The sequence below is a fragment of the Cherax quadricarinatus genome, unplaced genomic scaffold (assembly GCF_038502225.1).
Source record: "Cherax quadricarinatus isolate ZL_2023a unplaced genomic scaffold, ASM3850222v1 Contig950, whole genome shotgun sequence".
In the NCBI taxonomy this organism is placed as follows: domain Eukaryota; kingdom Metazoa; phylum Arthropoda; class Malacostraca; order Decapoda; family Parastacidae; genus Cherax; species Cherax quadricarinatus.
The window spans coordinates 28,988-95,000 of record NW_027195976.1 but is presented as its reverse complement, the minus strand read 5'-3'; the positions used below and the strand labels follow the sequence as shown (position 1 = coordinate 95,000).

The 66,013-nt window shown below is 40.0% G+C and overlaps 2 protein-coding genes across 4 annotated transcripts; both read right to left on the bottom strand.

The window, feature by feature from the left end:
• Window positions 1-5,341: 5,341 nt before the first annotated feature.
• On the bottom strand, window positions 5,342-31,597 carry LOC128697505 (uncharacterized). 3 transcript variants are annotated; one of them, XM_070080783.1, is made up of 4 exons: window positions 31,485-31,597; window positions 15,649-15,823; window positions 12,160-12,247; window positions 5,342-7,159 (listed from the first exon to the last, which is right to left on the bottom strand). In XM_070080783.1, the coding sequence occupies exons 2-4, from the start codon at window positions 15,813-15,815 to the stop codon at window positions 5,954-5,956; spliced, it is 1,461 nt and encodes a 486-aa protein (XP_069936884.1). In that variant the 5' UTR covers window positions 15,816-15,823; window positions 31,485-31,597; the 3' UTR covers window positions 5,342-5,953. The 3 variants fall into 3 exon arrangements, with proteins under 3 accessions (XP_069936884.1, XP_053645218.2, XP_069936885.1); XM_053789243.2 differs by lacking the exon at window positions 31,485-31,597 and adding an exon at window positions 30,530-31,101; XM_070080784.1 differs by lacking the exons at window positions 12,160-12,247; window positions 15,649-15,823; window positions 31,485-31,597 and adding an exon at window positions 7,713-7,853.
• A 2,687-nt stretch (window positions 31,598-34,284) lies between these two features.
• LOC128697343 (uncharacterized) lies at window positions 34,285-49,321 on the bottom strand. The gene is made up of 4 exons (XM_070080782.1): window positions 49,243-49,321; window positions 45,007-45,193; window positions 42,063-42,150; window positions 34,285-37,146 (listed from the first exon to the last, which is right to left on the bottom strand). The coding sequence occupies exons 2-4, from the start codon at window positions 45,171-45,173 to the stop codon at window positions 35,956-35,958; spliced, it is 1,446 nt and encodes a 481-aa protein (XP_069936883.1). The 5' UTR covers window positions 45,174-45,193; window positions 49,243-49,321; the 3' UTR covers window positions 34,285-35,955.
• Window positions 49,322-66,013: the final 16,692 nt, after the last annotated feature.

Here is a 66,013-nt window from a genome sequence, read left to right as displayed (position 1 = left end):
GACATTCCCCTTAGCTCTGGAACTAACCTTGTCGCAAACCTTTGTACTTTCTCTAGTTTCTTGACGTGCTTTATCAAGTGCGGGTTCCAAACAGGTGCTGCATACTCCAGTATGGGCCTGACATACACGGTGTACAGTGTCTTGAATGATTCCTTACTAAGGTATCGGAATGCTGTTCTCAGGTTTGCCAGGCGCCCATATGCTGCAGCAGTTATCTGATTGATGTGTGCTTCCGGAGACATGCTCGGTGTTATACTCACCCCAAGATCTTTCTCCTTGAGTGAGGTTTGCAGTCTTTGGCCACCTAGCCTATACTCTGTCTGTGGTCTTCTGTGCCCCTCCCCCATCTTCATGACTTTGCATTTGGCAGGATTAAATTCGAGAAGCCATTTGCTGGACCAGGTGTCCAGTCTGTCCAGGTCTCTTTGAAGTCCTGCCTGGTCCTCATCAGATTTAATTCTCCTCATTAACTTCACATCATCTGCAAACAGGGACACTTCTGAGTCTAACCCTTCCGTCATGTCGTTCACATATACCAAAAATAGCACTGGTCCTAGGACCGACCCCTGTGGGACCCCGCTCGTCACAGGTGCCCACTGTGATACATCATTACGTACCATAACTCGTTGTTGCCTCCCTGTCAGGTATTCTCTGATCCATTGCAGTGCCCTTCCTGTTATATGCGCCTGATGCTCTAGCTTCTGCACTAATCTCTTGTGAGGAACTGTGTCAAAGGCCTTCTTGCAGTCCAAGAAGATGCAATCAACCCACCCCTCTCTCTCTTGTCTTACTTCTGTTATTTTATCATAAAACTCCAGAAGGTTTGTGACACAGGATTTGCCTTCCGTGAATCCGTGCTGGTTGGCATTTATACTCCTGTTCCGTTCCAGGTGCTCCACCACTCTCCTCCTGATAATCTTCTCCATAATTTTGCATACTATACACGTCAATGACACAGGTCTATAGTTTAGTGCCTCTTTTCTGTCTCCTTTTTTAAAAATGGGAACTACATTTGCCGTCTTCCATACCTCAGGTAGTTGCCCAGTTTCCAGGGATGTGTTGAAGATTGTGGTAAGTGGCACGCACAACATATCTGCTCCCTCTCTAAGGACCCAGGGGAGATGTTGTCTGGTCCCATTGCCTTTGAGGTATCGATGTCCCTTAGCAGTTTCTTCACCTCCTCCTCATCTGTATGTATGTCGTCCAACACTTGTTGGTGTATTTCTTGCTGGTGTCCCCATCTGGTCTGTCCCCCCCAGAGTCCTTCCTGTCTCTACTGTAAATACTTCCTTAAATCTCGTGTTGAGCTCCTCACATACCTCTTGATCGTTTCTTGTGAGTTCTCCACCTTCTTTCCTCAGCCTTATCACCTGGTCCTTGACTGTTGTCTTCCTCCTAATGTGGCTATACAGCAGTTTCGGGTCAGATTTGACTTTCGATGCTATGTCGTTTTCATACTGTCGCTGGGCCTCCCTCCTTATCTGTGCATACTCGTTTCTGGCTCTTCTACTAATCTCCTTGTTTTCCTGGGTCCTATGCCTCCTGTACCTTTTCCATTCTCTGTTGCACTTAGTTTTTGCCTCCCTACACCTTCGGGTAAACCAAGGACTCGTTTTGGTCTTCCTATTATTTCCGTTTCCCTTGGGAACAAAACTTTCCTCTGCCTCCTTGCACTTTGTTGCCACATATTCCATCATCTCGTTTACTGATTTTCCTACCATTTCTCTGTCCCACTGAACCTCCTGCAGGAAGTTTCTCATACCTGTGTAGTCCCCCCTTTTATAGTTTGGCCTGTCCCCTTCAGTTCCTGTTACCTTCTCCACTTGTAACTCTACTATATAGTCAAAACTCAGAACCACATGATCGCTAGCTCCAAGGGGCCTCTCATAAGTGATGTCCTCAATGTCTGAACTGCTCAGGGTAAACACAAGATCCAGTCTTGCTGGCTCATCCTCCCCTCTCTCTCTGGTTGTGTCCCTGACATGTTGATGCATGAGGTTTTCAAGTACCACATCCATCATCTTGGCTCTCCATGTTTCGGGACCCCCATGTGGCTCCAGGTTTTCCCAGTCGATCTCCCTGTGGTTGAAATCGCCCATTACCAGTAACTTTGCTCTGCTCGAGTGAGCTCTTCTTGCCACCTCAGCCAGTGTGTCCACCATCACCCTGTTGTTTTCTTCGTACTCCTCTCTTGGCCTCCTGCAGTTCTGTGGTGGGTAATACATCACTCCAATGACTACTTTATGTGTGTGTGTGTGTGTGTGTGTGTGTGTGTGTGTGTGTGTGTGTGTGTGTGTGTGTGTGTGTGTGTGTGTGTGTGTGTGTGTGTGTGTGGTGTGTGTGACTCCATCAATATTTGCACCAATAACTCATTACAGTTGTGACCGGGTGTGGAAGTGTGAATTGCCCATTACTCTATAATTTGTTCATGATTGCAGCCATGTATAAACGTAAGTAACCATTCTACAGAATTCATTACCTTTGTAACTTGTGAGCTCATTACCTTTGTACCTAGTTCAGCTATCAGAACTTTGGGGGCCCAGTCCCTGGACCCATTACGTACCTCTAGAAGCATGAGCAACAGGAAATGTAAGGTAGGATGAAATCCTTCCTTGTCACTGTTAAAAATGTAAAAACAATTGTAGTTAAGTGTATGAGAGGCGTCAGCAGTACAATGTCTGACCACGATAACCAAGAGTAAAAGAAAGTATTGTTATTGTAAATTTTACCCCCAAGGGAGGTTCCTTGATGCTGGTGAGGGGCTCTTGATCTAGGGAATTGGCTCTGTGCTTCAGTTCTCTGAATTAAGCCTGAATGCCTTCCACATCCCTCCCCCCCACAGGCGCTGTATAATCCTACGGGTTTAGCGCTTCCCCTTGATTATAATAATTTGTAAATTTTAAACCGATGTCTGCTGCCCCTGTACACCTAGCAGTAAGTAGGTAACTGGGTGTTAGTTGACTGGTGTGGGTCGCATCCTGGGGGACAAGATTAAAGGACTCCAATGGAAATAAAACATAGTCCTCGATGACGCACTGACTTCTTTGAGCTATCCTAATCAACCAGGCTGTTACTGCTGGCCGTATGCAAACTGACATACAAACCACAGCTCGGCTGGTCAGGCACTGACTTTATGTGGCTGCTCAGCACCTTCTTGAAGACAGCTAGGGGTCTATTGGAACTAGGTACCAGGGGAAAGGAGAACAACTTTGTAGTACCTACAGTCAGTGATCAGGCTTCAAACACATTTTATTGTACAGCAGTAAAGGAGTGGAGCAGACTACCTGCATATGTCACAGCCTATCATAGCATTAGGTACCAAGAGGTACCTAATGAATGTAGCTACAGAAAGACAAAAGTGATTTCTTGTTTATCGAACATATATGTACTGTAAACTGATCCTGTCTTCAATATTAATGTACATAACTGAATTTACTTTATCCCTAGTATATCTACTTTTATTGCAACTACTTTTCACTTAGTTAAAATTACTTACCTATGTGGTCTTAGGTAGGGAACTCTGTTGCTAAGTGAGGAGAGGCAGTACGTATATACATGTATTATATTTATAATAGTCTCTTGTGGTGTATTAGTCTTTTCTGTTTTCTCTGAAAGTAACGCTGTGCCCATTTTTCTACAGTGAACAGAGGCATCTGTACAGTTTAAGGCATCCTGGCCTGCTTGGCTTCAAGATGAAGCTTTGTAGTTTAACTTGAGTTTTCGAGCAAAAAAATTAAAGGATGGTTGTTTCAAATGAGGTAATTTTCCATGGAGCAGGAAAGTGTTGTTATCTTTACATGTATCTGATTCATTTTCAGGAAACTTCTGGGTTTTATGATCCATTTGAAGGATCTTCTATTGAGTATTAGTGTTGTTTGCCACTATGTCAAGTTCGAACCTTTAGTTCTTCGTATATTCTAACATTAACATTGCAATAGCCAAGGAGTCGAACATATGCTGCTTTGGCATGCCTCATGGTGAGCAAAAATGCATGACACCTTAAACCACTAGACCACACAATCCTTAACAATGGCACATCCAGCCAAGCTAGATGTTGTACCCACCATCGAAGGACACACAATCCTCATTTCGTGGGTACAATAATATAATATACTGCTTGTTGAGCTAGTACACAAACAGGGAGTAGTGGACCCTCAACTAAAGGCTGCATCGGCTAACGTCAAAATCAGCTAACGGCTCTCTTTGGCATCAAAAATATTGGCTCGGCCAATGCCAAAAAACTCGGCTAAGGGCTTTCGTCCTGAACATGTCCACGCAGCCTGAGCGGGCCCGGCCACTCCAAGACTCTGTGTATAGCCAGTGTTTCATTGTTTACAAGCCATTGCAGTCGATTCCACGCTTACATGCGATATATTTTGTATTATTCCATTGTTTTAGTGCTCATAACTGCTAAATAAGCCACCATGGGCCCCAAAAAAGCTTTTAGTGCCAATCCTTTGGTAAAGAATGTGAGAAACATGATAGAATTCAAGAAAAAGTTTGTAGAAAAATACGAAAGTGGTGGTGGTAGAGGGTGGTAGTGGATGTGATGGTGGTAGTGATGGTGGTAGTGGTTGTGATGGGGGAAGAGGGTGGTTGTGATGGTTGTAGTGATGGCTGTAGTGATGGTTGTAGTGATGGTTGTAGTGATGGTGGTAGTGATGGTGGTAGAGGGTGGTAGTGGATGTGATGGTGGTAGAGGGTGGTAGTGGTTGTGATGGTGGTAGAGGGTGGTCCAGTGACTCTCAAGCTGGTTATAGTGGCATTACAAAACAAAGAAGGGAGGTAACCCCAGAAAAGGACTCGGTACCTGAAGTATTTATGGAAGGGGATTCCCCTTCCAAACATTAGTACACCTCCATCAAATCCCCTCCTCCTGTCTCATCACTCATCAACAAGTCCACAATAAAGGTAAGTGTCATTTCAGTATTGTTTATTGTGCATGTATCATTATTTTCTGTGTAGGAAAATGTATATATCATGTAAAAAAAATTATTTTGTTTAATACTTTTGGGTTTCTGGAACGGATTAATTGGATTTCCATTTTTTCTTATGGGGAAAATTAATTCGGCTAAAGGCTAGCTCTCTGGAACGTATTAAAGGCATTAGCCGAGGGTCCACTGTATGTCCTTCGATGGCAGGTACAACATCTAGCTTCACTGGATGCGCCATTGTTAAGGATTGTGTGGTTTAGTGGTCTAAGGCATCATGCGTTTTCACTCACCGTGAGGCGGGTCAAAGCAGCATGGGTTCGACTCCTTGGCTAGTGCACTGCTGTTATTGATCAATATCACTCGTTTCATGGGTACAATAATATATTCTAACATGTATATAACAGAACTTTTTGATAATAAACTTTATTTTTTGCTTACACTCTTATTAATTTTTAATAGATTATATACTCAAAAAAATTATCTTTTTATTCTAACCAAGCAGTGCATCATGATGTGTTTGTTTAAATCATAAAACTACCCAATGTACAATGTATTTAAAATATATAAAGTTATTGTTAAACAGTGTTATTTCCAACCTGCAATACTGTTGCAAAAATCTATAATAACATAGCCATCCTTAGCGTTTACAATTTAAAAATACTGTATATTGTTATAAAGTTTTATAATTCTACATCAATGGAAGGTTTACCTTGATGATTAATACACATGTAACAGTGCCTCTGTATTTGACTAAAGAAGCCTACTGTCTAGGTGAAAGGTTTCAAAAATAAAGATACCCAACTGTTGTACATGTGTCTTAATCATCACCTTGTCAGCATTTTATACCATTTTCAACATATTTACTTTCATGGCAACGATGGACTTTCAATTCCAGGAATCAGAGCAACTCTCTCCTCTGTGAGATAAAATCGAATTACCTCCCATTTCCCAGGAGTTGAGTAATCCCCCCAACGTTTCCCTAGTACATAATTTGTATCTCCCCATACTCAAGGTATCATTCAAATACAATCCTGAATAACGTTCAACAAATTATCAAAAATTTTATTGCAGAAACTTTCTGCTATTTCTGTACTAAGATGTCTGGTGCTGTAATCCAGAAGATATAAGAAGCGGCCTCGGAAGGTGTGAAAAACATGAGTGCAGGCAAGCACAGTGTTTGATATGGATCTTATAACACGGGTCACCCTAATGTGGTCTGTTCCTTCAGTGACGAGGGCGGTCACATCACCCATGTTGGTAGTATTGTAATCAGGTAGAACAAGTCCTGAAGGGGAATCTGCAATAGCTTCGAAAGTATCCATTGAGTCTGACTTTAACAAATCAAATGCTTCCTCTTCCAGTGCAGAGCCAGATTTTAACTTGCTCTGAAGCTCCTGGTGAACTGAGCGAGCAAAATCCCAAAATATTTCATTTATATTTCTAGGAGTGTGTGTGTTCATGAATATAACTGATACATGACATCCAAGAGACTTGGAAACATCACCCTTCCAGTAGCGTCGCATATTGATGGAATGATAATTATAAATGTTGTAAGTGTCCTGGACAACACCTTTCTCAGCCAAGAGTTCAACTAGAGCTGCATCAGCAAGAGCAGTGAAGGCAGAGTGAATTGTAACTTTCTCAGCACGACATTTATTTAAAAATTTCCTGGTAGTGGTTGTATCTAATTGTCGCTCTAAGATGAGAGATTTCACCTCTATTCCTTCTGGTATTTGATATATTCTGCTAAAGAATAATTCCTTGTCTTTCCTTAAGTTAGCTTCATCAGTCAATTTCTTCATTAATAATGGGTCAGCTTCAATAAGAGCTTTTTTGGCCAGCACCAGCTCCATGGTTTCCTCACGTGATACAAACTCCCCAAGCTGATCATCATTAATGGGCTTTCCAGTAATAACATCATTCAGCAGTGTAACAGTAAAGCCACAGATCTTCATGGCTGAAAAACCATCAACAATACTATGATGAAACCCCAGGAACAGATGATAGGAATGTGGGAAGGATACCAAGTTGTCATCAGGTATGTGTGGGGAGGCCTGGCCTGAATGACCACTGCTTATATTATCCACCATTGAAGTGGTCTGCTCACACTGACCGCTGCTTGTATCAGCCACCAGCCTTGTACACCAAAGAGGACCAGTATCTGAATTGTATTGATATGATTTAAGGCAGGCCATTACTTCATTCACCTCTGTCTCGGGAAGCACCTGTGAGAAATATAAATTAAGATTATAACATTTAATTTGTGTCCTATGTATGCTAAATAAATTAAAAAAACAGTGCAGGCAGGTCAGCACTTAAAAGGTTTATCAGATTGAGTAATTTCTTTGGTTCACAGGAACTGGTACTACAGCAGGTCCTTGAATAATGTCATCTTGTTATAACGCTGATGAGAAAAAAATCGAATGAATACAATAGATACAACTTATTGTAATATAGAAATTCGTAACGTATATGATAATCACATAAATGTAGTACAATAAACGATGCGGTATGAAAGCGCTCAGTGAGCCTGCCCTATTTGTTATTGATTTTATAATAATCTTTATTTCTACAAGTACAAGTACATGTACAAGGTATACAGATGTAGCTGCCAATAATGACATACTACTACAGGTCCCCATCCCTTCATCCAAAACCCTTGGGGGCAGCAGTGTTTCGAATTTCAGAATTTTTCGAATTTCTGAATGAAGGTGGGGTTTAGAGCAGCACCCCATTATCAAACATTAACACTGCAGCAAAAAATGTATGAATACTCACATTAGGTGGGATAAAAAAAAAGTCACTGAGAGGTCACATCCCTCTCAGATCCAACATTTCTCACTGGAAACAGTTGTCCAAGCTGTTTTCTGTACCAAGATGCCATTGTGTTGCAGTGTCTGACAGAGATTTTTAGATTTTGCCACCGAAGTGGCTAGTTTATTGTGCACCCCATATCCATCCTGTGGATGGTAGTGCGAGAGCATATGAATACACAAAAGGCCTAGGAACTAGGCCCCAAAGGGTTAACAGGAATACATATGGATTTATATCTACATATCTATAGTTCACTTATCTGTTACAAGCAAATTTAGGAAATTTGCTTAGTATATCTGGTATCTTATTTTCATTAATAAGATATCTTGACATGTCACATAGGTTATTATACTGTCTGTCTCTGTATTCCTCAATGAGTGGACAATTAAGCACATAGTGTTCAAGAGAGTGACCAAATGCCTGATCACATAATTTACATTTAGTTTGATCATCATCTGTGTGTCTCCCAAACTGCCAGAAGTACTTGTAATCAAGCCTAAGCCTGGCCACTACAACATCAGTCAGTCTGTTCACATTGCAAGTTGCTCCATAAACATACTTATCTACGTTCATGTTATCATAGTGGGTTATAGATCTACTCAGGCTTCTAACTGCATTCCTATAACAATCATTTTCATTATTTACTTCTCTCCTAATATTATTCCTAATGCTAGACACAGTTATACCAAAGTTATATTCTACATTCTCCTTCTGGGTACTCTTCTTGGCTAACATATCAACTTTATCATGAAGGAGTAATCCAATGTGTGATGGGATCCATAGCAATTGTACATTAATTCCTTTGTCCCTAATTTTTGAGTATCTATACCTGGCTTCTCCAATGAGGATGTTGTTGGAGTCATTATATGAGTCAAGAGCCTTCAATGATGACATAGAATCAGTAATGATGACAGAGTCAAGCTCAGTGTCATAGGTTAGCTTTAGCGCCATTAGGATTGCAAACAATTCAGTTTGCAGTGTAGACGTCCAGTTGTTAATTCTTATGCCTAACTCAACAAATTTATTATCGTTCTTAACTAGGGAGGTGGCAACAAGAGCAGATGCAGCCCTGCCAGAAGACTCCTGTTTAGATCCATCAGTGTATATAACTTGTGATAACTTATTACTACCAGCTAGGTGAGAAATTTCTTCTTGAGCAGTTGCTCTAACAAGAGATTTAAGGAAGGGATTACTAGCAATGAGCTTCTTGGGAGGGACTTGTAGGTATGTGATATTAAATGAACACATCTTCCATGGAGGGGTGAAATGCTCTTGTTGCCTACAGTGATACAGTTCATGCAGGTTATAAAACTTAATGCAATTGCACGTTTTCACACTCCATTTAGATCTGTGTGTATTTACCTCTAGACACTTGGTAAGATTCACTGTGACAGTGTCTGGTTCGTTTCTCAACATTCTAATACCGAGTACAGTGTTAATTTCAACAATCCTATCACTGATACTAGAAATACCAAGCTCCTTCCTCATGTTAAGAACTTTTGTAGATCTGGGACAGCCAAGAATAATCCTGAGAGCTTCATTTTGCATTAACTCCAATGGTCGGAGAGAACTTTCTCTAGCTAATATCAACATGGGAGCAGCATAATCAATTAAGGACCTAACATAGGCTATGTACATCATTCTCACGATTCTCACATTAGCACCATAGTTGGGATTGTAGCCAGCAACAGCTTTGAGAGCATTTAGCCTAGCTTTACATTTCTTGTTTAGTTGTGGTATAGTGGATTTGTTAAAGGGTACATCTACACCAAGATATCTGTAAGTTTTAACGTAGCTAATGATTTCACCCTGCAAATAGATGGGTGGGGGATGTCGTTTGCTTGTTAATATCTTTGTTTTAGAGGAAGATATTATGAGGCCTAGTCGATTACAAATTGCTTGAACTTCATTAAGAATGATATTTATCTTCTTATGCCCTGTTGTATGGATCATGATATCATCAGCATAGCTTATAGCTATATGTTTAGGTGAGGCAGGTAGAGCATTTAGGAGAGCATTAATCAGAATATTAAATAGCATGGGACTAAGAACTCCTCCCTGCGGTATACCTAAAGACATTTCTTTAGAATCACTTCTGAAGCCTTGGTAAAGGACAGAGGATACTCTATTTGACAGGTATCCTATTATCCAGCAGAGTAAGCTACCACCAATATTCATTTTGGCTAGTTCATGTAGTATAACGGTTCTGTTCGCAATATCAAATGCAGATTTTAGATCAAGAAAAGTGGTAAAACTAGTAGAGGTGTGTGCAGTGAGAAAGGTGGAAATACAGTTCTGCACACTTTTACCTTTCATGAACCCATAGAGGTAGGGGGAAAGTTGATGTCTGATTCTGTAGTACAGTCTGTTAAGCATCATTCTTTCAAAAGTTTTACAAAGACAACTAGTTAAGGAGATCGGCCTAAATGCACAGTCTGACAGAGTAAATATCAAAATGGTATACAATACCGTCATTTTGATAGGTAAGACACATAGGCAACAGTTAGGCAACTTTATTCCGAAACGTTTTGCCTACTGTGTAGGCGAAACGTTTCGGAATAATGTTGGATAACTGCTGCCTATGTGTCTTACCTACCAAACTGTCAGTATTGTATACCTACCAACCACAGGCAGGATAAATGATTCAAACGTAGATGTCACGGAACTTCAGGAGGATTTAGACAAACTCAATTCCTGGTCGGAAAAGCTTAATGCTTGGGCAGCATTGAAAATTGGGTTGGGCAAATATTCTGTTAGTGGGATGGATTGTGAAGGACCTGCCTAGTATGGGCCAACAGGCCTGCTGCAGTGTTCCTCCTTTCTTTATAAATTCCCATTTTCCATTTATACACCTCCATGAAAAACTTCGGTTTTCGGAACTTTTCGAATTTCAGAATTTCGGATTAAGGGATATGGACCTGTATATAGAAAGCCCTTGTTATGCAGAGCATTTTGGGCAAATAAGGTCAGTTTTGTCCTCCGGATGCAACCCACACCAGTCAACTAAGCCACAGGTACCTATTTTACAGACAGATGAACAGGAACAGCAGGTGCCTTATGGAAACGCATCCTAATGTTTCCACCTGTACTGGGAACCAACCCGAGGACCTCAGTGTATGAGCTGAGTGTGCTAGCATCAAGCTATGGGACACCTCTAGGGAGGTTCACTGATGCAGGTGAGGGGCTCTTGATCTATGAAATTGGATCTGTGCTCCAGTTCCCTGAAATGAGCCTGAATGTCTTCCATTCCTTCCCCACAAGTGTTGTATAATCCCAGTGGGTTTAGCGCTCCCCCATAATAATTTTGAACTGCGTGGTGGTAGGAGGTGCTCCTTACAATTTTCACTTTGCAAACATTTATTCGCTGATTTTACCCTGTTGAAATGAGTGCTAAAGGTGCAATCTGCACCCCTGATGTTTGTGGTCACAAACAGAAATTGAAAAAGCTGCACCCTGATGTCTGTGGTCACAAACAGAAACTGAAAAAGTGTGAAATTAGACACAAAACTAAAAGTTCTGAAGAGGTTTGAGGATGGGCAATGAGGTGTGGATATTGGAAGAGCTCTTGGTTCCGTTACACGTCATTTCACTTTACAGTCACATTTCCAAGAACTTATCAATGACATTAAGCAAAGACTTAATGTACTTACCTCTTTGATGAATCCCAGTAACCTCCCATTCTTCAGACACTGTTAAAACTCATACGTATTTAGGGCTTCCCCAACATTTCCCCATGAATATACAGTATTTCGCGGCTTATAAGACTTGTTCTAGTTTCAGTTGTTTGGCATCGGACGTAACTGGGAGAGCTACAATCCACCCCACACCCCAAACTTATAGCTCCCTTCACTGACCTTCAGTTTATGGGACACAGGGTGGTTTTTGGAGACATTTTATGGAAAAAAACATGTGTCTAATAAGCCGCAAAATACTCTAAATGTTATATACGATATAGAAAGTAGACTCATAATGACACATGCTAGTTCTTGAAAACTGGTGCCCCCGTGCCCAGGTGGCCTGATGGCTAAAGCTCTCACTTCACAAACGGAGGGCCCGGGTTCGATTCCCGGCTGGGTAGTAATATGTCGACATGTTTCCTTACACCTGTTGTCATGTTCATCTAGCAGCAAATAGGTACCTGGGTGTTAGTGGACTGGTGTGGGTCACATCCTGGGGGACAAGATTGAGGCGCACAATGGAAATAAGTTAGACAGTCCTCGATGACTCACTGACTTTCTTGGGTTATCCTGGGTAGCTAACCCTCTGGGGTTAAAAATCCGAAGAAAATCTTATCTTACATGTACAACAGTTTTATGAATTGAAGAGCACAGGGAAAAATAGGGTTATGTTCCTGTTACCTCTTAAGTTTTATTGGTTGCTTCAAGGAACCACAGTGCTCCTTCACACTTACCTTAAAGTCAACATTATTATTGGTTGCTTCACGGAACCATAAAGTTCCTTCACGCTCGCCAAAACACACACGCAGGCATGGAACTTTCCTGTAACAATATGTAATATTGTAATACTGAATCAATAATACATACTTTACAATACAGTGTTACATAGTCATGTCAATACATGCTACCATAGATATAAAATAAATTCTTGATTGCTATACAGATTTAGAAGTGTTAAAGGTGTAGGGGTCATGGTGCCTGGGGGAATACCGGGAATATACCTGTAGAGAATTTCAGGGGACAGCACCCCCGTGACCCAGTTTGAGACCAGGCCTCACAGTGGATTAGGGCCTGATCAACCAGGCTGTTACTGCTGGCAGCACGTAAACTGACATACGAACCACAGTCCGGCTGGTCAACTTTAGATGCCTGTTCAGTGTCTTCTTGAAGATAGCCAGGAGTCTATTGGTAATCCCCCCTATGTATGTTGGGAGGCAGTTGTACAGTCTAGGGCCGATGATACTTATTGTGTTGTCTCTTAGCGTACTCGTGGCACCCCTTCTTTTCATTGTTGCAGCAACTGCCAAGTCTTTTGCTTTCATAGGGGTGATTTTCATGTGCAAATTTTGTACTAATCCCTCTAGGATTTCAAGGTGTATATTATCATGTATCTCACCTGTGTTCCAGAGAGTACAAGTCAAGGAATTTTAACCTTTCCCAGTAATTTGGGTGTTTTATCGTATTTCTGTATGCCATGAAGGTTCTCTGGTGGCCTGGTGGCTAAAGCTCTCGCTTCACACTGCGAGGGTCTGAGTTTGATTCCCAGCCAGGGTAGAAGCATTGGGCGTGTTTCTTTATGCCTTTTGTCTATGTTCATCAGTAAAATGGGTACCTGGGTGTTAGTCGACTGGTGTGGGTTGTATCCTGGGAAACTGACCTAATTTACTCGAAATGCTCAGCATAACAAGTGGCTTTCTGTATTGTATGTCACTGATGTCAGCTAGGCCTGTATACCATATACATGTACTTGTAGTAAATACAGATATTATATTATTATTGTATTCTCCAGGTAGCAGTTTCACCTGCCTTGAAAAGTGTTGTTAGTGTACAGCAATATTCCAGCCTAAACAAAACAAGCGATTTGAAAAGAATCATCATGGGCTTGGCATCCCTGGTTGTGAAGGTTCTCATTATCTATCCTATAACATTTCTAGCAGATGTAATAGATACATTATTGTGGTCTTTGAAAGCGACATCCTTTGACATTATCACTCCCAGGTCCTTCACATTAGATTTTTACTCTATTGTGTGGTTGGAATTTGTTTTAGACTCCAATAAAGTTTTAATTTCCTCAAATTTTCCATATCAGAGTAATTGAAATTTCTCTTCATTGAATTAAATGTTTTCTGTGGCCCATTTAAAGATTTGGTTGATGTCCGCCTGGAGATTTGCAGTGTCTTCGATGGATGACATTGTAATGCAAATTCGGGTGTCATCCGCAAAAGGAAGACATGGTGCTGTGGCTTACACTTTGTCAGATATGAGGATGAGGAAGAGGATGGGAGGAAGGAACAGGGTGGGGCCTTGTGGAACAGCTTTTCATTGTGGCTGCCTCAGACTTTACTCTGTTTACTATTACTCTTTGTGTTCTGTTTGTTAGGAAGTTATAGCTCCATCTACCAACTTTCTCCGTTATTCCTCTTTCATGCATTTTATGCTCTATTACACCATGGTCACGCTTGTTAAAGGCTTTCACAAAGTCTCTGTATAGTACATCTGCATTTTGTTTGTCCTCTAAAACATCCAAGACCTCATGATGATCCAGTAGTTGGGACAGGCAGGAGCGACCTGCTCTAAACCCGTGTTGCACTGGGTTGTGTAACTGATTGGTATCTAGATGGGTGGCGATCTTGCTTCTTAGAAGCCTGTCAGAGATATTTATATGGAACGTTAGCGCTCTTGGTCTGTAATTGTTTGCTATTGCTTTACTGCCACGTTTGTGGAGTGGGGCTATGTCTGTTGTTTTAAGTTGATGTGGGATGACCACTGTGTCCATACTCCCCTCTTCATAGAATGCTAAAGGCACGTGACAGGGGATTCTTGCATTTCTTGATGAACACAGAGTTCCACGAGTCTGGACCTGGGGCAGAGTGCATGGACTTTGTGTAATAACTGGGACTGTGAACATTGTGTAATAACTGTGATCATAAACATTGTTTAGTGATGAACGTGTGGTGGCGGTGACCCCAAAAAGAAGTAAACTCAATAACCATGATTCATTTAGTCGCTGTTTTACCACAAGTGTTGACATCACAATTCAGGTGACTCTTCTGACTGCAGCATCTTCACCCCTCCTTTCAGAGTGCCAGGACTCGGGTCTGGCCAATTGGTTTTTCCATGAATTCCTTTATAAGTGTTACCTTGCCCACACTAAGAGCAAGTCAGTCCATGAAAAATACTTCACTCACATAATCACACAAGCCTTCTGGATGCTCCCTCCTCCTCCCCCCAAACTTTACTGGGAACACCCCTACGTCTCTTTAGGTTAGGTTAGGTAAGGTTCGTCAGGAAACAGGACAAGTGTTTCCTGACGCGGGTCTTAGTCAGGTGATGACCCGCCTTCGGAGCTTTGGTCATCTGACCGAGGCCTTCCGCTGGCTTACCGGTCCACCTCTTGAAAAGTAATATAATTATATATATATAATTCGTACCTACTTCTCTTTCCTTGCACCCCAGTTTTAAATACCCTCTTAGTCATCCCCAGTTCTGTTCCATCATCTATAAATACTTAAATTACCTCAATAACCCTCCCCTTAGCCTTCTGAATTATGACTCTGATAACACACGTTATCATCTAATCTCCACACCACAGTATCTTCCTCACTAATTGGTTTTTAAAAAATCCCACCTTCGTTACAATAATAATAATAATAAAATCCTTGTATCAAGGTTACAATGTTATCCTGGGTCATGGGTACACACCTAGAATATATCTCCCAGTAAATACGCTTAAAGGTTTGCTTAAATCCTTATATTAGAGTCAAATATGGTCGCTTAGTGGAGTGCAGCAGCTTGCATACTTGACCCTGAGGTAATCAATAGACTGTTGAGTAATATATGTAGATACCGTTATTATTATACACATATCTGATGTGTTTAACGAAATAAGTAACAGAGTTATGTGATGCTATTCTCACTGGACATAACAATAACATGATCAGTATTTAGTCTCTAAAGTGGTAAACACTCGATGCATTTTGAACAATAACACACATTGGTCAGATAATATCTCACTAACTCAGATTTTTTTTTTTTAATATTTGTTACACAATTTTGACCCCACATAGCAAACAAGTACTTTGTTAAGTAAGCTTTTATTCAGGTACACACAAATACAGTTACATAAATTATCATACAACAGCATATGTATAGATTACCCAAGATAACCCAAAAAAGGTCAGACAAAGTGACTTATTTCAATGCAAATTATCGATTAAACTTACCGGTAGAGGTGTTTAAGAGCCAGTCTAACCTGGTCCTCCTGGAGAGGTACTCTTGTACTGAGGCTGACGTGGTAAGCGATTAATAAGATCCCTCTCTTATGACATTCCTCGAATATCTTCTCCACCTTCGACGCCTCCCTCAGCCATTTACCATCAAAGTCTGACATCTTCTGACCTACCAACGTACAGGAAATTAGGTTGGAATATAATCCTAATTTTTAAAGGGGCGGACCGATGAGCCAGTGAAAGGCCTCGGTCAGATTGAGCAAAGCTCCAGCGGAGGGTCATCATATAACTAAGACCAGCGTCAAGACACACTTTTCCTGTTTTCTGACAAACCTTACCAAACCTAAATTAGGTTGGCATTCAACAGGTTATATGATCAAATATATTTTTCTTGGCCATGGATGCGCATGTCTGTACTCACTGTATTTAAATTATGAAATTAAGGGCCGCCTTGTGGGTTTAGTGCTTAGTTTTGATTATAATAATATACAGGCAGGGAGGAAATAAAGAGAATAAGGATTATCAATGCATGATGAAAGCGCTGCTTGACTTGTGGGTTTAGCGCTTTATTTGATAACACATAATTAATCAATGTGCAACTGAACGATGACACAAGAAGGAGCTGTCAGACACTACATAGTTTAACATCTTCATTATGCACCCCATACCCATGTTATGGGCGGTCACTGTACATGCTGTCTTTGATGACTGTCGGTTCTAGCAGAGAACTACATTATAAACTACTAGCTAAGAGAAACTACTGCATTATAAACCACTAGCCAGGAGAAACTACTACATTATAAACTACTAGCTAAGAGAAACTACTGCATTATAAACCACTAGCCAGGAGAAACTACTACATTATAAACTACTAGCTAAGAGAAACTACTGCATTATAAACCACTAGCCAGGAGAAACTACATTATAAATCACTAGCCATGAGAAACATTATAAACCACTAGCCAGGAGAAACTACTGCATTATAAACTACTAGCTAAGAGAAACTACTGCATTATAAACCACTAGCTAGGAGAAACTACTGCATTATAAACCACTAGCCAGGAGAAACTACTGCATTATAAACCACTAGCCAGGAGAAACTACTGCATTATAAACTACTAGCTAGGAGAAACTACTGCATTATAAACCACTAGCCAGGAGAAACTACTGCATTATAAACCACTAGCTAGGAGAAACTACTGCATTATAAACCACTAGCCAGGAGAAACTACTGCATTATAAACTACTAGCCAGGAGAAACTACTGCATTATAAACCACTAGCCAGGAGAAACTACTGCATTATAAACTACTAGCCAGGAGAAACTACTGCATTATAAACCACTAGCCAGGAGAAACTACTGCATTATAAACCACTAGCTAGGAGAAACTACTGCATTATAAACCACTAGCCAGGAGAAACTACTGCATTATAAACTACTAGCCAGGAGAAACTACTGCATTATAAACCACTAGCCAGGAGAAACTACTGCATTATAAACTACTAGCCAGGAGAAACTACTGCATTATAAACCACTAGCCAGGAGAAACTACTACATTATAAACTACTAGCTAAGAGAAACTACTGCATTATAAACCACTAGCCAGGAGAAACTACTACATTATAAACTACTAGCTAAGAGAAACTACTGCATTATAAACCACTAGCCAGGAGAAACTACATTATAAATCACTAGCCATGAGAAACATTATAAACCACTAGCCAGGAGAAACTACTGCATTATAAACTACTAGCTAAGAGAAACTACTGCATTATAAACCACTAGCTAGGAGAAACTACTGCATTATAAACCACTAGCCAGGAGAAACTACTGCATTATAAACCACTAGCCAGGAGAAACTACTGCATTATAAACTACTAGCTAGGAGAAACTACTGCATTATAAACCACTAGCCAGGAGAAACTACTGCATTATAAACCACTAGCTAGGAGAAACTACTGCATTATAAACCACTAGCCAGGAGAAACTACTGCATTATAAACTACTAGCCAGGAGAAACTACTGCATTATAAACCACTAGCCAGGATAAACTATTGCATTATAAACTACTAGCCAGGAGAAACTACTGCATTATAAACCACTAGCCAGGAGAAACTACTGCATTATAAACCACTAGCTAGGAGAAACTACTGCATTATAAACCACTAGCCAGGAGAAACTACTGCATTATAAACTACTAGCCAGGAGAAACTACTGCATTATAAACCACTAGCCAGGAGAAACTACTGCATTATAAACTACTAGCCAGGAGAAACTACTGCATTATAAACCACTAGCTAGGAGAAACTACTGCATTATAAACCACTAGCCAGGAGAAACTACTGCATTATAAACTACTAGCCAGGAGAAACTACTGCATTATAAACCACTAGCCAGGAGAAACTACTCAAGATGGCAAGGGTTACACCAATACATAAAGGTGGTGACCCTACAGACTTAAACAACTATAGGCCAATATCTAACTTACCACTGCTATCCAAAATCTTTGAGAAACTCGTGCACAGGAGACTGTATTCATTTATAACGGCTCAAAACATACTCAACCCCTGCCAGTTTGGATTCAGGAAAAACAAAAGCACTAATGATGCAATCATAAAAATGCTAGATCTGCTTTACACAGCATTGGAAAATAAGGAATATCCACTAGGAATTTTTATTGACCTAAGCAAAGCTTTTGACACAGTAAACCACGAAATCCTACTCCACAAACTTGACCACTACGGTATAAGAGGCCATGCGCTTGCTTATTTCAAATCTTACATTACTAATAGGTATCAGTACGTCACCATTAAAGACACAGCATCAGCAACACGGCCACTTGATACTGGAGTTCCGCAGGGAAGTGTCCTTGGTCCCCTGCTCTTCCTCATATACATCAATGACCTTCCAAACGTATCCCAACATCTGAAACCCATTCTCTTTGCTGATGACACGACTTATGTCATCTCTCACCCTAATCTTGCCACCCTCAACACCATTGTGAATGAGGAGCTGATTAAAATATCGACTTGGATGTCAGCCAATAAACTTACGCTTAACACTGACAAAACTTACTATATTATGTTTGGTAGCAGAGCAGGAGATGCACAAATTAACATTAAGATTGACAACACTCTAATTAACAGAAATAATGGGGGAAAATTCCTAGGCTTATACCTTGACAACAACCTGAATTTCAGCACCCATATCCAGCATATAGCCAAAAAAGTATCCAAAACGGTTGGGATCCTCTCCAAGATACGATACTACGTGCCGCAAAATGCCCTTCTCACACTATACCACTCATTTATCCATACCTCACCTATGCTATTTGTGCTTGGGGATCAACTGCAGCAACACACCTAAAGCCAATAATAACCCAACAAAAAGCTGCAGTAAGAATAATCACTAAATCCCATCCCTGGCAGCACACTCCCCCCACTCTTCAAAGATCTAAACTTACTCCCAGTTCAGTACATCCACACTTACTACTGTGCAATCTATATCTACAGGGCCTTAAACTCTAATATCAACCTTGACCTAAAACGCTTTCTTGATAGTTGTGACAGAACCCACAGGCATAACACCAGAAACAAACATCTCTACGACATTCCCCGTGTCCGACTAAACCTCTACAAAAATTCAATGTATGTCAAAGGCCCTAAAATCTGGAATACCCTACCTGAGAACTCTAGAACTGCAGACACATTCATCACCTTCAAAACTACCATTAGAAAACATCTTATCTCCCTGATACACCCCGTCAACTAACTACACGAATACCACCTGGTGGTTCACACTTACACTCGCTCACTCATTTGACCATAAACAGAAATATTAATCTCAGTCTTAAAATAATGAATCCTGTGATACTCCAATACTGAAACTATATACTGTGCCAAAACAAAAGCATTCACATTGCTAAACACACAAACTAGTATTTAGTCACCTAGCCATAATACCAACTTACCTCATAATTTGTAATATTTTGTAATATTTTACAATTAAGAATAAAACTAAGTATGCCCGAAATGCCTAGCCATGCTAAGCGTTCTAGTGGTACACTCTGTAATCACAATTTTACTACATGTAAACCAAACAATAACCAAATTTCTGTAAACTCAGCATTGTAATCCTTATAGAGAATAAACTTTGAATTGAATTATAAACTACTAGCTAAGAGAAACTACTGCATTATAAACCACTAGCTAGGAGAAACTACTACATTATAAACTACTAGCTAAGAGAAACTACTGCATTATAAACCACTAGCCAGGAGAAACTAAATTATAAATCACTAGCTAGGAGAAACCACCACGTTATAAACCACTAGCCAGGAGAAACATTATAAATCACTAGCCATGAGAAACATTATAAATCACTAGCCAGGAGAAACCACATTATAAATCACTAGCCATGAGAAACATAAACCACTAGCCAGGAGAAACATTATAAACCACTAGCCAGGAGAAACTACATTATAAATCACTAGCCATGAGAAACATTATAAACCACTAGCCAGGAGAAACATTATAAACCACTAGCTAGGAGAAACTACTACATTATAAACCACTAGCCAGGAGAAACTACTACATTATAAACCATAGCCAAGAGAAACCACATTATAAACCACTAGCCAAGAGAAACTACTACATTATAAACCATAGCCAAGAGAAACCACATTATAAACCACTAGCCAGGAGAAACTACTACATTATAAACCACTAGCCAGGAGAAACTACTACATTATAAACCACTAGCCATGAGAAACATTATAAACCACTAGCCAGGAGAAACCACACTATGACTCGGTTCAAGCAGAGAACTACATTATAAACCACTAGCCAAGAGAAACTACTGTATTATAAACAATAGCCAAGAGAAACCACATTATAAACCACTAGCCAGGAAAAACTACTACATTATAAACTACTAGCAGGAGAAACCACTAGCCAAGAGAAACTACATTATAAACCACTAGCCAGGAGAAACCACCACATTATAAACCACTAACCAGGAGAAACCGCCACATTATAAACCACTAGCCAGGAGAAACCACCAGCAAGGAGAAACCACCACATTATAAACCACTAGCCAGGAGAAACCACCACATAAACCACTAGCAAGGTGAAACTACCACATAAATCACTAGCCAGTCAAAACCACCACATTATAAACCACTAACCAGGAGAAACCACCACATTATAAACCACTAGCAAGGAGAAACCACCATATAAACCACTAGCAAGGCAAAAACTACCACATTATGAACCACTAGCCAGGAGAACCCACCACAGTATAAACCACTAGCCGTGTCTTCCTTTGCAGATGAAACCCAAATTAGCATGACAGCATCCTCCAATGAAGACACTGCAAGACTCCAGGCGGACATCAACCAAATCTATAAGTGGGCCGCAGAAAACATTATGAGGTTCATTGATGAGAAATTTCAATTACTCCGATATGGAAAACGTGAGAAAATTAAAATTTCATCGGAGTATAAAACAAATTCCAACCACATAATAGAGCGAAAAACTAATGTCAAAGACCTGGGAGTGATCATGTCAGAGGACCTCACCTTCAAAGACCATAACATTGTATCAATCGCGTCTGCTAGAAAAATGACAGGATGGATAATGAGAACCTTTAAAATTAGGGATGCCAAGCCTATGATGACACTTTTCAGGTTGTTTGTTCTATCTAGGCTGAAATATTGCTGCACATTAAAAGCACCTTTCAAGGCAGGTGAAATTGCTGAACTAGAAAATGTACAGAGAACCTTCACGGCGTGCATAAGTACGATTAAACACCTGAATTACCGGGAAAGCTTGAAGTTCCTCAACCTGTACTCCCTAGAACGCAGGCGGGACTCCCGCTGCGGGAGAGATACGTGATTATGTACACTTGGGAAATCCTAGAGGGATTAGTACCAAACTTGCACAGGAAAATCACTCCCTATGAAAGCAAATGACTTGGCAGACGATGCAACATTCTCCCAATGAAAAGTAGGGGTGCTACTAGCACGATAAGAGACAACACAATAAGTGTCAGGGGGCCCAAGACTATGCAACTGCCTCCCAGTATGCATAAGGGGGATTACCAATAGACCCCTGGGTGTCTTCAAGTAGGCACTAGACAGGCACCTAAAGTCAGTACCTGACCAGCTGGGCTGTGGTTCATATGTTGGATTGCATTCAGCCAGCAGTAACAGCCTGGTTGATCAAGCCCTGATCCACCATGAGGCCTGGTCACGGACCGGGCCGCGGGGGTGGGGGCCCCCGGAACTCTCCAGAAATAGGATGGTTATGGATATTGGAAGTTCCTTATTTGTCTGGTGCCCCTGTGTACTCCTTCCCTTTTCTCTTCGTCTACATTCGTTCTTGTCTTCTCTTCAATTCCCACTTTTCTATGTTCTTGCAGCATCTAACTTTTCCCTTTCCCCTTGGGAAGTTCCGACGGTTCATATCTGTTCTTCCCCACTGCCATGCGCGGAAGCCTAAATACCTACGGTTGCTTCTCGCTCTCACTTCCAGACTCATTCTCATGCCATCGCAGTGTGCATCAATGGTTCCAAGTCCTCTGATGGTGTCGAACTTGCAGCAGTGTTTCCAAACAACATAGTACGAGGGCCTTTATTAGCCTCGGCTAGCATTATTACAGCTGAATTGTGTGCAATTCAGCTGTAAAAATGCCTGTGTCACCATATGTGGTAGTTTCAGACTCCCTTAGTGATTTGCAGGCCATACAAAAATGTGATTTACTTCATTCCCTGGTTCTTCGTATCCAGTTTTGGTTACGCCATATGTCTAGCAAGCACAAAGATAGTGTTTTTTGCTGGGTCCCCGGTCATGTTGACATACAAGGCAATGAACAGGCAGACACTGCTGCGCAGTCAGCAGTACATGACCTCCCAGTTTCATATAGAAGTATTCCATTCACAGACTTTTTGCTGTGATTTCTACCCACCTTCGCAACCGTTGGCAACAACATTGGTTTGATCTGCTACATAACATGTTGCATTCTATTAAACCAAGTATAGGTTTCTGGCGGTCCTCTTGTCATCAGTGTCGAGGTTGGGAGACTACACTTTCCCGTCTTTGCATCGGACACACTCGTCTTATTCACGGGTATAACCATAATAATATATTTTTATTTATACAAGTACATGTGCAAGATATACAGGCCTAGCTGACATCAATGACATACCACTGTATAGAAAGCTGCTTGTTATGCAGAGCATTTCAGGCAAGTTAGGTCAGTTTTGTCTCAGGACGCGACCCACACCAGTCAACTAACACCCAGGTACCCATTTTATACTGATGGTTGAACATCCCCTCAAGGGAGGTTCCTTGATGCTGGTGAGGGGCTCTTGATCTAGGGAATTGGATCTGTGCTCCGATTCCCTGAATGGAGTCTGAATACCTTCCATCCCCCCACATTTGCTGTATAATCCTACAGGTTTAGCGCTCCCCCATGATTATATTATTATTGATGGGTGAACATGGACAACAGGTGTCTTAAGGAAACACGTCCTAACGTTTTCCAGGCGTACCGAGGATTCGAACTCAGGACCTGTGTGCGAGCTGAGTGCACTAACGAGGAGCCCTGTTCCACTGTATGAGAATTGTTAGGTTCCAGTTTCTGTTAGCCATATTCTGTTGGACTGCCCACTATCAACGAGCATGCAGAATTTACCTCCGATGTCGTCACCGCTCTAATACCCTTACTTTACCTTCCCTTCTTGCTGATGGATCCTCCTTTAATCCAGACTCTCTCTGTGGAAAATTGCATTTATCTGAATGTAACTCATTATGTACATAACAGTAAATGATAACAAAGATAATTATTATTTATCAGTTACATAGACAAGTAGGAATTTGGGACACCTAGGTCGCAAAAATGTCCCCCTTGGATACCTACCATTGTCATATCCACAAGTTGCTCTAGACCTATTAATTACAAATGAAATATACATCACCAGGAATTCTGGTAAATATATAAATTTGTGGACTGTATATTAAATTAATAAAGGATTATATATATACACATTTACATAACAGAAGGAGAATATCTTAAAATCACTCACCAATTTGACTGGAGATCAAGGTGTATCATACTCAGAAAACCTCACTGTCTAAATTTATGAAAATACTGGCCAGAATTATAACACAAATCTAGATAGCTTATCTGAGGTTCCTGGAGCTGTCTTGTCCAGTCGTCTGATATCTCAATTTATGCAGGAATACACATCCAACAATTTTGGCTCCTATTTGAGAGGTGTCAGCCCAATTTTAACCTCTAGAACACGAAAATTCTTCTTATTTTCACTAACGTTTTCTTGGCTCCTTTAAAACACAATGGCGAGTCTCATCTGCGCAGGCACAGGCTTCCCATTTTTTATAACAATTTTTATTAAATACAGTATGGCCATCTATTTATATATAACTACTGTATTTCTGGAAAATATATACAGTATTTTCCACACTTCAGCCGGGCGGAGTTCGTTGCTAAACGACTCAAATTGCTCATTTGGCAATTGTGGAGGACCTGGATACATATAGGATCTGGCATCCACACGGCGACATATTGCACAAGATTTAATCACCCTTTTTACACTTTGCCGTCCTTGTGGAATACAGAAAGTTTCTCTAATACAATTTAAGGTATCTTGTACCCCACCATGCATTACATTCTTATGGGCATTTAAAACAATTAAATTTGTTAGATGATGAGTTTTGTGCAGTAAGATAGGGTGTTTAGCATAATCACCCAATTCAGCATTTTGTAACCTACCTCTGCACCCAATTACATTGTTCTCTAAATATAGCCCCAATTTCTCTATTATAGAACCTTTCACAATATTTCTTTCCATCATCAATTTAATCTCATTTCCACAGATTTCTTCTTGTACCCTTTTTATCCAATACTAAAGAGGATGTGAAAACTTATATGAGATATTCATCTTGTTTAAAAATTTAAACACCAACTCAGTTACATTGATTAGTTTGGGTAAAGAAGAATACCTATCTATATCAATGGCTAGGGAAGGACAAACTATTGGAGCAGTGGTCACAGTAATTTCAACAGGAGCAATATATGCCTTTTGTACAGGCCAATTAGCTTTATTTACCAACCAGCTCAGTCCTTTAAACCATGATACAGCATTTACAAACTTAGCATAAGGTAAACCTCGAGACAAGAAATCAGCTGGATTCTCCTCACCAGGTATATGATTAAATGTTAACATATGCTGACCCAAACTATTATACTTCTCTTGCATCTTATTAATTTCAGCGACTCTGTTTTGTACATACACAATTTTACTGTTTCCATTACGAATCCATTGTAAGGATACCTCATTATCAGACCAAATTACAGTGTCGCTAATATTTATCTCCTGCAACTTATTTCTTATATAATTAGCTAATTTGACACCTACATAAATGGCTGTTAATTCCAACTGAGGTAAGGTATGTGATATAATTGGAGACACTTTAGCCTTAGACATAACAAGAGAAATAACACTATTACATTGAAGGTAAGCAACTGCTCCATATGCCAATTTTGAAGCATCACAAAAAATGTGGAGTACATTTTTCCTATTTGGATTGGCCACCTGGCGTGGGAACTCCAACATTGGAATTTTCTCATAATCACCAATTAATTCATCCCACCTGTTAATGAATTCCTCAGGTAGAATTTCATCCCAAGCACATTTAAGTTTCCATGCTTCCTGAATTAATAATTTCCCTCTTATAGTAAGGGAAACCAGCAAGCAAGACTCTCTTAGTTAATTTATTGGGCATACTGTAATTATTAGGTTTTAACATTAACAAATCTCTCTCAGTATCCTAAGTTAAACCCAATACATTAATACATTTTGGCACTTCATCTCCAGGGTAATCTTTACTTATTTTGTCCTTTAATTTGGACGAATTACTATTCCATTCCCTCAGAGGCATATTTGCACTTTGCATTATTTCATTAGCCTCTCCATAAGTCATTAACAGTTCCTCTTCAGTTGATGTCACACCCAGGAAATTGTCCACATAAAATTGTTTGCTCATTACTTTACTCAATGGACTTTCCATACGTTTAAGGTGTGCATTTATCATCGCTTGAAGTAGGAATGGACTGGATGTAGCACCAAATAATACGCTCTTAAAGCGAAAGGTTTTCAGAGGGCTAAGTGGGTCACTAGGATTCTCTGGCCATAAGAAGCGGGTACAATCCCGGTCAGCCTCTTGTAAACCCACTCTCAGGAAAGCTTTACTTATGTCAGCCGTAAAGGCATAATTCTTCACACTGAAATTTAATAAGATATCCTAATTTTTCCGTCAACGACAGACCTGTCGTCAGTCATTTAAACTAGGTACATTTTTGTTACTCCTGGCACTACAATTAAACACAATCCTCAAAGGAGTGGTCTTAGAATCCTTCTTCACTCCGTGATGTGGCAAATAGTGACCATAAATTTTGGCTTGCTCAGGAGGTACCTCTTCTATAAATTTATTAATTAACTGCTCAGCAATTATATCATTATAGGCAGTTAACAATTCTGGTGTCTTACTCAGTTCACAGAGCTGAGCCTTTAATTGTCCATATGCCATTCTGTAATTAGTGGGCAATTCTGGGTGGTTCAGTCTCCACGGAAGTCGTACCCAGTATTGTCCAGATTCAAATTTTACATCTCTCAGGTATTGATCCTGAGTAAAAGAATCGTCTGGACTTTCTTCATTTACATTTATTCCAATGCTGTCTAATTCTCACAATTTTTGCACTGGTTCAACACCATCCTCTATGGAAGAATTATACTGGGGTACGATTTCATGAGTAAGACACACAGTTATGGTATTTGTAGTTTAATCTAGTCATGAATTATTATTACGAGGAATCCTACCATACATTACATGGCCTCCTGCAGTCTTCAAAAGGGTGACACCACATTTCTTTACCATACTCTTTACAAAGGAGGCATAATAGTCACTACCTATCAAAATATTTATTGGGCCTACAGAATCATCCCTTACACCAGAAGGTGCTAAATTTACATTATGTGAAAGTCTTTCTGTAGCTTTACTAAGCCCTACTGTAGTTATTTTCTCTGGAAGTCTATCTACAATTACTGCATTAACACGTTTTTTCTCATTGCCCAACCTGACAGTTACATAAACAGTGTCATACAATTGAGCCCTTTTATCCGAGAGAAAACCAGATAATTTTAAAGTTGTGGGATCTCCCATCTGTACTTTCATACCATCAAGACATTAACGTTTTATGAAAGTACGTTGGGATCCCTGGTCCAATAATGCATTTACATTTTTTATTTATGCCTTTTATCATCAAGTTTTATCTGTAACACAGGTAAGGCTACTTCAGCAAAGCCATCATTATTAACATTAGCAGCAATTTTTACATTAGCCACTGTTGTGTCAGGATTGTCAACATTATCATTATTATCAACATTGTCATATAGACCCTTACACATGACTATATGGTGTCTTCCTTTGTGACATTGATAACAGTTGTTTAATTTGGCATGACAATCCTTTACATTGTGATTACCTAAACACCTGATACATCTGTCAAGTTCCTCCAATCTTTCAACTTTATCATTCCATGAATTGTATGCATTGCAATTCTTAGAAAAATGAGTACCCTTGCAGAAGAGACAATCTCTTTTTTCTTTGACTGGTTTCTTATTAACTGTGCTACTCTTAGGAGGGTACTTATTCTTCTTACCTTGTGGAGAATCATTATTTCTGATTCCTGCTACTTGATATGCACCTGTGCAACTCTTTTTAGGAAATGAATTTTGATTATTAACATTGGGATAATTTTTCCCTTTGTGAAACTTGACAGATACCTCAGAGTTATTATGAGTTGCATCTTTAAAATGAGTTAGTTGGCTGGTCTGCAACCGCACAATTAATTCTTGTAGACCTAGTCTTATTTCCTCCAGTCCAAAATAACCTTTGTGATATTTGTTTGAGATCCATTCAAGTGTTTTATAGTTTAATTTATTCTGTACTATGGCACCCAATAACCAGTCTGATTCCTTCAGATTATATTTATTGCTTAAAGTTTTGAGAGTGCTCTCCAGTTTAACTCTAAACTGCTGAAAACCTTTGTAAGTGTGATCTGGAGATTTTAAATTAACAATGATATTCACTAGATCCAACCTACTTTGTTCTATATTACCATAAGTGACCTTCAACAAGTCAACTGCTTCCTTGTAAGAGTCATCTACATTGGGAAAGGCTTGTATGAGTATGTGAGCATCTCCTCTTACCTGTCCTTTGAGGTAAAATAATTTAGTTACACAGGCTAGGTCACTCCTGTCATGCACAACTGCTTTAAAAATTGACCAAAATTCCTCCCAGTTTTCTCCAGGATTAAACACAGGTAAACATAGTTCAGGGAGTTTTGGCAAAGACATATTACTTGTTGGAGCAGACTGATTAACTGCCTGGTTTACACATTTTTATTCAAAGCCTGACTTTTACAAGAAAGAATCTTTTCTTCTAATTTATAATACTGATTAATCATAAGATCTACTTCAGTCTCATCTACACAGTTTACTAGCAAATCTCCTTCATATTTGTTGTAATATAATTTGCATGAATCATATCTATTCCCTAAAGCATCTAAATACAATTTTAAATCATCAGTATTCACAGTTTCTTGATTCATTAATTCCAAACATTTATTATATGCCTTGGTTACATGACCTTTTCTAGCTTGCAGTGATGATTTTTTTGCTCTATATTCCATGTTTGTCTTCTCTATTAATTTGCTTATTTTCAGCCATGATGCAATGTATTAAATTCAACTTAATTAATAACACTGATTATGTACTAAATTATGCACTTTATAAATGTAAATAGTACAACTTACCTTTGAATAAATCCTAGCTACACTTGAGCTTTGCAATTACATGTAAGAAAATTATAATATAAATTTTAAACACACATTAATAATGTTAGCTACACTTGCGCTTAGTAATTACACATGTAAGAAAATTATAATATAAATTTTAAATACACATTAATAATGTTAGCTACACTTGAGTTTAGTAATTACACCTGTAAGAAAATTATAATATAAATTTTAAATGCACATTAATACAAACCTTTAGCCAGACTTGGCTCATCAAAATTAATATTATACAAATTAATATAAATCCTTGCCAGAATTTGGCATAGCAAAATTAATATTATGCACATTAATATTAGCTACACTTGGCTTATCAATTACACATACATTAATATAAATCTTGGCCAGAATTGTCTTATCAAATTAATATTAAACAAATTAATATAAATCCTTGCCAGAATTTGGCATAGCAAAATTAATATTATACATATTAATATAATCTTTAGTCATACTTGACTTGGCTTATCCAAATTAATATTGTAATAATTATAATCCACTACACATTAAGTAAATTTGTAAACTTAACCTCCACCTCCTTCTGTCATTTCACATATAATTATTAAGTAATTAACTAATTAATGACTTCACTAATTACCTCCGGTTCAAGAAGTACCAACGCGCAAATTAAATGTGGAAAATTGCATTTATCTGAATGTAACTCATTATGTACATAACAGTAAATGATAACAAAGATAATTATTATTTATCAGTTACATAGACAAACAGGAATTTGGGACACCTAGGTCGCAAAAAATGTCCCCCTTTGATACCTACAACTGTCATATCCACAAGTTGCTCTAGACCTATTAATTACAAATGAAATATACATCACCAGGAATTCTGGTAAATATATAAATTTGTGGACTGTATATTAAATTAATAAAGGATTATATATATACACATTTACATAACAGAAGGAGAATATCTTAAAATCACTCACCAATTTGACTGGAGATCAAGGTGTATTATACTCAGAAAACCTCACTGTCTAAATTTATGAAAATACTGGCCAGAATTATAACACAAATCTAGATAGCTTATCTGAGGTTCCTGGAGCTGTCTTGTCCAGTCGTCTGATATCTCAATTTATGCAGGAATGCATATCCAACAATTTCGGCTCCTATTTGAGAGGTGTCAGCCCAATTTTAACCTCTAGAACACGAAAATTCTTATTTTCACTAACGTTTTCTTGGCTCCTTCAAAACACAATGGCGAGTCTCATCTGCGCAGGCTTCCCATTTTTTATAACAATTTTTATTAAATACAGTATGGCCATCTATTTACATATAACTACTGTATTTCTGGAAAATATATACAGTATTTTCCACACTCTCATTGACTTTTTGACAGCAACTGATTTACTGCACAAACTCTGATGATGATTCCTCTAGCACTCCCCACAGTTCTTTCTTCCTCAATCTTGCTACCCTCTGCCCCTGCACTATCCCCTGCCCTGCTGCACTGCATGATCTTATAACAATAATCCCTCTCCCTGTTGCTTCCCAGTACCTTTGCACCCTTCCCTGCCCTGCTGCGCTGTATGACCCTTGTAGGTTTAGCGCTTCTTTTTTGTTATAATAATACATTATAAGCCACTAGCCAGGACTGAGAAAGATTCTCCAGTAATTCGCTCTACACAAGCAAGAAAAAACACGTGATAATAATTGATCTCAATACTAAAACAATTATGTGTGTGTTCCCCATTCTTCAGTGTATTGACCAAGGTCTTGGAAAGAAGCAAGTGCCTCTTCAGGAGTCGAGCTGGACAATGTAGCCGTTATTTGTCTACAAGAGGCTCTCTTACCCAACATTGTGTAGACATTTGTCTACAAGAGACACTCTTACCAAACATAGTGTAGACATTTGTCTACAAGATACACTCTTACCCTCTACCCAACCTACTCTTCCCCTATGCCCACTTTCCCACTCACCCACTTACTTATCTCTTGCTTGCTTGCTGTGTAGACTGCTGTGCTGTCGAAGACTGCTGCTCACACTGACGACATGAAGGCTACAGTTGTTATCTATACCTTAAAATACACTGCACAATAATGGTGACACATCTAATTTTCAGTGTACAGATCTCGCAAGGCTAAATAAATGTATTCCACGATATATACCTGGATGTTTGCTCAATCTACTGACTTAAATACGCAACACTAAAGTAATTAAGCTTATTTAGGTACAGTTACACAAATTATCATACTTAATAACATATGTGTAAATTACCCAGGATAACCCACTTGGTCTGCTGTTAAATGAGTTTTAAAGACAAACCTCAGGTTTCTAAATGACAGAAGAGATACTTGTGATGATCTGGCATCATTCCACTCATAAAGTGACCTTTAACTTCTTCACGTGTCAGTCACTAGTTAGGTAGACACTACTTCCTGACCTTTATCCCATATGACTGTGATATATAACGTAAACAACAAGACAGGATGTTTTTGTGAAGGGCTCCACGTTGGGCGAGAGATGTTTTAAAGGACCCCAATGGAAATAAGTCACTCAGTCTGACTTTTTTGGGTTATCCTAGGTTCTCTACACATATGCTGCTATGTAAGATAATTCTATGTAACTGTATTTGTGTATACCTGAATAAACTTACTTACTTACTTATTCCAAACTTCAATGTGTATATATATATATATATATATATATATATATATATATATATATATATATATATATATATATATATATATATATATATATATATATATATATATATATAATATATATATATATATATATATATATATATATATATATATATATATATATATATATATATATATATATAATAAGATCACAGTAAACAGGTGATTTCAAAATATGCAAAACAACCACTTTGAAAGAATAGAGAAATTCCAAGCGCTTTCGTGACTACTCACATTATCAAGGAACAATAATAATAACTTCTCAGTGCGTCATCAGGAGCTGTGCAATGTTACAAGGGAACAACCAAAGCAGGGGGAGAGGTCTCAGAGTACCGTGTGTCACTGGCCACGGTTACCCTTAGACTGGGTTAGTGGTCTGTGCCAACCCCACCCTACCATCATCCCCCCACTACCCATATGGGGTAGGAGGGTTTCTGGAAACCAGAATTGCCCAGCATAAATACTCAGGACAGGGCAGGAGTCGAACGCTATCTTTAACCACGTTAGTGCATGTAATCATCCACCGGGGTGGGATGCTGCCCAGATTATAGTACCAAACAGTTCTGTCATGGAAAGAAACATAATTGAATCTTCCCTCTTGAAACATGAAAGGAATACAGTATACAACTTAAATTATGGATTATACAAGCTCGATAATTATTTAGGAGAGTCCATTGTACACAATCTTAAACAACAATGCTATACAAAGTCACAGGATTGTTCATCATGCCAGGTGGTTGATGGATTGGTGACGCCCGTCCAGTGTCTACGTACCAAATTATTATTATTATTATTATAATCAAGGGGAAGCGCTAAACCCGGAGGATTATACAGCGTCTAGGGGGGGGATGTGGAAGGCATTCAGGCTTAATTCGGGGAACTGGAGCACAGATCCAATTCCCTAAATCAAGAGCCCCTCACCAACAGTCTACGCACCAAAACTTCTCACCATGTCAGTTTTGAAGGTTATATAACACCTGCAACTGTTAATGTACCATACAGTGACAAGCACACAAGATAACGTAAGGAAAGGTTAAAGGGTATTAGTAGAATTTAGATCATAGAAATATTATCAGATAGACATAGAAGTCCCCATGTATGGCATATTAACAGCCACTGAGGAAACAGTAGACAATATGTAGGAAGAGATACATGGGTACATGGGTAGAACATTCTGAGTACATGGGTAGAACATTCTGAGTACATGGGTAGAACATTCTGAGTACATGGGTAGAACATTCTGAGTACATGGGTAGAACATTCTGAGTACATGGGTAGAACATTCTGAGTACATGGGTAGAACATTCTGAGTACATGGGTAGAACATTCTGAGTACATGGGTAGAACATTCTGAGTACATGGGTAGAACATTCTGAGTACATGGGTAGAACATTCTGAGTACATGGGTAGAACATTCTGAGTACATGGGTAGAACATTCTGAGTACATGGGTAGAACATTCTGAGTACATGGGTAGAACATTCTGAGTACATGGGTAGAACATTCTGAGTACATGGGTAGAACATTCTGAGTACATGGGTAGAACATTCTGAGTACATGGGTAGAACATTCTGAGTACATGGGTAGAACATTCTGAGTACATGGGTAGAACATTCTGAGTACATGGGTAGAACATTCTGAGTACATGGGTAGAACATTCTGAGTACATGGGTAGAACATTCTGAGTACATGGGTAGAACATTCTGAGTACATGGGTAGAACATTCTGAGTACATGGGTAGAACATTCGAGTACATGGGTAGAACATTCTGAGTACATGGGTAGAACATTCTGAGTACATGGGTAGAACATTCTGAGTACATGGGTAGAACATTCTGAGTACATGGGTAGTACATGGGTAGAACATTCTGAGTACATGGGTAGAACATTCTGAGTACATGGGTAGAACATTCTGAGTACATGGGTAGAACATTCTGAGTACATGGGTAGAACATTCTGAGTACATGGGTAGAACATTCTGAGTACATGGGTAGAACATTCTGAGTACATGGGTAGAACATTCTGAGTACATGGGTAGAACATTCTGAGTACATGGGTAGAACATTCTGAGTACATGGGTAGAACATTCTGAGTACATGGGTAGAACATTCTGAGTACATGGGTAGAACATTCTGAGTACATGGGTAGAACATTCTGAGTACATGGGTAGAACATTCTGAGTACATGGGTAGAACATTCTGAGTACATGGGTAGAACATTCTGAGTACATGGGTAGAACATTCTGAGTACATGGGTAGAACATTCTGAGTACATGGGTAGAACATTCTGAGTACATGGGTAGAACATTCTGAGTACATGGGTAGAACATTCTGAGTACATGGGTAGAACATTCTGAGTACATGGGTAGAACATTCTGAGTACATGGGTAGAACATTCTGAGTACATGGGTAGAACATTCTGAGTACATGGGTAGAACATTCTGAGTACATGGGTAGAACATTCTGAGTACATGGGTAGAACATTCGAGTACCCCAGAGCAGGACATTTAAACAGACAAAGAGCACATTGTATTCCTTTCTTTCATTATTTGAAAAGGTCACACAGAATAATAACTATACATGTCTACAATATCTAACGAGAAACTTATTTTCTCAAACCATATGACCTGTTGTAAACGGTTAGGAAAAGCTTGGGGTTGGCTTTTTATATTTTATATTTCTTACTTGACATCTCAGGAACCCTCCTACCCCATATGGGTAGTAGGGGGATGATGGTAGGGTGGGATTGGCACCGACCACTAACCCAGTCTAAGGGTAACAGTGGCCAGTGACACCTACCACAGGGGATGGTGTAGACGCCTGCGATGGAAGTTAGAGGTGTGGGGCTGCGTTTCGTAGTGAGGTCTTTGATAGATGATGTGTTTATGGTGGAAACGTTGATGCTACTCTTAGCAATTGCACGGCGAGTATTCGTGGCAACATTACCACATGGCAGCACGAATATTCGCCGGGCACTTGCTAAGAGTAACATCAACGCTTCCACCATAAACACATCATCTATCAAAGACCTCTCACTACGAAATGCAGCCCCACACCTCTAACTTCCACAGCAGGCGTCTGCACCATTGCCTGTGGATTCTGTCCCAAGAAATATGTAGGTGAGACAGGCAAAGATCTTGCGGTCCGCCTGAACGAGCATCGAAGTGCCTGTGTCCTCCATAGAGATTCCACGGGGCATTTGATGAACTGGAACGAGGCACAACTCGTTCTCACCGAACCAGACCTCAGACGCCGACGGTGCCTAGAAGCCTCACTAATCGCCGTCACCGACACAATAGAACTACCCCTTAAAATATTACACCTTAAAACAATTGTTATACAAGGTTTACTTGTAAATATATGCTTTATAGAGGTCTGGAAGGCACACAGGTGTTATAGACACAGAAATTACATTGTTTATATAACCCAGGATATTTCCTCAAGCCTAAATATGTAACAAATAATTATGATGACAGAATATAGTCAGTCAGTGAGACTTATTTCCATGGTGCGAGGAGTATTACACATTGAAATAATTTAGTATCACTATATTGTAATAATACATATAACATGCAAGGTTTCCCTTGATGCTTAAGACACGTGAAGCTGAACTCTTCTCCAGACTGAGAGACTGACTGCCCCTGATACTTTTTCTTCAAGGTTAATGGAATGGACTGATTACATCATATCATTACTACACTTGCTGTCTCTATGACTGAACAAACTTACTGTGTAGGTGAAACATTTCAACAACAAAGACACCCAACTGTTATACATGTGTCTTAATCATCAACTCGTCAGCATTTTATACCATTTACAATATCAAGTTTACTTTCATGGCAGTTCTGGAAAATTAAATTTACTTGGATGAATCTCATTAGATACATACCAGTAATTTTTTAAAAGTAACAAAGATAATTATTCTTTATCAAGGTTACAGAGACATATAGGAATTTTAGGACACCTAGGTCGCAAAAATGTCCCCCTTCGATACCTACTGTCATATCTCCACAAGTCACTCTGGACCTATATTAATTTCAAATGAAATATACATTACCAGGTATTCTGGTAAACATTAATATAAATATGTGGACTGTATGTTAAATTTAAAAAATGAATACATATACATTGAAGGAGAATTTATAATAATAAGACTCACCAATTTGTCTGGAGATTACTTGGTGTATCATACACAAACCCTTGCCTAAATATGAAGAAAATACTGGCCAGAATTTCAACAAATATAGACATCGACTTAGCTGGGGTTCCTTGACTGTCCTGTCCACTCGCCTAATGTTCATGTTATGTAGGACTGCAAATCCAACAATTTCTGCTCCTATCTGAGAGGTTTTAAGCCCAATATAACCTCTAGAGCGACGAAAATTCTTCCGATTTTCACTAACGTTTGTCTCGGTCAGTTCAAAACAATGGCAACTCTCTCCCCCAGCGACGCTCGCCCATTTTGCTGGTTCTTTATTTATTTACAAATTAATTTTTATTACCTACAATATATTCCATCAATTTACATACAAAATACACTGTATTTTTGGAAAATATACAATATTTTCTACTGCAGTGATAGATTTGCAATTCCAGAAATCGGAGCAACTCTCTCCTTTGCGAGATAAACTGATAGCCTCCTACTTCCCAGGTGCTGTGTAACCCCAGCGGGTTTAGTGTTTCCTTGGTACATAATTTGCATCCCTAATCATTCAATAACTTTCGACAAATTATCGAAAATTTTATTACAGAAACTTTCTGCTATTTCAGTACTCACAAATCTGGTGTTGTAATCCAGAAGATGTAAGAAGCGACCTCTGAACGTGTGAAAAACGTGATTGCAGGTGCCCAAAGCGCTGTTGTTTGATATGGATCTCATAACGCAGGTCACCCTAATGTGATCTCCTCCTTCACTGACCAGGGCGGTCACATCACCCATATTGCTGGTAAAGTAGGCAGGTGGAACGAATTCTGCGACAAATTCGATAGTGTCTCTTGATTCTGGCTTTAACAAATTAAACGCTTCCTCTTCCAGTGCAGAGCCAGATGTTAACTTACTCTGAAGCTCCTGGTGAACTGAGCGAGTAAAATCCCAAAATATTTCATTTATATTTCTAGGGGTGTGTGTGTTCATTATTACAGCTGATACATGACATCCAAGAGACTTGGAAACATCACCCTTCCAGTAGCGTCGCATATTGACGGAATGATAATTATAAATGTTGTAAGTGTCCTGGACAGCATCTTTCTCAGCCATGAGTTCAACTAGAGCTGCATCAGCAAGAGCAGTGAAGGCAGAATGAACTGTAACTCTCTCAGCACGACATTTATTTAAAAATTTCCTGGTAGTGGTTGTATCTAATTGTCGCTCTAAGGCGAGACATTTCTCCTCTGTTCCTTCTGGTATTTGATATATTCTGCTAAAGAATGATTCCTTGTCTTTCCTTAAGTTAGCTTCATCAGTCCATTTCTTCATTAATAATGGGTCAGCTTCAATAAGAGCTTTTTTGGCCAGCACCAGCTCCATGGTTTCCTTACATGATACAAACTCCCCAAGCTGATCATCATTAATGGGCTTTCCAGTAATAACATCATTCAGCAGTGTAACAGTAAAGCCACAGATCTTCATGGCTGAAAAACCATCAACAATACTATGATGAAACCCCAGGAACAGATGATAGGAATGTGGGAAGGATGTCAAGTTGTCATCAGGTATGTGTGGGGAGGCCTGGCCTGAATGACCACTGCTTATATTATCCATCATTGAAGTGGTCTGCTCACACTGACCGCTGCTTGTATCAGCCACCAGCCTGGCACACCACAGAGGACCTGTAGCTGAATTGTATTGATATGATTTAAGGCAGGCCATTACTTCATTCACCTCTGTCTCGGGAAGCACCTGTGAGAAATATAAATTAAGATTATAACGTTTAATTTGTGTCCAATGTATGCTAAATAACTTTAAAAAATAGTGCAGGCAAGTCAGATCTTAGAATGTTTATTAGATTAATTTAGTAATTTCTTAGGTTCACAGAGCCTGGTTGATCAGGCGCTGAGTTGCCATGAGGCCTGGTTACAGACCGGGCCGCGGGGGCGTTGACCTCCGGAACTCTCTCATGGTATACTCCAGGTATACCTGGAGTATACCTGGCCACTACTACATCAGTCAGTACTTGTAACCAAGCCTAAGCCTGGCCACTACTACATCAGTCAGTACTTGTAACCAAGCCTAAACCTGGCCACTACTACATCAGTCAGTACTTGTAACCAAGCCTAAACCTGGCCACTACAACATCGGTAAGTACTTGTAACCAAGCCTAAGTCTGGCCACTACTACATCAGTCAGTACTTGTAACCAAGTCTAAGCCTGGCCACTACTACATCGGTAAGTACTTGTAACCAAGCCTAAGCCTGGCCACTACTACATCACTCAGTACTTGTAACCAAGTCTAAGCCTTGCCACTACAGCATCAGTCAGTACTCGTAACCAAGTCTAAGCCTGGCCACTACAACATCAGTCAGTACTTGTAACCAAGCCTAAGCCTGGCCACTACAACATCAGTCAGTGTTCACATTGCAAGTTGCTCCATAAACATACTTATCTACGTTCATGTTATCATAGTGGGTTATAGATCTACTCAGACTTCTAACTGCATTCCTATAACATTCATTATTTACTTCTCTCCTAATATTATTCCTAATGCTAGACACAGATATGATGTGTTAGCTACCGGTGGTGTGTGTGTTAGCTACCGGTGGTGTGTGTGTTAGCTACCGGTGGTGTGTGTGTTAGCTACCGGTGGGGTGTGTTAGGGAGATAAGATTTTTTTTTTTTAACGGTGCTTTTGAAAATGGTGGTTGAGTCTGTAGTTCTAGAGTTTTCAGGCATGGAATTCCAGATTTTAATCTCTTTTATGTACACTGAATTTTTGTATAGATTTAGTAGGACACGGGAATTTCAAAGAGATGTTTGTGTCTGGTATTATGCCTATGGGTCCTGTCACAACTATTAAGAAAATGTTTTAGTTCAGGGTTAATATTGGAATTTATGGTTCTGTAGATGTAGACTGCAGAGTAGTAAGTGTGGATGTTCTGAACAGTAAGTTTAGGTCTTTGAAGAGTGGCGGTGTGTGTTGCCTAGCATTGGATTGCGTGGCAATTCTTACTGCGGCTTTTTGTTGGGTTATTATTGGCTTTAGGTGGGCAATTACTGTTGATCTCCAGGCACAAATAGCATATGTGAGGTAGGAATAGATGATTGAATAGTATAGTGTGAATAGGGCTGATGGTGGTATGTAGTAACGTATCTTAGAGAGGATTCCAACAGTTTTATATACTTTTTTTGTTATGTGTTGGATATGGGTGCTGAATTTCAAGTTGCTGTCGAGGTGTAGGGCTAGGAATTTGCCCTCGTTATGTTTAGCAATAAGAGTGTTGTCTATCTTAGTGTTTAATTGTGCAACACCTGCTCTGTTACCAAACATAATATAGAAGGTTTTATCAGTGTTGAGTGTAAGTTTATTAGCTGTCATCCAGGTTGATACTTTTAGGAGTTCCTCGTTAACAACAGTGTTGAGTGAGGCAAGATTAGGGTGGGAGATGACATAAGTCGTGTCGTCAGCAAAGAAAATTGGTTTCAGGTGTTGTGATACATTGGGAAGATCATTGATGTATAAGTGGAAGAGCAGGGGACCAAGGACACTTCCCTGTGGCACTCCAGTATCAAGTGGTCGTGTTGAGGAGGTTGTGTCTTTAATGGTGACATACTGATACCTATTAGAAAGGTAGGATTTGAAATATGCAAGTCATGGCCATAGCTGGGGTTGTAGCCAGCAACAGCTTTAAGAGCATTTAGCCTAACTGCATTTCTTATTTAGTTGTGGTATAGTGGATTTGTTAAAGGGTACATCTATACCAATGATTTCACCCTGCAAATAGATGGGTGGGGGATGTCGTTTGCTTGTTAATATCTTTGTTTTAAAGGAAGATATTATGAGGCCTAGTCGATTACAAATTGCTTGAACTTCATTAAGAATGGTGCTCACCTTCTTATGCCCTCTTGTATGTATCATGATGTCATCAGCATAGCTTATAGCTATATGTTTAGGTGAGAGAGGTAGAGCATTTAGGAGAGCATTAATCAAAACATTTAATAGCATGGGACTGAGAACTCCTCTCCGCAGTGTACCTAGGGACATCTTTTTAGACTCGCTTCCAAAGCCTTGGTATTATTATTATTATTATAATCAAGGGGGAAGCGCTAAACCCGGAGGATTATACAGCGCCTGGGGGGGGGATGTGGAAGGCATTCAGGCTTAATTCGGGGAACTGGAGCACAGATCCAATTCCCTAAATCAAGAGCCCCTCACCAACATCAAGGAACCTTCCTTGAGGGGCAAAGCCTTGGTAGAGGACAGAGGTATCCTATTATCGAGTACAGTAGGCTACCACCAATATTCATTCTGACTAGTTCATGTAGTATAACGGTTCTGTTATACTACATGAAATGTGGTAAAACTAGTTGAGGTGTGTGCAGCGAGAAATGTGGAAATATAATTCTGCACACTTTTACCTTTCATGAATCCACAGAGAACAACGCCCAGTATTGGGCCCCTACTTAAACAAGATGGGTCCTACACAGATGACAACAAGGAAATGAGTGAGCTACTCAAGTCCCAATATGACTCAGTTTTTAGCAAGCCGCTAACCAGACTGAGAGTCGAAGATCAAAATGAATTTTTTATGAGAGAGCCACAAAATTTGATTAACACAAGCCTATCCGATGTTATCCTGACGCCAAATGACTTCGAACAGGCGATAAATGACATGCCCATGCACTCTGCCCCAGGGCCAGACTCATGGAACTCTGTGTTCATCAAGAACTGCAAGAAGCCCCTATCACGAGCCTTTTCCATCCTATGGAGAGGGAGCATGGACACGGGGGTCGTCCCTCAGTTACTAAAAACAACAGACATAGCCCCACTCCACAAAGGGGGCAGTAAAGCAACAGCAAAGAACTACAGACCAATAGCACTAACATCCCATATCATAAAAATCTTTGAAAGGGTCCTAAGAAGCAAGATCACCACCCATCTAGAAACCCATCAGTTACACAACCCAGGGCAACATGGGTTTAGAACAGGTCGCTCCTGTCTGTCTCAACTACTGGATCACTACGACAAGGTCCTAAATCCACTAGAAGACAAAAAGAATGCAGATGTAATATATACAGACTTTGCAAAAGCCTTCGACAAGTGTGACCATGGCGTAATAGCGCACAAAATGCGCGCTAAAGGAATAACAGGAAAAGTCGGTCGATGGATCTATAATTTCCTCACTAACAGAACACAGAGAGTAGTCGTCAACAGAGTAAAGTCCGAGGCAGCTACGGTGAAAAGCTCTGTTCCACAAGGCACAGTACTAGCTCCCATCTTGTTCCTCATCCTCATATCCGACATAGACAAGGATGTCAGCCACAGCACCGTGTCTTCCTTTGCAGATGACACCCGAATCTGCATGACAGTGTCTTCCATTGCAGACACTGCAAGGCTCCAGGTGGACATCAACCAAATCTTTCAGTGGGCTGCAGAAAACAATATGAAGTTCAACGATGAGAAATTTCAATTACTCAGATATGGTAAACATGAGGAAATTAAATCTTCATCAGAGTACAAAACAAATTCTGGAAACAAAATAGAGCGAAACACCAACGTCAAAGACCTGGGAGTGATTATGTCGGAGGATCTCACCTTCAAGGACCATAACATTGTATCAATCGCATCTGCTAGAAAAATGACAGGATGGATAATGAGAACCTTCAAAACTAGGGAGGCCAAGCCCATGATGACACTCTTCAGGTCACTTGTTCTATCTAGGCTGGAATATTGCTGCACTCTAACAGCACCTTTCAAGGCAGGTGAAATTGCCGACCTAGAAAATGTACAGAGAACTTTCACGGCGCGCATAACGGAGATAAAACACCTCAATTACTGGGAGCGCTTGAGGTTTCTAAACCTGTATTCCCTGGAACGCAGGAGGGAGAGATACATGATTATATACACCTGGAAAATCCTAGAGGGACTAGTACCGAACTTGCACACGAAAATCACTCACTACGAAAGCAAAAGACTTGGCAGACGATGCAACATCCCCCCAATGAAAAGCAGGGGTGTCACTAGCACGTTAAGAGACCATACAATAAGTGTCAGGGGCCCGAGACTGTTCAACTGCCTCCCAGCACACATAAGGGGGATTACCAACAGACCCCTGGCAGTCTTCAAGCTGGCACTGGACAAGCACCTAAAGTCAGTTCCTGATCAGCCGGGCTGTGGCTCGTACGTTGGTTTGCGTGCAGCCAGCAGCAACAGCCTGGTTGATCAGGCGCTGATCCACCAGGAGGCCTGGTCACAGACCGGGCCGCGGGGGCGTTGACCCCCGAAACTCTCTCCAGGTAAACTCCAGGTAAACTCCAGATAAGGAAAAAGTTAGTGTCAGATTCTGTAGTACAGTCTGTTAAGTAAGAACTGGCACTACCTTCTTTCCATGATAAATCCCAATAACCTCCCATTCCTTAGGCACTGCAAGACTCATATGTGTTTAGGGCTTCCCTATGGATGTAATAAGAATGACCCCACGAGCTTCTGCATTTCCCCGCGAATATAAATGTTTTATACGATGTTTTCAACTCATAATGCTACATGCTTGTTCCTGAAAGTCGGTGCTAAGTTTTGCGAAGTGAAGAACATAGGGGAAAAATAGGGTTACGTTCCAGTTACCTCCAGTTTTTATTGTTTGCTTCACAGACTTCAGACTTACCTTAAAGTCAACATTTTTGTTGGTTGCTTCACGGATCCACAGTATTCCTTCACGCTCGCCAAAACACACATGTAGGCATGGAACCTTCCTGTAGCAATATGTAATATTATAATACTGTATCATTATTACATACTTTACAATAGTGTTGCATAATTATGTCAATACATGCTACCTTGGATATAAAATTAATTTTTTATTGCTATACACATCGAGAAGTGTTAAAGGTGTAGGGGTCATATGGTGCCTGGGAGAATGGGAGCTAATCTGGTTTGATGTGAGGGAGGGAAGAGTTAATTAAAAAATCTATGATATTATCCTAACACCACAAGAATTGAAATAGCAATAAATGACATGCCCGTGCACTCTGCCCCAGATCCAGACTCGTGGAACTCCATATTCATCAAGAACTGCAAGAAGAACTTTTCACGTGCCTTAAGCATTCTATAGAGAGGGAACATGGACACAGGAGTCATCCCACAGTCATTAAAAACAGATGTAGCCCCACCCTACAAAGGTGGCAATAAAGGAGTTGCAAAGAATTACAGACTGATAGCACTAACGTCACCATCATAAAAATATTTGAAAGGTTTCTAAGAAGCAAGATCGCCAAGGGCAGCATCGGTTCAGAGCAGGTTGTTCCTGTCTATCCGAACTACTAGACGATTATGACATGGTCTTCTATGCTCTGGAGGATAAACAAAGCTGATGTAGTATACACAGTCTTTGTGACAGCCTTTGACACATGCGATCATGGTGTCATAGCACACAAAATGCATGATAAAGGAATGACAAAAGCTGGTAGATGGATCTATAGCTTCCTAACAAATAGAGCACAAAGAGTAATATTAAACAGTAAAATCAGTGACGGCTACAGTGAAAAGCTCTGTTCCACAAGGTACACTACTCGCCCCCATTCTGTTCCTCATCCTCATATCTCACATAGAGATATAAGCCACAGCACCGTGTCTTCCTTTGCAGATAACACCCGAATTTGCATGACTGTCTTCCATCGACACTGCACGTCTCCAAGTAGGCATAAATCAAATCTTTAGGATAGACACCATGTATGGAAAATTTTATAGGGGGTTACCTGTATGTACCTCAACATTATATGCATACAAGTAATCTCACTGGGAGACAACAGCCATATTGTTTACCGTAGTCACCCCGTGTAGACATGTGAGAAACCTTAACCACCCCTGGTCCAAGCAGGTGGTTCCTTCGACCTCACAATCTTATCTATATCTATCCGAGACCAGTATAAATTGGATAGCACCCACAAGTACGACGCTACTAAATAATTGTGGACTGTATAGATTATATTAGTTTAACTGAATGAAGGGGGGGGCGGGGGTAGGTTGCACATGTATATATCCATCAAGGAAAAAACACTTGTATATAATACCACTACTTACCAGATATTCTCTGGTGGTCACTTGATGTAGCTGGATCACCCCAACCTATCCAATTACAACATACCTAACTGGCCAGCATCAGTCTGCTATAACTAGAAGGGTTACTTAACTGTGGGTGATTGATGCTCCTTATTTCCTCCATTCACTATCTCATTTCGATGTCCTGCTACACCGACATGGTTCTTATTCTAGCAGGATGAGGTATCCGTTGGTTTGTCCCAGTTTAGAAGTCGTGACTCCATAAAAACTTCACTATCCTTGGGACAGGAACCACAAGGACTCCACGTGTTCATTCGGAGTAAGGTGACTTATTTCACTTCACACATTCTCTTAACTTAGTGTTATTATCAGCGATTACATTACAATTCACACGACGATTTAATGTCTCATAATTATTATGCACATTAGAGGTCACTCCATTAAGATCTGAGACCGATGAGTGATGATTAAATCATGGGTATTTTCCCCTGGACACACTCCATGGCATCACACCAGTCACCACCGGTCCTACCATCATTCACTAATTTTACCACTTTATTACAGTGGTCCTGTAAATCATGTTCCCTCACTCTTCACCAGGAACAGTTACGACACTTCCTATTATGAAGTGAGGCCTGTATTAATCCTTAGGCCGCCGTGAACGCCAATTTCCTCGTCCCATGCTTTCCCAGCCTCTTAATTCCATTCAAAACACTCCCGCTTGTGATGCCCCGTCTCGACCTCCCCCCCGCCCATCAGCGCAGGCGCAGAGCTTCCCTGTTGGTTCTAGTCCATTTTCAAATACATTTCCTGACCCACATCAACACATTAAACACCTATTAGGCACTATAGCTTCGGAAATTAAATAATTTCCACACCATGCCTAGCCCTTCTAGGGTAGGGTAGGTGCCTGAGCCCGAGCTTGCAGCTCACAAGCCTGTTATTCCCATTAGTCCCCTTGGGGCAGGGTTGACAGACCAGAGAGGCCTAGCTTGTGGCTAGGCCTGGGGACAGTTGGTCCCAAAGATGAGGAGGTCCTTATGCCTCCTCCCATGGGAGACTTAGGCCTCAGACACTCCCTAGACAGGGAGCCAAGGCCAGGCCACCACTTGGAAAAGGCCTGGGCCGGGAGAATACCGGCGAATCTTTAATAATAATAATAACCAAATCTTTAAATGGACTGCAGAAAACAATATAAAGTTTAATGAAGACAAATTTCAATTACTTCACTATGGAAAACTCGAGGAAATTAAAACTGTATCGGAGTATAAAACAAATTCCAATCATTTTTATTATACACGTACATCTGATGTGTTTAAAGAGATAGGTAGCACATATATGTGATGCTATTCTCATGAGACAAAACAATAAGAAGATAAACTTTGTCTCGAATGTAGTAAGCACTCGATGTACTTTGAACAATACCAATACTCATTAGTCAAAGACTGTATAGTATCACACTAACTCAAACAGGTTTTCTAATTTTCTTTTTCACAATTGTAACCCCACACAGCATGTATTTTGTTACGCAAATTATCGATTAAACTTACCTGTAGAGGTGTGTAAGAGCCAGTTTAACCTGGTCCTCTTGGAGAGGTACAGTTGTATTGAGGTTGACGTGGTAAGCGACTAGTAAAGTGCCTTTCTGATGACAATCCTCGAAGAACTTCTCCACCTTTGACGCCTCCCTCAGCCATTTGCCATCAAAGTCTGGCATTTTCTGACCTTCCAACTTAGCTGAAATTAGGTTGGTGTGGAAAATAAATTCCCATAATTATACTGTATATATTTTTATAATGTAAATATACATGATTAATGCATTACTGTTGTTCTAAATTGTATTTTGAATAGAACCAACCGGGTTCGCCCTGCGCCTGTGTGGATGTGCGGGGGGAGAGGTCGAGGCAGGGCATGAGAGAGGCGGGAGTATTTTGAATGGAGTGAGGAGGCTGTGAAAACATGGGACCAGGAAATTGGCGTTCACGGTGGCCTAAGGATTAATATAGGCCTCGCTTCATAATAGGAAGTGTCGTAACTGTTCCTGGTGAAGAGTGAGGGAACGTGATTTACAGGACCACCGTAAAAGGGTGGTAAAATTAGTGAATAATGGTTTGACCGGGGATGACTGGTGCGCGGCCATGGTGTGTGTCCAGGGGAAATACCCGTGAGTTAATCCTCACTCATCGGTCTCAGATCTTAATGGAATGACCTCTAATGTGTATAATAATTATGAAACATTAAATCATCTTGTGAATTGTAATGTAATCAGTGATAATAACACTAAGTTAAGAGAATGTTTGAAGTGAAATAAGTTGCCTTGCTCCGAGTGAACCCGTTAGACCACGTTGTTCCCGTCCCGAGGACAGTGAAGTTTTTATGGAGTCACGCCTTCTAAACCGGGACAAACCAATGGATACCTCGTCCTGCTGGAATAACAACTGTGTCAGTGTAGCAGGACATCGAAATGAGATGGTGAATGGAGGAAATAAAGAGCATCAATCACCCACAGTTAAGTAACCCTTTTAGTTATAGCAAACTGATACTGGCCAGTTAGGTATGTTGTAATTGGATAGGTTATGGGTGATCCAGCTGCATCCAGTGACTACCAGAGAATATCTGGTAAGTAGTGGGATTATGTACAAGTGTTTTTCCTTGATGCATACATCCAAGTGTAGCCTACCCCCCCCCCCTTCATTCAGTTAAACTAATATAATCTATACGGTCTACAATTAATTAGTAGCGCCGTACTTGTGGGTGCTATCCAATTTATACTGGTCTCGGATAGATATGGATAAGATTGTGAGGTCGAAGAAACCACCTGCTGTGACCAGGGGTGGTTAATTTTTCTCACATGTCTACACGGGGTGACTACAGTAAACAAGATGGTTGTCTCCCAATGAGATTACTTGTATGCATGTAATGTTGAGGTACGTACAGGTAATCACCCCTACAAAATTTTCCATATCTGCCTGCTGGTCCTTCGAACCAGATACAATCAGTGAAAAAATTAATTGAATTAATTTCTTAATAATTAAGTGACTAATTGAAGAAAGTGGGTATAGAGTACACAAATTTAATCGATCGTGTGGTGGATGATAATTAGCCCAATTAATTGCTAGCACATGTGTGGCTAGGATTTATACAAGAGTAAAGTGCAAGAATTACTCTTATAAGGTGCCTACTTAAGTTGTATAATCAGTGATTAATAATTCTCTAACCATGACTGGATCTGATGGAGTTAATGTGGCTGACAAGTCCGTGGATTTTAGAGTAATGAAAGCATCATTACAGGCTATTAAAGGCCATGTGACGAAGGCATTTGATTTAATGAATCAAAGAACCGTGAACCCTAATGAATTAAAGTTATATTTAGATGCTTTAGAGAGTAGATTTGATTGGTACAAATTGTGGTTTAAAGACTGTGAAAGAGATCTGCTGGAGAATTGTGCAGATGGAATGGAAATGAATGTTTTAATTAATCAACATTACGAATTGGAAGAAAAACTGTTTTGTAAAAGTAAGGCTTTGAATAAATTAAATGGTGTAAGCCAGGCAGTTGATCAACCTATTAATGCAAAGGGTGGGTTTGACAAAACCTCCAGAGTACGGTCTGGAGGAAATCAGACTAGGTCGACAAGAATTAATTGTTCAATTGCAGACCAGTCAGCCAAACAGTTCTAAGGATATAACACATACTGACTCTGAAATATCTGTCAAGTCTCAAAAAGGAAAAATAATCCCAGTGGTAATAATCATAGTTCAGAGATAAATAGGCACATATCAAGTCAGTAAGGGTAACCCACTTAATAAGAGGTCAGGCAAGGAAAAGAGAGACTGCCTCTTCTGCCAGGGTACTCATTTCACTAAAAATTGTAATGCCTATAATTCATGGGATATTAAAGTGGAAAGAATGAAAGAACTTGACAGATTTATCAGATGTCTAGACGATCATAATGTAAAGGATTGCCATACCAAATTGAACAGTTGCTATCAATGCAACAAGGGAAGGCACCATACAGTTATGTGCAGGGTTGTATGTAAGTCTTATAATAATGGTGACAATAATGATAATGTTAATAACCCTGACACTACAGTGACTGATGTAAAGGTTGCAGCTAATGGCAATAATGATGGCCTAGCTGAGGTAGCCTTGCCGGCGTTGGATGTAATAATTCAGGATAAAGGGCATAAATCCAAAACCATGCGGCGTCACTCTCCTCAACACTGGTAAGGGCCATGTAATATATGGCAGACTACCGCCTAGTAATAATGACTAGAGGAAGTAGTAAATACAGTCACGGTGTCTTACTCATAAAAGGTCAACCCAGTACAAGTATTCTTCTATCGAGGATGATGTTGCACCAGTCTAATTTGTGGGAGCTGGACAGCATAGGGATTAATATAAATGAGGAAAGTCCAAATGATTCCATTATGATTCCATGTGATCAAATATATTTTTGCTTGGTCATGGAGACCCATTGCTGTACTCACTGTATATGCATACGCAGATGAAAGATAAGAGCAAGGATTATTAGCACATGATTAGGAAGTCAATGTACAGCTGAATGAAGACACAAGGAGGAGCTGTGAGACACTATATACAGGCTGTCTTGGATGTCAGTTCCAACAAAGAACTACGTTATAAACCACTAGCCAAGAGAAACCGTTATAAACCACTAGCAAGAACCCACATTATAAACCACTAGCCAGGAGAAACTACATTATGAACCACTAGCCAGGAGATACCACTACATTATAAACCGCTAGCAAGGGAAAACCACATATAAAGCCAGGAGAAGCTAGAACATTATAAATCACTAACCAGGAGAAACTAGTACATTATAAACGACTAGCCAGGAGAAACGTACATTATAAACCACTAGCCAGGAGAAACTAGTACAATATAAACCACTAGCCAGGAGAAACGTACATTATAAACCACTAGCCAGAAGAAACCACTACAATATAAACGACTAGGAAGGGGAAACCACATATTATAAAGCAATAGCCAGGAGAAACTAGTACTTTATAAACCACTAGCCAGGAGAAACTTTTACATTATAAACCACTAGCCAGGAGAAACAAGTACATTATAAACCACTAGCCAGGAGAAACTAGTACATTATAAACAATTAGCCAGGAGAAACTAGTATATTATAAACCACCAGCCAGGAGAAACCACTCCATTATAAACTACTAGCCAGGAGAAACCACCACGTTATAAACCACTAATAAGGAGATTATAAACCTCTAGCCAGGAAAAACATTATAAACCACTATCCAGGAGAAACTACACTATAAACCACTAGCCTGGAGAAACCACCACATTATAAACCACTAGCCAGGAGAAACTACTACATTATAAACCACTAGCCAGGAGAAACCACTACCCAGGAGAAACAACGCTATAAACCACTAGCCAGGAGAAACCACCACATTATAAACCACTAGCCAGGAGAAACCACGTTATAAACCACTATCCAGGAGAAACCGCCACATTATAAGCCAGGAGAAGTCATATAAACAATCAGCCAAGAAACCATTGCATTATAAACCACTAACCAGGAGAAACCACATTATAAACCACTAGCCAGGGCTTAGAAAGGTTCCCTAGTAACTCGCTCTACACAAGCAAGAAAATACATGATAATGCGTGATCTCAGTACTAAAACAGTGTGTTCCCTATTTCTCAATGTATTGACCAAGGTCTTGGAAAGAAGCAAGTGCCTATTTTGGAGTCGAGCTGGACAATGTAGCCATCGTTTGTCTACAAGAGACAATCTTACCCAAGACTGTGTAGATTGTTCTGCTCTTGAAGACTGATGCTCACACTGACGAGATGAGTGCTATGGTTGTTAGTTTTACCTTAGAATGTACTGCACGAGAGTGGTGCTGCATTTAATTTTTAATGTACAATGCCCAGCAAGGTTAAATATATTCCATGACACGTATCTGGATGTTTGTTCCGTTTACTGTACCTGAGCGTTTTAAGTTTATTTAGGTACAGGTACACATAAATACAGTTACACAAATTATCATACATAGTAACTGTGAAAAATACTGTACATATTTTCCAGAAATACAGTAGTTATATGTAAATAGACGGCCATACTGTATTTAATAAAAATTATATTATAAAAAATGAGAAACTGCGCCTGCACAGAAGAGACTCGCCATTGTTGTTTGATTTTTTTTATATATTTTATTTAAAAACAATACAGTTTAACATAAAATTAAAAAAATAAGGAAACAGTATGTATCTCAATCAAATTAACTGACACAAACAGATTGCACCTATATACTTGCAAGATAGTGTTGCAAAAAGTACAACAATAACCTACGGCAAGAACATAGCTACGAAAAAATACGGTCACAGGGTCGTGAACTGACATATATACACATTCTTGATTCAATACCTTACATATATATAAAATTTTACATCTAACATGACATCTGACAAAGGCTCAATACACTAGAAAAGAAAATATACAAAGAAATTATATCAGTCAAATCCCAGCCTTCGCATTACCCAAAAAGCAAAACCTAACATCATAATCTTACTAGAACATCTACATACAGCTTTACATATACCAACATACGAATAAACATAAAAAGAATACAGCTTAGAACTCAAAAACTGAAGGCGCATTACTGTTTCAATAAACTCATATACAAAATCTCAGACACAAATGAACTACGTCACTAAATTGTCTAGATATGTCTGTATACCATACAGACTAAAACTTAACATCAAGAACTTAGCTATGACACCAAACCGGTATCAGGGTACAGACCATGATTATAAACTTAAAAAAGAATGGAATCATAAATATATAAAGTTCTTCATAAAGCTTGACCCATGACAAAGACTCAATACAATAGAAAGGTATATATATATATATATATATATATATATATATATATATATATATATATATATATATATATATATATATATATATATATATATATATATATATATATATATATATGTCGTGCCGAATAGGCAGAACTTGCGATCTTGGCTTAAATAGCAACGTTCATCTTGCCATATAGGACAAGTGAAAATTTGTGTATGCAATAATTTCGCCAAAATCATTCTGAACCTAACGAAAAAAATATATTTCACTGTGTTTGTTTAGTATTGAATTATTGTAAACAAATCTAAAATATATTTAGTTGGGTTAGGCTAAAATAAATTGTTCTTGTTATAATAAGGTTAGGTAAGTTTTCTAAGATTCTTTTGGTGCAAAATTAAAAATTTTTACATTAACATTAATGAAAAAAATATATCTTTAAACGTATAAGAGAAAATTTCAGAAAGGACTTAATTTTAAATGAGTTCTTGCTAGTTGACCAGTTTTACATATTCGGCACGACATATATATATATATATATATATATATATATATATATATATATATATATATATATATATATATATATATATATATATATATACACACATACACGCAAAATGTTTCACAGACTCACATCAATCAGATGCACTGTATGCACAAAGCAAAACAATATATATCTCATCATGCAAAAACTCAGCACGTAACTTAAATACAACTGTGGAAAATACTGCATATATTTTCCAGAAATACGGTAGTTATATGTAAATAGATGGTCATACTGTATTTAATAACATTTATGTCATAGAAAATGGGAAACTGAGCCTGGGGAGAAGGGACAGTCGCCATTGTTAATTTGAATTGGATACAACGTTAGTGTAATGGGAAGGAATTCTCGTGCTCTAGAGGTTAAAATTAGGCTGACACCTCTCAAATAGGAGGCGAAATTGTTGGATGTGCATTCCTGCATAACTTGAGATATCAGGCGACTGGACAAGACAGCTCCAGGAACCTCAGATAAGTCTGTTATGTTATAACTCTGGCCAGTTGTTATTTTCATGTATAGACAGTGAGGTTTTCTGAGTATGATACAACTTAATCTCCAGTCAAATTGGCGAGTGTTATGATTAAGATATATTCTCCTTCTGTTATATAAATGTGTATTTATATATAATCATTTTTTAATTTAATATACAGTCCACAAATTTATATATTTACTAGCATTCCTGGTGATGTATATTTCATTTATAATTAAAAAGGTCCAGACCAACTTGTGGATATGACAGTGGTAGGTATCGAAGGGGGACATTTTTTGCGACCTAGGTGTCCCAAATTCCTACTTGTCTAACTGATAAATAATAATTATCTTTGTTCATTTACTGTTATGTATATAATGATACATTCAGATAAATGTAATTTTCCACATTTAATTTGCCCGTTGGTCCTTCTTGAACCGGAGGTAATTAGTGAAGTCATTAATTAGTTAATTACTTAATAATTATATGTGAAATGACAGAAGGAGGTGGATGTTAAGTTCACAAATTTACTTTATGTGTAATGGATTATAATTATTACAATATTAATTTGGATAAGTCAAGTGTAGCTAAAGATTATATTAATGTGTATAAGTGTATGTGTAATTGATAAGCCAAGTGTAGCTAATTATATTAATGTGTATATTAATTTTGCAAAGCCAAAGTGGCTAGGATTTATATTAATGTATTTGTACAATATTAATTTGATAAGACAATTCTGGCCAAGATTTATATCAGTGTATGTGTAATTGATAAGCCAAATCTGGCTAAAGGTTTGTTGTATTAATGTACATTTGAAGTTTATATTATTTTCTTACATGTAATTGCTAAGCTCAAGTAGCTAGGATTTATTTAAAGGTAAGTTGTATCAGTGTTGTAAGTTGTAATCAGTGTTATTAATTGAGTTGAATTTAATACATTGCATCATGGCTGAAAATAAGCAAATTAATATAGAAGACAAACATGGAATATAGAGCAAAGAAATCATCACTACAAGCTAGAAAAGTTCATGTAACCAAGGCATATAATAAATGTTTGGAATTTATGAATCAAGAAACTGTGAATACTGATGATTTAAAATTGTATTTAGATGCTTTAGGTAATAGATATGATTCATACAAATTATATTACAACAAATATGAAGGAGATTTATTAGTAAACTGTGTAGATGAGACTGAAGTAGATCTCATCATTAATCAGTATTATGAATTAGAGGAAAAAATTCTTTCTTGTAAAAGTCAGGCCTTGAATAAATTAAAATGTGTAAACCAGGCAGTTAATCAGTCTGCTCCAACAAATAATATGTCTTTGCCAAAACTCCCAGAATTATGTTTACCTGTATTTAATCCTGGTGAAAATTGGAAGGAATTTTGGTCAATTTTTAAAGCAGCTGTGCATGACAGGAGTGACCTAGCCTGTGTAACTAAATTATTTTACCTCAAAGGACAGGTAAGAGGAGATGCTCACATACTCATACAAGCCTTTCCCAATGTAGATGACTCTTACAAGGAAGCAGTTGACTTGTTGAAAGTCACTTATGGTAATATAGAACAAAGTAGGTTGGATCTAGTGAATATCATTGTTAATTTAAAATCCCCAGATCACACTTACAAAGGTTTACAGCAGTTTAGAGTTAAACTGGAGAGCACTCTCAAAACTTTAAGTAATAAATATAATCTGAAGGAATCAGACTGGTTATTGAATGCCATGGTACAGAATAAATTAAGCTGTAAAACACTTGAATGGATCTCGAATAAATATCACAAGGGTTATTTTGGTCTGGAGGAAATAAGACTAGGTCTACAAGAATTAATTGTTCAGTTGCAGACCAGCCAACTAACTCATTTTAAAGATGCAACACATAATAACTCTGAGGTATCTGTCAAGTTTCACAAAGGGAGAAATTATCCCGATGTTAATAATCAAAATTCATTTCCTAAAAACAGTTGCATAGGTGCATATCAAGTAGCAGGAATCAGAAATAATGATTCTCAACAAGGTAAGAAGAATAAGTACCCTCCTAAGAGTAGCCCAGTTAATAAGAAACCAATCAAAGAAAAGAGAGATTGTCTCTTCTGCAAGGGTACTCATTTTTCTAAGAATTGCAGTGCATACAAATCATGGAATGATAAAGTTGAAAGATTGGAGGAACTTGACAGATGTATCAGGTGTTTAGGTAATCACAATGTAAAGGATTGTCATGCCAAATTAAACTTCTGTTATCAATGTCACAAAGGAAGACACCATATAGTCATGTGTAAGGGTCTATATGATAATGTTGATAATAATGATAATGTTGAAGATTGAGACACTTATGCAGCATATGGGAATCTTTATTCAGGAAACGTTTCGCCACACAGTGGCTTCATCAGTCCAATACAAAGAGGAAGGCGTAAGGAGAGGAGGAGAATGAGGTAATCAGTCCCTCAACCTGGAGTCGATGTGTTCAGTCCATCAATCTTGTAGAATGTACAGCATAGGGCCGTAGACGTGGCTTATATACTGTAGTGAGGTGAGGTGAAGCAGGCGGAGGCGGGGTCATAGTGGTACCATCCACTAGTCGAAGTAGGTCTTCGTCCAAAGGTTGAACAAGTGTTGAAGAATTCTTTGTAACAAGATCCCATGATGCTGCAGTGTCTGACAGTTGTGATGAATGGTTTGAAAAACCGACAAGTTGAAGATTGAGACACTTATGCAGCATATGGGAATCTTTATTCAGGAAACGTTTCGCCACACAGTGGCTTCATCAGTCCAATACAAAGAGGAAGGCGTAAGGAGAGGAGGAGAATGAGGTAATCAGTCCCTCAACCTGGAGTCGATGTGTTCAGTCCATCAATCTTGTAGAATGTACAGCATAGGGCCGTAGACGTGGCTTATATACTGTAGTGAGGTGAGGTGAAGCAGGCGGAGGCGGGGTCATAGTGGTACCATCCACTAGTCGAAGTAGGTCTTCGTCCAAAGGTTGAACAAGTGTTGAAGAATTCTTTGTAACAAGATCCCATGATGCTGCAGTGTCTGACAGTTGTGATGAATGGTTTGAAAAACCGACAAGTTGAAGATTGAGACACTTATGCAGCATATGGGAATCTTTATTCAGGAAACGTTTCGCCACACAGTGGCTTCATCAGTCCAATACAAAGAGGAAGGCGTAAGGAGAGGAGGAGTATGAGGTAATGAGTCCCTCATGGGATCTTGTTACAAAGAATTCTTCAACACTTGTTCAACCTTTGGACGAAGACCTACTTCGACTAGTGGATGGTACCACTATGACCCCGCCTCCGCCTGCTTCACCTCACCTCACTACAGTATATAAGCCACGTCTACGGCCCTATGCTGTACATTCTACAAGATTGATGGACTGAACACATCGACTCCAGGTTGAGGGACTGATTACCTCATTCTCCTCCTCTCCTTACGCCTTCCTCTTTGTATTGGACTGACGAAGCCACTGTGTGGCGAAACGTTTCCTGAATAAAGATTCCCATATGCTGCATAAGTGTCTCAATCTTCAACTTGTCGGTTTTTCAAACCATTCATCACAATGATAATGTTGACAATCCTGACACAACAGTGGCTAATGTAAAAATTGCTGCTAATGTTAATAATGATGGTTTTGCTGAAGTAGCCTTACCTGTGTTACAGGTAAAAATTGATGATAAAAGGCATAAATAAAAAATGTAAATGCATTATTGGACCAGGGATCCCAGTGTACTTTCATAAAACGTTAATGTCTTGATGGTATGAAAGTACAGATGGGAGATCCCACAACTTTAAAATTATCTGGTTTTCTCTCGGATAAAAGGGCTCAATTGTATGACACTGTTTATGTAACTGTCAGGTTGGGCAATGAGAAAAAACGTGTTAATGCAGTAATTGTAGATAGACTTCCAGAGAAAATATCTACAGTAGGGCTTAGTAAAGCTACAGAAAGACTTTCACATAATGTAAACTTAGCACCTTCTGGTGTAAGTGATGATTCTGTAGGCCCAATAAATATTTTGATAGGTAGTGACTATTATGCCTCCTTTGTAAAGGGTATGGTAAAGAAATGCGGTGTCACCCTTTTGAAGACTGCAGGAGGCCATGTAATGTATGGTAGGATTCCTCGTAATAATAATTCATGACTAGAGGAAACTACAAATATCATAACTGTGTGTCTTACTCATGAAGTCGTGCCCCAGTATAATTCTTTCATAGAGGATGGTGTTGAGCCAGTGCATAAATTGTGGGAATTAGACAGCATTGGAATAAATGTAAATGAAGAAAGTCCAGACGATTCCTTTACTCAAGAACAATACCTGAGAGATGTAAAATTTGAATCTGGACAATACTGGGTACGACTTCCGTGGAGACTGAACCATCCAGAATTGCCCACTAATTACAGAATGGCATATGGACAATTAAAGGCTCAGCTCCGCGAACTGAGTAAGACACCAGAATTGTTAACTGCCTATAATGATACAATTGCTGAGCAGTTAATAAATTTATAGAAGAGGTACCTCCTGAGCAAGCCAAAATTTATGGTCACTATTTGCCCCATCACGGAGTGAAGAAGGATTCTAAGACCACTCCTTTGAGGATTGTGTTTAATTGTAGTGCCAGGAGTAACAAAAATGTACCTAGTTTAAATGACTGACGACAGGTCCGTCGTTGACGGAAAAATTAGGAGATATCTTATTAAATTTCAGAGTGAAGCACTATGCCTTTACGGCTGACATAAGTAAAGCTTTCCTAAGAGTGGGTTTACAAGAGGCTGACCGGGATTGTACCTGCTTCTTATGGCCTGAGAATCCTAGTGACCCACTTAGGCCTCTGAAAACCTTTCGCTTTAGGAGCGTATTATTTGGTGCTACATCCAGTCCGTTCCTACCTCAAGCGACGATAAATGCACACCTTAAATGTATGGAAAGTCCATTGAGTAAAATAATGAGCAAACAATTTTATGTGGACAATTTCCTGGGTGTGACGTCAACTGAAGAGGAACTGTTAATGACTTATGGAGAGGCTAATGAAATAATGCAAAGTGCAAATATGCCTCTGAGGGAATGGAATAGTAATTCGTCCAAATTAAAGGACAAAATAAGTAAAGATTTCCCTGGAGATGAAGTGCCAAAATGTAGTAATGTATTGGGTTTAACTTGGGATACTGAGAGAGATTTGTTAATGTTAAAACTTAATAATTACAGTATGCCCAATAAATTAACTAAGAGAGTTTTGCTTGCTGAAGTTTCCAAATGTTTTGATCCACTAGGTTTAGTGTCACCCCTTACTATAAGAGGGAAATTATTAATTCAGGAAGCATGGAAACTTAAATGTGCTTGGGATGAAATTCTACCTGAGGAATTCATTAACAGGTGGGATGAATTAATTGGTGATTATGAGAAAATTTCAATGTTGGAGTTCCCACACCAGGTGGCCAATCCAAATGGGAAAAATGTACTCCACATTTTTTGTGATGCTTCAAAATTGGCATATGGAGCAGTTGCTTACCTTCAATGTAATAGTGTTATTTCTCTTGTTATGTCTAAGGCTAAAGTGTCTCCAATTAAATCATGTACCTTGCCTCAGTTAGAATTAACAGCCATTTATGTAGGTGTCAAATTAGCTAATTATATAAGAAATAAGTTGCAGGAGATAAATATTAGCGACACTGTAATTTGGTCTGATAATGAGGTATCCTTACAATGGATTCGTAATGGAAACAGTAAAATTGTGTACGTACAAAACAGAGTCGCTGAAATTAATCAGATGCAAGAGAAGTATAATAGTTTGGGTCAGCATATGTTAACATTTAATCATATACCAGGTGAGGAGAATCCAGCTGATTTCTTGTCTCAAGGTTTACCTTATGCTAAATTTGTAAATGCTGTATCATGGTTTAAAGGACCGAGTTGGTTGGTAAATAAAGCTAATTGGCCTGTACAAAAGGCGTATATTGCTCCTGTTGAAATTACTGTGACCTCCGCTCCAATTGTTTGTCCTCCCTTAGCCATTGATATAAATAGGTATTCTTCTTTACCCAAACTAATCAATATAACTAAGTTGGTGTTTAAATTTCTAAACAAGATGAATATTTCATTTAATTTTTCACATCCTCTTGAATATTGGATACAGAGGGTACAGGAGGAAATCTATGGAAATGAGATTAAATTGATGAGGGAAAGAAAATTTGTGAAAGGTTCCATAATAGAGAAATTGGGGCTGTATTTAGAGAACAATGTAATTAGGTTCAGAGGTAGGTTACAAAATGCTGAATTGGGTGATTATGCCAAACACCCTATCTTACTGCACAAAACTCATCATCTAACAAATTTGATTGTTCTAAATGCCCATAAAAATGTAATGCATGGTGGCGTACAAGATACCTTAAATTGTATTAGGGAAACTTTCTGGATTCCACAAGAACGGCAAAGTGTAAAAAGGGTGATTAAATCTTGTGTAATATGTCGCCGTGTGGATGCCAGATCCTATATGTACCCAGGTCCTCCACCATTGCCAAATGAGCAATTTGAGTCATTTAGCAACGAACTCTGCCTGGCAGTTAGTTTAGTTAGTTTAATATGTTTATTATGCACCCCATACCCATCCTGTGGGCGGTAGTCAAAAGATTACAGAGGTACATAATGGGTCCAGGGACTGGGCCTCAAAGTTTTGATAGATGAGCAAGTTACAGAGGTAATGAATTCACAATTTACAAAGGTAATGAACTCACAATTTACAAAGGTAATGAACTCCAGGTAGGTCTAGTCACAATCATGACAAGTTACAAAGGTATTTACAGATTACAGGGGTACACAATGGGTCCAGGGACCGGGCTCCAAAGTTTTGATGGCTGAACTAGGTACAAGGTAATGAACTCACAAGTTACAAAGGTAATGAACTCACAAGTTACGGAGGTAATGAATACTGTAAGAATGGTTACTTACGTTTATACATGGCTGCAATCATGAACAAATTTTAGAGTAATGAGCAATTCACACTTCCACACCCGGTCACAACTGTAGTGAGTTATTGGTGCAAATGTTGATTGCTGAGTCTCTCTGTCTCACACACACACACACACACACACACACACACACACACACACACACACAAACTCATACACACACACACACACACACACACACACACACACACACACACACACACACACACACACACACACACACACACACACACACACACAAACTCATACACACACACGCACACACACCCAAGGGTAACAGGAGTAATGAAAAAGCCAGGATGAGCCCATGGTTTACCCAAAGGTGCAGGGAGGCAAAAACCAAGTGTGCTAGGGAATGGAAGAAATATAGAAGGCAAAGGACCCAGGAGAATAAGGAGAACAGTCGTAGAGCCAGAAATGAATATGCACAGATAAGAAGGGAGGCCCAAAGACAATATGAAAATGACATAGCAGCGAAAGCCAAATCTGACCCGAAACTGTTGTACAGCCACATCAGGAGGAAAACAACAGTCAAGGACCAGGTAATCAGGCTAAGGAAGGAAGGAGGAGAGACAACAGGAAATGACCGGGAAGTATGTGAAGAACTCAACAAGAGATTCAAAGAAGTGTTCACAGAGGAGACAGAAGGGACTCCAGAAAGACGGAGAGGTGGGGCACACCACCAAGTGCTGGACACAGTGCACACAACCGAGGAAGAAGTGAAGAGGCTTCTGAGTGAGCTAGATACCTCAAAGGCAATGGGGCCAGATAACATCTCCCCATGGGTATTGAGAGAGGGAGCAGAGGCGCTATGTGTACCCCTAACAACAATATTCAATACATCTATCGAAACAGGGAGATTGCCTGAGGCATGGAAGACAGCAAATGTAGTCCCAATCTTTAAAAAAGGAGACAGACATGAAGCATTAAACTACAGACCAGTGTCACTGACATGTATAGTATGCAAAATCATGGAGAAGATTATCAGGAGAAGAGTGGTGGAACACCTAGAAAGGAATGATCTCATCAACAGCAGCCAGCATGGTTTCAGGGACGGGAAATCCTGTGTCACAAACCTACTGGAGTTCTATGACATGGTGACAGCAGTAAGACAAGAGAGAGAGGGGTGGGTGGATTGCATTTTCTTGGACTGCAAGAAGGCGTTTGACACAGTTCCACACAAGAGATTGGTGCAAAAACTGGAGGACCAAGCAGGGATAACAGGGAAGGCACTACAATGGATCAGGGAATACTTGTCAGGAAGACAGCAGCGAGTCATGGTACGTGGCGAGGTGTCAGAGTGGGCACCTGTGACCAGCGGGGTCCCGCAGGGGTCAGTCCTAGGACCAGTGCTGTTTCTGGTATTTGTGAACGACATGACGGAAGGAATAGACTCTGAGGTGTCCCTGTTTGCAGATGACGTGAAGTTGATGAGAAGAATACACTCGATCGAAGACCAGGCAGAACTACAAAGGGATCTGGACAGGCTGCAGAACTGGTCCAGCAATTGGCTCCTGGAGTTCAATCCCACCAAGTGCAAAGTCATGAAGATTGGGGAAGGGCAAAGAAGGCCGCAGACGGAGTACAGTCTAGGGGGTCAGAGACTACAAACCTCACTCAAGGAAAAAGATCTTGGGGTGAGTATAACACCAGGCACATCTCCTGAAGCGCACATCAACCAAATAACTGCTGCAGCATATGGGCGCCTAGCAAACCTCAGAACAGCATTCCGACATCTTAATAAGGAATCGTTCAGGACCCTGTACACCGTATACGTTAGGCCCATATTGGAGTATGCGGCACCAGTTTGGAACCCACACCTAGCCAAGCACGTAAAGAAACTAGAGAAAGTGCAAAGGTTTGCAACAAGACTAGTCCCAGAGCTAAGAGGTATGTCCTACGAGGAGAGGTTAAGGGAAATCAACCTGACGACACTGGAGGACAGGAGAGATAGGGGGGACATGATAACAACATACAAAATACTGAGAGGAATTGACAAGGTGGACAAAGACAGGATGTTCCAGAGATTGGACACAGTAACAAGGGGACACAGTTGGAAGCTAAAGACACAGATGAATCACAGGGATGTTAGGAAGTATTTCTTCAGCCACAGAGTAGTCAGTAAGTGGAATAGTTTGGGAAGCGATGTAGTGGAGGCAGGATCCATACATAGCTTTAAGCAGAGGTATGATAAAGCTCACGGCTCAGGGAGAGTGACCTAGTAGCGATCAGTGAAGAGGCGGGGCCAGGAGCTCGGACTCGACCCCCGCAACCTCAACTAGGTGAGTACAACTAGGTGAGTACACACAGTAGTGTGGAAAATACTGTATATATTTTCCAGAAATACAGTAGTTATATGTAAATAGATGGCCATACTGTATTTAATAACATTTATGTCATAGAAAATGGGAAACTGAGCCTGGGGAGAAGGAACAGTCGCCATTGTTAATTTGAATTGGATACAACGTTAGTGTAATGGGAAGGAATTTTCGTGCTCTAGAGGTTAAAATTGTGTTGACACCTCTCAAATAGGAGGCGAAATTGTTGGATGTGCATTCCTGCATAACTTGAGATATCAGGCGACTGGACAAGACAGCTCCAGGAACCTCAGATAAGTCTGTTATGTTATAACTCTGGCCAGTTGTTATTTTCATGTATAGACAGTGAGGTTTTCTGAGTATGATACAACTTAATCTCCAGTCAAATTGGCGAGTGTTATGATTAAGATATATTCTCCTTCTGTTATATAAATGTGTATTTATATATAATAATTTTTTAATTCAATATACAGTCCACAAATTTATATATTTACCAGCATTCTTGGTGATGTATATTACATTTTTGATTAATAGGTCCAGAGCAACTTGTGGATATGACAGTGGTAGGTATCGAAGGGGGACATTTTTTGCGACCTAGGTGTCCCAAATTCCTACTTGTCTAACTGATAAATAATAATTATCTTTGTTCATTTACTGTTATTTATATGATACATTCAGCTAAATGCAATTTTCCACAACAAGCTAAAACACACTTCATATCGCAAAGAACTTATTACTCAAGAATCGTGTCATACAAGACTGATACACATCAAAATAATACATAAAAAAAAAAACCTACTATATTATACCCACATTTCTGACAAGTGTTATATCGATCATAACGAGACCTTGAGCTCTACATCCACGCTTAGCAAGATAACCACAAGGTGGATGCCATAAAGTCTCAATGAAAACCAGGAAACCATTTCAAACCCACATTCACAACACTCTCACGACCCCCCCCCCCAAGGAGGCGAGCTCGCTGTGACCCCCTGACGCCCTCGCAACCTATGAAAACCCCTTCACTCACTCATTATCATTCATAGATTTACGAGAATTCCTAACGTTAGCATTCTATATCCCTCGGAGAAAGCCTGATCCCACCTCCTCCCATACAAATCTCTGTTACGACACATCGTACGATAGAACGTCACCGCAAGAACCTTCCTTTGCTCTTCACTATCCCCTCTCCCCCCTCATCACCCATGACATAAATACATAATCTACCATGATATAATCTAAAGCTCATATGACACCCTCGTCTAACCCACCCATATCTAGACTTAAAGCATGCAGAACTGACACCCCACGGCCATCCACCCTCTGTACCAACCTACTTAACCAGCACCTAACCTCCTCTAGCCCTTCGCAAAAGTAAACTACATGGAATGCAGTCTCATCCTCTCCACAGATACCACACCCCCCACCCTCTACAACCTGCCTGTTTCGTAGTATCTCACCAGACGGAAGGATCCCATGCAGAAAACGAAACATCACCTCACGCACCCGAGGGTTTAACTTCATTTTACTAAATCTAAACCAAATACTTTTCCACGCATACATGGGGAACAAACCCTCAACTGGGACAACGCACATACCTACAAGCAACCTACACAAATCCCTTATACGAACCTTTCTCAGTTCCCTAACCAACATCATGGCCCTCAAAACGATTTCGCATTCCCTCAACTCCATTCCTCGATACCTGGAGTTTACCTGGAGAGAGTTCCGGGGGTCAACGCCCCCGCCGCCCGGTCTGTGACCAGGCCTCCTGGTGGATCAGAGCCTGATCAACCAGGCTGTTGCTGCTGGCTGCACGCAAACCAACGTACGAGCCACAGCCCAGCTGGTCAGGAACCGACTTTAGGTGCTTGTCCAGTGCCAGCTTGAAGACTGCCAGGGGTCTGTTGGTAATCCCCCTTATGTATGCTGGGAGGCAGTTGAATAGTCTCGGGCCCCTAACACTTATTGTATGGTCTCTTAACGTGCTAGTGACACCCCTGCTTTTCATTGGGGGATGTTGCATCGTCTGCCAAGTCTTTTGCTTTCGTAGTGAGTGATTTTCGTGTGCAAGTTCGGTACTAGTCCCTCTAGGATTTTCCAGGTGTATATAATCATGTATCTCTCCCGCCTGCATTCCAGGGGAATGAAGGTTCTCTGTACATTTTCTAGGTCAGCAATTTCACCTGCCTTGAAAGGTGCTGTTAGTGTGCAGCAATATTCCAGCCTAGATAGAACAAGTGACCTGAAGAGTGTCATCATGGGCTTGGCCTCCCTAGTTTTGAAGGTTCTCATTATCCATCCTGTCATTTTTCTAGCAGATGCGATTGATACAATGTTATGGTCCTTGATGGTGAGATGTGGTGGCCCGGTGGCCTGGTGGCTAAAGTTCCTGCTTCACACACGGAGGGCCCGGGTTCGATTCCCGGCGGGTGGAAACATTTCGACACGTTTCCTTACACCTGTTGTCCTGTTCACCTAGCAGCAAATAGGTACCTGGGTGTTAGTCGACTGGTGTGGGTCGCATCCTGGGGGACAAGATTAAGGACCCCAATGGAAATAAGTTAGTCCTCGATGACGCACTGACTTTCTTGGGTTATCCTGGGTGGGTAACCCTCCGGGGTTAAAAATCCGCACGAAATCTTATCTTATCCTCCGACATGATCACTCCTAGGTCTTTGACGTTGGTGTTTCGCTCTATTTTGTGGCCAGAATTTGTTTTGTACTCTGATGAAGATTTAATTTCCTCGTGTTTACCATATCTGAGTAATTGAAATTTCTCATCGTTGAACTTCATATTGTTTTCTGCAGCCCACTGAAAGATTTGGTTGATGTCCGCCTGGAGCCTTGCAGTGTCTGCATTGGAAGACACTGTCATGCAGATTCGGGTGTCATCTGCAAAGGAAGACACGGTGCTGTGGCTGACATCCTTGTCTATGTCGGATATGAGGATGAGGAACAAGATGGGAGCGAGTACTGTGCCTTGTGGAGCAGAGCTTTTCACCGTAGCTGCCTCGGACTTTACTCTGTTGACGACTACTCTCTGTGTTCTGTTAGTGATGAAATTATAGATCCATCGACCGACTTTTCCTGTTATTCCTTTAGCACGCATTTTGTGCGCTATTACGCCATGGTCACACTTGTCGAAGGCTTTTGCAAAGTCTGTATATATTACATCTGGATTCTTTTTGTCTTCTAGTGCATTTAGGACCTTGTCGTAGTGATCCAATAGTTGAGACAGACAGGAGCGACCTGTTCTAAACCCATGTTGCCCTGGGTTGTGTAACTGATGGGTTTCTAGATGGGTGGTGATCTTGCTTCTTAGGACCCTTTCAAAGATTTTTATGATATGGGATGTTAGTGCTATCGGTCTGTAGTTCTTTGCTGTAGCTTTACTGCCCCCTTTGTGGAGTGGGGCTATGTCTGTTTTTTTAGTAACTGTGGGACGACCCCCGTGTCCATGCTCCCTCTCCATAGGATGGAAAAGGCTTGTGATAGGGGCTTCTTGCAGTTCTTGATGAACACGGAGTTCCATGAGTCTGGCCCTGTCGTGTATCCTTCCCAACTGTCCTCACGCAACACTTCCCATTTAATAAACACACATTTAGCCCTCCATCTCAAATCCATCAACCCAAACCCACCCTGACTTACAGGTAACATTACAACTTCTCTCCTTAACCAATCACAACGTGAACCCCACAAAAATGTGTACACCCATCTTAAGATCCCCACAATCACTGTCCCTGTAATTGGGAACACAGCTGCAACATGCCAAACCTTACTATACAATAAAATGTTTACGACTATCACTCGCTCTATAAGAGTTAGGTGCTGGGGTCTCAAAACACCTAGACGCCCCACGATCCTTTCCAATAACCTATCCGAGTTTTCCACTCGTGCCGCAACCATGTCATCCCTATAAATTATACCACAAATCTTTAAAGACACCGCCCATTCTTTAACAACATTACATCTCCCCCCCTCCCCCCACCCAAGAACCTAACCCCATGCACCTTGACTTCGCACTATTTACCTGCATTCCCATGGCACTTCCAAATAATTGCACAACCTCATCCAACACTCCCATTGACATCCCTTCACGAATGAGAACAGTGGTGTCGTCAACATATCCAATTAAACCCGGCCAGGCCCTCCCACCCCCCACACTTCCCTCACCTGGATTACATAAGCTACGGTCAACCATTCTATAAAAGGGGTCCTGGAAACATGCAAACAATATTTGGGACATGGGGCATCCCTGTCTAAGTCCTCTACCCATTGCAATCTCCCTCCCCATACACCCCATACACGGGGGTCGTCCCACAGTTACTAAAAACAACAGACATAGCCCCACTCCACAAAGGGGGCAGTAAAGCAACAGCAAAGAACTACAGACCAATAGCACTAACATCCCATATCATAAAAATCTTTGAAAGGGTCCTAAGAAGCAAGATCACCACCCATCTAGAAACCCATCAGTTACACAACCCAGAGCAACATGGGTTTAGAACAGGTCGCTCCTGTCTGTCTCAACTATTGGATCACTACGACAAGGCCCTAAATGCACTAGAAGACAAAAAGAATCCAGATGTAATATATACAGACTTTGCAAAAGCCTTCGACAAGTGTGACCATGGCGTAATACCACACAAAATGCGTGCTAAAGGAATAACAGGAAAAGTCGGTCGATGGATCTATAATTTCCTCACTAACAGAACACAGAGAGTAGTCGTCAACAGAGTAAAGTCCGAGGCAGCTACGGTGAAAAGCTCTGTTCCACAAGGCACAGTACTCGCTCCCATCTTGTTCCTCATCCTCATATCCGACATAGACAAGGATGTCAGCCACAGCACCGTGTCTTCCTTTGCAGATGACACCCGAATCTGCATGACAGTGTCTTCCATTGCAGACACTGCAAAGCTCCAGGCGGACATCAACCAAATCTGTCAGTGGGCTGCAGAAAACAATATGAAGTTCAACGATGAGAAATTTCAATTACTCAGATATGGTAAACATGAGGAAATTAAATCTTCATCAGAGTACAAAACAAATTCTGGCCACAAAATAGAGCGAAACACCAACGTCAAAGACCTGGGAGTAATCATGTCGGAGGATCTCATCTTCAAGGACCATAACATTGTATCAATCGCATCTGCTAGAAAAATGACAGGATGGATAATGAGAACCTTCAAAACTAGGGAGGCCAAGCCCATGATGACACTCTTCAGGTCACTTGTTCTATCTAGGCTGGAATATTGCTGCACACTAACAGCACCTTTCAAGGCAGGTGAAATTGCCGACCTAGAAAATGTACAGAGAACTTTCACGGCGCGCATAACGGAGATAAAACACCTCAATTATTGGGAGCGCTTGGGGTTCCTAAACCTGTATTCCCTGGAACG

What these genes read in the sequence shown, in the direction of transcription:
- LOC128697505 (XM_070080783.1), bottom strand. Translation starts at nt 15,815, where the DNA reads ATGTCAGACTTTGATGGTAAATGGCTGAGGGAGGCGTCGAAGGTGGAG. An exon ending in GCTCTTAAACACCTCTACCG is followed by an intron (nt 12,248 to 15,648) that starts GTAAGTTTAATC and finishes ATATTGTTACAG; the next exon opens with GAAAGTTCCATGCCTGCGTG. An exon ending in ATAATAATGTTGACTTTAAG is followed by an intron (nt 7,160 to 12,159) that starts GTAAGTGTGAAG and finishes TATTTCTCACAG; the next exon opens with GTGCTTCCCGAGACAGAGGT.
- LOC128697343 (XM_070080782.1), bottom strand. Translation starts at nt 45,173, where the DNA reads ATGCCAGACTTTGATGGCAAATGGCTGAGGGAGGCGTCAAAGGTGGAG. An exon ending in GCTCTTACACACCTCTACAG is followed by an intron (nt 42,151 to 45,006) that starts GTAAGTTTAATC and finishes ATATTGCTACAG; the next exon opens with GAAGGTTCCATGCCTACATG. An exon ending in ACAAAAATGTTGACTTTAAG is followed by an intron (nt 37,147 to 42,062) that starts GTAAGTCTGAAG and finishes TATTTCTCACAG; the next exon opens with GTGCTTCCCGAGACAGAGGT.